Consider the following 72,089-nt stretch of genomic DNA (forward strand, 5'->3'; position numbering starts at 1 on the left):
GGGTTGAATTACTGGGTTCATGCAGTTGTGTGAAAAAAAATCCAAATAATTAGTATCAACAACATAATATGACATGACATCCAAGCAACTAATCAAAATGGAGATATTGACATGAACAACACACAACATTCAAGCTAGAATTGAAACTACAAATTCACAAGTATAAATGCTTGAAATTTGCCTCCTTGGTTACTGGAAACATTGTGGGACAAATTTTACCCCCAAAAAAGTTCCAAATGATAGTTTTTAAAAACAGTTTACACTTTGGAGCCTTGGCAAGCGCTAACAAATTGAAACCTCTTGTGCTTCCCATTACTTTTTGAACTTTTTAATTAAACCATTTGTAATGATTGGAAAGGCTACCCAATTCATAATCGGCTGGCTACAGTAAGGCTGGTTCTGCTTACTTTCATACAAACACCAATTTAAATGAATCTCTAGACCCTGAAAATCACATGAGACCAGCCACAAGGGGGTTGAATCTATACACTTCACGACTACACTTGTAAAGTTTTCGCAAAGAGATATGCACAGATGTTATGGTAACATGAAGAGTCTGCACAGAAGGGTAGTATTGTAATTAGTGGCTTAATCTAGATTAATGTGCACTATACAGAAGATGGCATAATGTGGAGAGAGTGAGAGTATACAATTAAGTAGATAAACTCAAACGTGGAAAGATACTATCCTAATCAGTCGCCTAATCTAGAGTATTGTGCACTAAACGCATGATAATTGACAGAGATCATGTGAAAAGAGTGAGAGACGACAATCAAATTGAATAAACTCAATTCTTATCCCCACAAATCTACAAAGAGAGAGAGAGAGAGAGAGAGAGAGAGAGAGAGGATGGAGAGGTGGGTTTGAGGGGGGGGGGGGGGGGGGGTAGAATTACTGGGTTCATACTGTTGTGCGAAAAATTATCCAAATAATTAGAATCAACAACATTGTACGAAATGACATCCAAACAACTAATCAAAATGGAGCTATTAACATGAATAAGGCACATCCGAATGTAAAGTAACAGAAAAGCCCATAATTCAAGCAATCACTTGAAGTGGAACTCGTCTACACATAAATGTAAAAATACACTTGAGTCTAACCCTCTCAAGTCTAACTTGGGATGTCAACTAGATTCTTCTGTGTTGGGCAAGCGAGATCTGGCAGGCAAACAATTATATCAAACATTATGGCACTTAAAACATAATTGTCCTATTTATTTCAGCATCAACCGAGACAAAATGAAGAGGCCTCTCAAGTAAGTGAACAAGGTAGTGAGTTGAATCATCAAGTACACCACAATCAATCTGTGCTTGAACTCCTTTTCGGGTAAGGTAAATATTGGCGCGTGATGGGGGTTCGAGTTGTTTCCCCGCTTACATCCACAATTGCTGCTACAGCTGCACAGCCCCACTTGCAGGGAGCCCCACTCGAAGGTTTCCAGCTAGGATGCAAGGGACCAAAACATCATTTTATTTGGAAATCAAATGAAAAACTGTGGCAAAGTGGCACAATGCAAATTTCAAGCCCCAAAAAAAAAAAAACTCTTCAATCATCCTATCTTGCTTAATATTTTTAAATTGAAAAAAGACTTTTAGACTAGAATTGAAACTACAAGTTTAATTGTTTGAAATTTGCCTCCTTGGTTACTGAAAACTTTGCATGACAAATTTTACCCCCCAAAAAAATGATAGTTTTTTAAAACACTTTACAGATTGGAGCCTTGCCAAGTGCTAACAAACTAAAACCTCTCCTGCTTCCCATTACTTTTTGAACTTTTCAATTAAACCATTTGTAATGATTGAAAGGGCTCCCCATTGATGATCGTCTGGCTACCGTAAGAGTGATTCTGCTTACTTTCATACAGACACCAAATTAAATGAAACTCTAGACCTTGAGAATCACATGAGACAAGCCACAAGGGGGTTGACTCTATACACTTCACGACTACACTTCCAATGTTAAGGCAAAGAGATATGCACAAATGCTATGGTAAAATGAAGAGTCTGTATAGAAGGGTAGTATTGTAATTAGTGGCTTAATCTAGATTAATGTGCACTAAACGAAAGATAGGCATCATGTGGAGAGTGAGTGTAGACAATTAAACTAGACAAACTCGAACATGGAAGGATAGTATTCTAATCAATCGCCTAATCTAGAGTATTGTGCACTAAATGCAAGATAATTGAAAAATATAATGTAAAGAGAGTGAGAGACGACAATCAAACTGAATAAACTCAATTCTTATCCCCACAAATCTTCAGAGAGAGAGAGGGAGGCGCTGGGGGGGGGGAGGGGGGGTAAAATTATTGTTTTCATACCGTTGTGTGAAAAAAAAATCCAAATAATTAGTGTCAACAACATAGTACCACATGACATCCAAGCAACTAATCAAAATGGAGCTATTGACATCAACATCAAAATCATCAAAATGGAGCTATTAAACTAGATAAACTCGAACGTGGAAGGATAGTATCCTAATCAGTGGCCTCATCTACAGTATTGTGCACTAAAAGAAAAATAATTGACAAACAAAATGTAAAGAGGGAGAGACGATAATCAAACTGAATAAACTCAACTCTTATCCCCACAAATCTAGAGAGAGAGCGAGAGAGGGCCGGCGGGTGGGCGGGGGAGGGTAGAATTATTGGGTTCATACCGTTTTGCGAAAAATGATCCAAATAATTAGTATCAACAACATTGTACGTCATGACATCCAAACAACTAATCAAAATGGAGCTATTGATATGAACAAGGCACAACCGAATGTAAAGTAACAGAAAGCCCATAATTCAAGCAATCACTTGAAGTGGAATTTGTCGACACATAAACGTAAAAATACACTTGAGTCTAACCCTCTCAGGTCTAACTTGGGATGTCAACTAGATCCTCTTGTGTTGGGCAAGCAAGATCTGACAAGCAAAAAATTATATCAAACATTATGGCACTTAGAATGTAAGTGAACAAGGTAGTGAGTTGAATCATCAAGTACACCACAATCAATCTATGCTTGAACTCCTTGTTGGGTAAGGTAAATACTCGCGCCCGATGGGGGTTCGAGTTGTTTGCCCGCTTACATCCACAATTGCTGCTACAGCTACACAAGCCCCGCTTGCGGCAAGCCCCACTCAAAGGTTTCGAGCTAGGATGTAAGGCACCAAAACATCATTTTAGTTGGAAATAAGTCCAAATGAAAAACTTTGCCGCAAATTATTACAATGCAAATTTCAAGCCCAAAATTTAAAAAAAACTTCAATCATCCTTTCGTGCTTCATATTTCTAAATTGAAAAAACCGGTTGGCTACCGTAAGACCGGTTGGCTACCGTAAGATCGTTTGGCTACCGTAAGACCGGTTCTGCTTACTTTCATACAAACACCAAATTACATGAATCTCTAGACCTTGAAAATCACATGAGACCAGCCACAAGGGGGTTGAGTCTATACACTTCACGACTACACTTGTAAAGTTGAGGCAAAGAGATGCACAGATGTTATGCTAAAATGAAGTGTCTGTATAGAAGGGTAGTATTGTAATTAGTGGCTTAATCTAGATTAATGTGTACTAAACAAAAGATGGGCATAATGTGGAGAGAATGAGAGTAGACAATTAAACTAGATAAACTCAAACATGGAAGGATAGTATCCTAATCCGTCGCCTAATCTAGAATATTGTGCACTAAATGCAAGATAATTGACAAACATAATATGAAGAGAGTGAGAAACGACAATCAAACTAAATAAACTCAATTCTTATCCCCACAAATCTTCGAAGGGGGGGGGGGGGATTATTGGGTTCATACCGTTGTGTGAAAAAAAATCCAAATAATTAGTATCAACAACATTGTATGACATGACATCCAAGCAGCTAATCAAAATGGAGCTATTGACATGAACAAGGCACAACCAAACGTAAAGTAACAGAAACCCATATTTCAAGCAATCACTTGAAGTGGAACTCGTCTAGACATAGACGTAAAAATACACTTGAGTCTAACCCTCTCAGCTCTAAAAAAATATATCAAACATTGTGACATAACTGTCCTATTTATTTCAGCATCAACCGAGACAAAATGGAGAGGCCTCTCAAGTAAGTGAACAAGGTAGTGAGTTGAATCATCAAGTACACCACAATCAATCTGTGCTTGAACTCCTTGTCGGGTACGGTAAATATTCGCGCCCGATGGGGGTTCGAGTTGTTTGCCCGCTTACATCCACAATTGCTGCTACAGCTGCACAAGCCCCGCTTGCGGCGAGCCCCACTCGAAGGTTTCGAGCTACAAAAACATCATTTTAGTTGGAATTAAGTCCCAATGAAAAACTTTGCCGCAAAGTAGCACAATGCAAATTTCCAGGCCCAAAAAGAAGAAAAGAGAGAAAACTCTTCAATCATCCTATCCTGCTTAATATTTTTAAATTGAAAGAAGAAACTTTCAGGCTAGAATTGAAACAGGTATAAATGTTTGAAATTGGCCTCCTTGGTTACTAGAAACTTTGTAGGACAAATTTTACCCCCAAAAAAGTTACAAACGATAGTTTTTAAAAACACATTACTTTGGAGCCTTGGCGAGCGCTAACAAACTAAAACCTCTTGTGCTTCCCATTACTTTTTGCGCTTTTTAAATAAACCATTTGTAAGGATTGGAAAGGCTACCCCATTGAGTATCGTCTGGCTACAGTAAGGCTGGTTCTGCTTAGTAAGGCTGGTTCTGCTTATTTTCATACAAACACCAAATTAAATGAACCTCTAGACCTTAAATCAAATGAGACCAGCCACAAGGGGATTGAGTCTACAGTTGTAAAGTTGAGGTAAAGAGATAGGCGGAACCTTCTTGGCACCCTGGACAATTGGTAATGGTGGCTTCCCCATCGAAGTGTGAATAGTGTTGTTGTAAGCAAACTCCACCAATGGGAAATACTTCTCCCAATGAGGACTTATTTTCAAAGATACAACTAAGTTGGTAATCTCTGACTGCCCATCCGTCTAGGGATGTAAAAACAAAGAGAATTTAATCAAAGGGTCTTGATACGATGGTAAAGCACTGGAAGGCAAACAATCCACAACACTTTGCAAGGACGACTCAAGAAAGATTGGTTGCAACGGAACGAGAAAGGCAAAAGCCCCGACTCAACATGCGGTCAGACAGATTTATGGGGAGACAATCTCTTTTCCTTGAAGCAGTTGATGATTTGTGTTCGTCTTAAGAAAGACACGGTTTCTATGATGCTCATTATGGAAATCCTATAGACGAAGCACGTGATCACTTTCCTAGACACACAAGAGAAAAGCGACTTCGATTTGTAGATGCTTACAGACACACATAATAATCTCCGTCGTATAATTCCTTTTGATGGATCGAGTGCAACACCTGACGAAAGTGGTTGTTACCCCATTGATAGGCAAGCTTCAATTGCACATCCAAGGGTATGTTGGGTATGTTGGACAAGAGGACTTTTTCATTATGTCCCTTGTGATGTCCTATTGGGAATGCTATGGCACTACAAGAGTAGTGCAATGATTGATACCAAGGCAAAGAAGATATTCCTTCAGTACAAAGAAAAGGATCTCACTCTAGATGTAAAACTCAAAGGCGAGTCTATCCTAGTTAAGTTTGATACGACAATTTCTAAGTTAATGAAATCTCATATTTTTTTTTACTTGATTTTTGTTCGAGACAGGTCCCAAGATGAAGGTAATTCAGATTTACTTTCTTCGGAGATAGAGGGACTTGATTTGTTGAAACAATATCACGATTGTTTCTCAAAGAGCCTACCGAGGGAATTGCCCCCTGAGCCTACCAAGGATCATACCATTGATTTGATTCCAAGGAGCTCAGCTCTTATCTGGCCCTCTCACAACGTAAGCTCAGCACGGCAAAAGGAAATCATGAATCAGGTTAATGATGTTCTCGAGAAAGGATTGATTCAACCCAGTTCTTCACCCTTTTGTTCACCAATTTTACTATCTAACCGTATTTTGCAAATTTGCGTTTATAACCGGCCAGTACACAATAGAGGGCGGTATTAATTCAATTACATGTTAACTTTACAGATAGCACTAAGAAGAAAAGATAACACAGATGCGTCCCAACGACTAGAATGTCATTGCGCACAAGAAGACTGGCACCCTATAGGCCCCAAAGACTGGAGCCCCTTTCAGTATTTTTTTTATTCAATTAAGAACAGACGATCCAAACACATCCGAACACTTTCAACTAACTCTCACCAAGCTGCCCAAACCTGTCCATGGCTGTAATTGCAGATTTTCGACCCAATTTCACCAACATAACGACGTGAAACCCCTGTAGGTCAAAAGAATACGTCAAGGACACTTTCCCTTGCGGTTTGGAAGCTTTCCAGTGAGGTGCAGGACAATTTCACAATGCTGTAATTCCCTGTTTTGTTATTGTCAAGTGCCCAAAGCCTTGTTTGCGCATCCCAAGGCTCCCCTGGCATTGCCCTGCAGTTTAGGTGCGAAACCCTAAACCTGCAAAAAAACACAGCAGGCTGTAATTCTCTGTTTCGGATCGTTTTGGGCGGAGCAAGCACGTCCACGCGTGTCTCAGGTGCTCCTGCACGCAATGGGACATTTCCCCTCTGAAACGGATGAGTTTTCACGCGAGAAAACTCTCCGTTTTTTTCGATCCTTCGCGATGGCAGTGTGCGTACCAGTGGGGGATTAGCAATTAGCTAATCCGGTTCATGTTCAGAAGGCTCCTGCCTTGGCAAACGCGCATAAAACCCCCAGAACTGTACATGGTCATCTGAGGAGCCCAACTAGTGGGGCATTACCATATGTGCAAAGGGGAGAGAGAGATGCACGACAGCAAATCATCGCGCTACATAGAGCAAGGGAGAAGGCAAGCTTTCCATTAAAGCTTCATCACTTGCACCAAATACTCAGACACATTGTGTAGCACAATGAAGTGCAAAATCAGCCCCCTTCTCAAAAATGGGCGCCCCCAGCTGGGATGGGCTTGGCAAGTGTACCCGGAGCCGCCATGTGTCCAGTTTGCCTCTTTAGAGTTAATTCCTAGCACCCACCGACTTATAAGCATAGCGAGGGGGCCTAAATGACTTTGAGCTGAGCCTAGACACCCTTTTACTGCTCAAATTTCAGTGCCAATTGGCCCAACCCTCTCGTGGCGACCTGCCCTTCCCAACTACGGGTGAAACTCTCGGCCGTCGACCGTTTCACACTGGCCACGCAATGTCCGGCCATTTGTGACTTCAAAAAGAGGGTCCCAAAAATTAAATAAAAATCATCGAAAAGAAACCAACAACTAAGGTTAGCAGTTGCCACGTCCTCGTGACAGTAATTAGCAATTGCCACGTCCTCGTGACATACCCCCCTCTTGAAATCGCAAAAGTCTTCGATTGCATGCCATATATACATGCCATTGATGATCTTGTGTTGTTAGCACGCTTTTATCATCACATGTACCCGCAAGAAAAGTCATAACACATAGATACAAATGACTTAATGAGACCTTCATACTTTTGTCGTTTCCATCTATGATAGAAATGAGCATAATACCTGTAACACTTGAAGAGCGATGCACACTTCTACTGCACTGAATCCGTATATATATTTGATGTGCTAGCTCCATCATTAGCCCTCCTTTCAACACGTTTGGTTGGGGCATACGTGGGTTGTAACCCAAAGGCCTCATGGTAAAGCTGCAATACATTTGGTGACTCTGACAATCCATGCTCTTCCATCCACTTTGCATCCAAAACATGAGTTTTGCCCCTATGTTGAGGATGACGGTTTTGTCACAGACATCCAGTACACCATATGTACGGAACATCCACGGAATTTCCAACAGTGCATCACACCCTTCCAATGGCATGATATAGAACTCTCATGTATCCATATACACTAAATATGCAGACACAGCTTTCCAATAATGGGAGTACCACACTCTAAGTGGCCAGAACATGCCAACCCTACCTCTGCCGTGTACCCCATCTCTTCAGCTCTGATACCCAGCCTCATAGCTAACTCTGGTGAGATAAAGTTCGCTTTGGCACCAAAAGGCTTCCTTTTTTGTTTCTTTGCCTACGCTCCAGAAGTCTCGACTGAGTCATTGTCCTTGTTGACCTTTTCTAACCCCTATGACGCTTTAGGAACTGTTTTCACAAAGGGCTTCTTTTCTGAATTTTTCTTTTACTGCCCCCCTTTCACGTTGCCCCGAAACCCACTGTCCTCTCTCTTCAACAAGGCAAGACCAGTGTTGGCAACTTCCATAAGCTGAGTGAGGGTAGCCACTCTATTCTTTATACAGTAATCTCGAAGCCCTTAAAGCAACCCACAACAATACTTCTATCTGCTCTGTCTCAGTGGCACAAACCTGTAGGAGGTTTAATGAGAGCAACTGCAACAGACTTGGACACTCCAAGTCAAGAATCAATCGCGACAGCACCAAATAACCACTTCAAAACAGTTCACAGTTCACAATAGAATTTGCACTGGCCCGGTGGAGTTCCGTGCCTAAAGATATTGGCCCCAAAGACCGGCGCCCCTTTCGGTATTTCTTTTTGTATTAATCAGTGTTCAAAATACAAGAGTAATTGGGTCTCACTCTCAAACTCTGCGTCCAGATGCTCTGCAGAGTGGGAGCCCAAATCACTTAGTTATTTACAAGGGTTGCCAAAAAGCAGAGCCCCAAAAGCTTAAAGTCAAAATCTCTCTCTCTCTCTCTCTCTCTCTCTCTCTCTCTCTCTCTCTCTCTCTCTTTCTTGGGCTGTTTTTCATAATCAAGCAATCTCTCACTTTTAATAAACTAAAAGCAAGCCCAGCGTAGCCAAAAAAAACTGCCGCAAGGAGATCTCCACGCAAAAAAAAAACAAAAGCTACTGCCGTAGAACAGCCTCCGCTATTTCCGGCGCAATTTCCGAGATCTGCCCCTGCTGCCTTTAGGGTTAGGATTAGGGTTAGGTTAGGGCAGAATTAGGGTTTGGCAAAAATTAGGGTTAGGGTTTCTTGCAGCATTTAGGGTTTTTGCATATTAGAGTTTCTGGCCATTAGGGTTAGGGTTTCAACAGTACAGCCATGTCATCCGAGCCCTAATAATCGGGCAGCCACATCATCACTTTGTGACAGCAACACTTTACAAAACCTTCGATTGTACTCTTGTAGGCTCTTGCAAGTAGCCGTAGTGAGTTGGTGCCAATCCGTCATGACATCGGCTTCAAATTCACTTGACGGCCGTGCAGATGCAAACATTTGCTTGAAGTATACCCATGTGGCGGGTGCCTGTCCTTGCATCAACACTGCCGGTCACCATGTAAGCGCATTGTCTTTCAAGAAAGTGGCAGCTTTCCTGACCTTAGAGGCCTCTGTAAAACTCCCCCTTGCATAAGTTGTATCAAACTACTGGAGGAAAGTAAGAGCCTTTGCCTTATCCTCAAAGCCGTTGAGAGTGCTAAACTTTACAGCTACACCTTCTTTGTAAGCTTTTGGCTTTTCCAGTGCCCCTAAATTGTCGGAAGGAATTGTCTGCAACATGGGCACTGTAGTGGGGATCATCGGCATTCCTTGACCATTGACATTTTGCGTCATAAGTGCCATATCTGGCTGCTGTCCAGAAAAACCAGCCATGCCAAAATTTCCATGTGGCACCCCAAATTGGCCTTGATTGCTTTGAAAGCCTTGTTGCATGCTGATATTACCATACAGGGGGTTTGGCATCGTGCCTTGTATACCCCCAAACATTGTTCCTGGCTATACTGTTGGTTTCCAGACGCATAACCAACAATATTTTGGAACAAAGATCCACCCCCGAAATACCCAGGATGTACCATGGTGGTGGAAAAACTTGATGCATTGCCTGGAAACTGGTTCCCTGTCCATTTAATGCAACATGTCGACTCTGAAAGGTGGCGGGCTGAACTGGCAAAACTTGTGGAATCGGCGTGCTAACCACCTGTTCATGGACGGAAGGAACCTGTCTTGGAGCCCCCGACTCCGCAACGTGCGAGTGCTCCCTATCCTGCCGGGACACATGAAGTACCTGGGCTTGAGCCTCATCGAGCTCTACTGGTTGCCTGAGTTGCCTTGTCTGTTGTGGCACTGGTGGCACTTGCAAAAACTCCATTAACCTTCGGTTCTGCACCGGTCGAGAAAACACATTCACAGCGGCAACCAATTGAGTCATGAACGCATCATTTTCAAGTTGCCCAGTCCTAAAGCCCTGCACTGGTGGAGCATTCACATCAACAAGAGGTACACACAGGCGTGGCCATGAACTCTCACCAACCTTAAAACACTATAGAAATTCCTTGCCTGTCTTGCGAAGAGGAACCCTCTTCCATAATGCCTTTCCTTTGTCGGCCATAGTGTAATCCCGTGTTCCAGTACTCTGTGTCTTTACCAAAAACCCAACCGAGGCTCACTTCTTGAGCAAAAAATGATTCGGTCCCGGCAACGGAACCATGAAACCGGCCCGTAGGACAGTAGACTTTTGGCTTTCACCCGAAACTTTACTTTAGACTTTAGGACACAGAACTACTTTGCAAATAAAACCTATGATTGGAATTAGCACTTCAAACACACACGGCTTGGAAGCTAGAGCGTTACCAAGCAGACGCCGACAACCTGTTGGCCCCAAAAACTGGCGCCCCTTTCAGTATTTCTTTATTCTAATTGCAGAAACCGATCTGGACACTTTCACCTAACTCTCACCAAGCTGCCCAAACCTGTCCATGGCTGTAATTGCAGGTTTTCGACCCAATTTTGACAACATAACGACGCAAAACCCCTACAAGTCAAAAGTACACGTCAGGGACACTTTCCCTTGCGGTTTGGAAGCTTTCCAGTGAGCTGCAGGTCAATTTCAGCGTGCTGTAATTCCCTGTTTTATCATTGTCAGGTGCCCAAAACCTTGGTTGCACATCCCGAGGCTTTCCCGAAGCTCCCCTAGCATTCCCGTGCATTTTAGGTGCAAAACCCTAAACCTGCAGAAAAACACAGTAGGCTGTAATTCTCTGTTTTGGATCGTTTTGGGCGGAGCAAGCACGCCTACGCGTGTCTCAGGTGCTCCCGCACGCAATGGGACAGTTCCCCTTTGAAATGGACAAGTTTTCAAGTGAGAAAAGTCTCCGTTTTTTTCAATCCTTCACAATGGAACTATGCATACCTATGGAGGATTAGCAATTAGCTAATCCGGTTCCTGTTCAAAAGGCTCTTGCCTTGGCAAATGAGCATAAAAACCTGAGAAATGTACATGGTCATATGAGGAGCCCAACTAGTGTGCAAAGGGGGGGGGAGAGATGCACGAAAGCAAATCATCGCGCTACGTAGAGCAAGGGAGAAGGCAAGCTTTCCATTAAAGCTTCATCACCTGCACCAACTACTCACACACACACTATAGCACAATGAAGTGCAAAATCAGGCCCCCTCTCAAAAATGGGCGCCCCTAGTTGGGATGGGCTTGGCAAGTGCATCCGGAGCCGCCATGTGTCCAGTTTGCCTCTTTAGAGTTAATTCCTAGTATCCACCGACTTGTAAGTGTAGCGAGGGGGCCTAAATGACTTTGAACTCAGCCAAGACACCCTTTTATTGCTCGGATTCCAGTGCCAGCTGGCCCGACCCTCTTGTGGCGACTTGCCCTTCCCAACTACGGGTGAAACTCTCAGCCGTCGACCTTTTCACACTGGCCATGCAATGTCCGACCATTTGTGACTTCAAAAAGAGGGTCCCAAAAATTAATTAAATCATCGGAAAGAAACCAACAACTAAGGTTAGCAATTGCCACGTCCTCCTGATGTCACAAACTGATAATGTAGCATGTCCACGGGGATGATGACGTGGTAGAACGCAGGATGATGACGTGGAAGAACAGTACGGACAGTGACGTGGCTGACTGTATGGATTTCCGAGGTTTGCGTTGACAGTGCTGACATGACAGTCTTTACGGATTTCCGAGATTTGCACTGACAATGCTAATGTGGTAGCCTAAACGGATTTTCGCAAATTGTGATGGTGCTTTTTGCTGGCAGATTTTGGGAATCAGTTCTTTTTACTACTCATTGCTTTTGGGGCTCTACTTTTAGCAACCCTTGTAATCTTTGTAAGTAACCCAAGGGGGCTCACTTCTCAGAGCATTTGGATGTAGAGTCTGAGAGCAAGAACCCACGGGAGTTGTACTTTGCTCAAAGATTAATATAAAAAGAAATACCAAAAGGGACGCCAGTCTTTGGGGCCAATACCTCTAAGCACAAAACTCCATCGGGCCATGTAGACTCTCTCTGTCTCCATTAAAGTTCAATGATTATGAAGTTTCTGTTCATGTGTTGCTATTGATTTCTAGCTTATAGTGTCCAAGCCGGTTACAATAATTGTAAGGATTCTAGGTACTAATTCTTAATTAAGTACTTAAAACTCATGATTAAGACTTAAGAAACTTGAATTGTACTCAAAAGCAAGACTTGGAAGACTCTGTGTTGATTGATTGAATGTGTGATACAAGGACTCCTTATATAGGAGACGAAGAGACATAAATGAAAAGACCCATCTTATGGTGAAGAGACGCGACTTTAGACGTAAAGACACATCCTTTCGGCGAAGAGCTGCAACCATTGGGCGAAGAGTTGCACCCATAGAGCGAAGGGGTATGACCAGTCGTCAAAGGAGTGTGGCTTTTGGCGAAGAGGCACGTCTCTTGGGAGAAGGGATGTGACTATCCATGGGTCCTCCTTGGCATGGCAGTTCACGTATCTGCAACTAGGAGTAGATGTAATGTTGTTAACATAGTCACAATCATGGCATTCCCTCCCATTTAAAATGAGAGCCCGTGTCAAATAAATGACTTCTGATGTTGATAGAATTCTAGAAAAGCATTGAATCTTCGAAAATCTTCAGTCTTTGAGTTATCGAAAACCTTTGTCTTGAACCTTTGCTTCTTGCGAAACCTTTTTGCTTTGATTGCTAAATCCCATGTCATTGCATTATTCAAAGACTTTTTAGAGGAATTTGGCATAATCAAGTTAATTGCAAAAAGAGATTGATCTTCAAAATTCTTCATGCGATGTAAGATTTCTGGTTCAAAATCTTCCAGTAACTGCGAAATATTTGGGGAACAGGAAATTTTCTCAAGGTACTCTTCAGATCGGGTAACTTCAACTCTATGAATCACTGGAGAGGATTTTGGCTTGACACTATAATCATCTTCTAATAATGAATCCCAAAATTCTTCACAATCATCTTCAGGACCTGTCACTTCATGACTTGCAATTGGCATATCATCATCCAGCAAAGAATCAAAGAAAGCATACTCATCTTCAGATTCGAAATCTGCAACTATGTCCTTATCTTTGTCTGGTAACGAAGTATCACTTGGAAAAACTTCTTGCTTGATATCATCTTTGTCTTCAGCAATTGATTCACGAGAAGTTAATGAATTCAAAAATTCATCAATTATAATATTTGAATCTACATCGGAGATCATATTTGCTTCATAATCTTTTGTATCATATCGTTTGAATAGTACACGTGAGGCTTGAATCACTCTTTCCGCATGAGAAAGCCCGTGTAACGTCAATTCACATCCATCTTTAAACAAATGATAGTATGTCCTCGAAAGCTAATTGCTGGATCATATTGGAATAACCAATGCTGACCAAGAATCATGTCGTAATAAGATAAAAATGACTTCGAAATCTAATTGATCTGCATAAGTTTGAATCTCAAACTGCAACTGGCGAACTGTCTGATCACAAGTCAAAATTGATCCATCTGCTAATTCCACATCATATAAGTGAAATGTTGAAACCGGCCTGGTTAATCCAAAAAGGGCGGTAGACCTTAGACCTAAACCTTATTTGCTTTCACCCATTTAATTTGTCGCCCACTTTACCTGTACTTTCAAGACACAACAAAGGGGAAAGGGATACAGGCTGCTAGATTGCACCTGTATGAGAAGACCGACACCAGACTGGCCCCTAATTTAGGCGCCCCTTTCGGTATTTCTTTATTCTTTAACAGAGGGAATAAAAGCTGTGGTTCCCTACAAGCTGCCTCGCACAGTCTTGGCTGAATTTCAACTGTTTTGGCCCGATTTCGGCAACATAACTGTACTAGGACCCTTCACAGTCAGTATCCCCACGCATTGGATGACTTTCCCGACGCATACGGACACTTTGCAAAACCTGGCGAGAATCTGCAGCACGCTGAATTCTCTGTTTTCTGCCCCGAAAATGCGCCAAATCACCTATACAGAGGTCCCCTTGCGTCCCCAAACCTCCTGGGGGTATTAGGGTCCGTTTAGGGCCAAAACCCTAAACCCGCAAAAATACACAGCAGGCTGTAATTCACTGTTTCAGGCTCCGTTTTGCGTGACGTTCGCATCGGTAGCAAGTCCTCGAGCTCCCGCACCTGTAGGGCTACTTGCCCTTTGAATCGGACGAGATTTCGTACGTGAAACCTCTCCAAATCACCTATACCTGCGGGGGATTAGCCGCTAGCTGATCCAATACCTGTGCAAGAGGCTCTTGCCTCGGCAATCGCGCATGAACCCAAACAACTGTACATTGGTCAATTGAAAAGCCCACTAGAGGGGCATAACATACTGCCATAGGGGAGAGAGAGAGCAGTGCGTAGCGTGCAGGGCATCACTCCTGGCACCGCACTGTACATAAAAGGTAAGCAAGCACTCCATTGAAGCTCTCAACCTGTGATGACAGAGAGAAAATGAGCCTCCCTTCTCCTAAAATCAGTGCCACTTCTTCCTACATGAGGGAAGTGCACAAAAATGTGCCACTTGGCACATTTACAAGCTATTTCCCGTTTCGGGGTTGCCACCTAAAAATCTCCCGACCGGTTGCCCATTTGACTTCACGGCAGAGTAATAATATGTTCCCCTTGTCATTCCGGAGGTAATGACGCGAACACATTTTCAGGTCCCAAAATAACAGTTCCCTAAATTTTAGGAGATGCTGCCATTGTATCTTTCTAGGTCATCTGACCCTCTTTGTACACTGCAACCACACCAAGAACTGAAATGTAGCCTCTGTAGCAAAGGATTCCACTTTGGCTAGTCAATGACCCCACTTTGGCTAACCATAGTCCTTGTCCAACCTTACTGCTCTCTTGCCCTCGGGCCTGGACTCCCTCTGACCAGTTCCACACTAGCTATGCAATGCAGGGCAGTTAGATTTCCGGAGGGGTGTTTCCAAAAAGTGAAAATGAATAAATATTAAGAAAGAAATCAACAAAAAGGATAGATAGTAGTCACACGCTGGTGACATACCCCCCTCTTGAAATCTCAAACGTCCTCGTTTGCATCTATGTCGTACATGCTCACAGTCAACACTGGTGTATTCAACACCAGTCAACACATACATACGACACATACATGCTCATTGTCAACCCTGGTGTATTCAACACCTCGTCGACACATGTATTGCCTGCGTGTGAACCGTGTCCCAATGACATAGTGGTAGCTTTGCACTCTACCATTGCTTTGAGTCATTAACTTTCCAATGACAAAATGGTAGCTACGCATTTTACCACTGTCTGTTAGTACCCGTTGGATCCGTAACACTTTCGAGCATACCAAAACCGATAGTTTAAGAATGCAGTTACACATGTGCCCTTTAATAGAAGCAATTACTATATCCTTGACAAACTGACAAGAAATACTCACTTCTATAGCACTAACCACACTTTTGGACATTCCGTAAGAGCAATTGCCAAACTGACAATCTGTACAGCTCTAACATTCATGTAACATGTACTTCATTTGAGCTCACTTTAAATAACATGACATCATTTCTTTCAAAATCCATTGTCACACTGACAATCCATGTAGCTTTGAAACTCAAGGGGTCAAGGTAGGTTGCAAATCAAAGCCTTGAAGGTAAAGTGATAACACAGTTGGTGACTCTGCAAGTTCACCTTCTTCCATCCACTTAGCATCCATTGGTGGATAGTTTCTGAACTTCACCAAGTAACGCCTAGCAACCTTGCCTTTCACTTTTCTTTCTTTATGTGCCAAAATCTGTTCCGGGACCAAGATCTCGTCAAGTTCCTCGACTTCCGGCTGATCTTCAGCTGGCATATCTTCTAGCACATCACCCACATAGGGTCTGAGAAGACTCACATGAAACGCATTGTGAATCTTCCAACTCTCAGGCAATTTCAGCCTATATGCAACATCACTGATTATGTCGCATACTTGAAAAGGCCCATAGTAACGCATGTTGAGCTTTGGAAACAGTCTTTCCTTGCCCTTCATCTTCTTTAACCTTGCCTTTTCAAAGCGTAGAAGCACCCAATCACCAAGTGAAAATACCACTTCACGACGGTGATGATCAACTGCTTTCTTTTGCTTTGCCTGAGTCTTTTCTAAGGCCACTTTGACCTTCTTGTACATTTCATCCATGTTCTGCACATACTTATCTGCTTCAAATATCTTGTCCTTTGTATGCAGTATGGGAGGAACTTTCTTGCCACCTTCAACTATCTCAAAGGTGCCTTGCCAGTTGCTGAATGCACTGTATTATTGTATGCATACTCCACCAATGGCAAATATTGTTCCCACTTTCCTTTATGCTCTGACACGTAGCACTTCAGCAGATCTAGGACAGTAGAATTTGCCTCTTCTAACTGCCCATCTGTTTGAGGATGAAATGACGAAGAGAATTTGAGCGTGGTGCCCATATTCTCAAACAAGCCTCTCCAGAACAAACTTGTCATGCGTGGATCACGGTCGCTAACAATCGACTGTGACATGCCATGATACTTGAAAATATTGCTCATAAACAAGCGTGCCATCTGATCTGGCTTTATCTTCTTCCTGACAGGAATAAAATGAGCCTGCTTGCTGAATCTGCAAATGATGGTCCAAATACCATCGTTTCCTGTCTGCGTTCTCGGAAGATCAAAGATAAAATCCATAGCAATACTTTCCCGTGGTTTATCTGGAATAGGTAGTGGTTGCAATAACCCTGGTGCCTTTCGCCTGTCAAACTTGACCTTCTGGCATATTAGCCATTTTCGCACAAAGGCATCCACATCTCTTCTCAATGTAGGCCAGTAGAAGAATGTCTCAACCGCTTTAATTGTAGCATCGATACCACGATGCCCTGCATACAGTGGGACATGACTCTCTTCCATAACTTTGCGTCACAATGGCTTTGGGACACACAATCTGCCATGCATCATCATGAACCCATCTTTGAGAAGATAGTGTTCATGACGTTGTCCATCCATTAGCTGCTCGAAGACCCTTGCAAAATCTTCATCATTTGCATACTGTTCCCTCATATCATCAAGTTCATGATGATAAGGAATTGACACAACTGAAATTTGTGGCTTCCTTGACAAGGCATCAGCCACAACGTTCTTCTTGCCTTCCACATGCACAATCTGAAAATGGAACACGGACAAGATATTTGCCCATCGCATATGCTTCTCAGATAACTTTGTCTGTGTTAAGAAGTATCGCAAGGTCTGGTGATCCGTTTGGACAACGAAATCTACACCTAGCAGGTAGTGTTTCCAACTTAAGAGCGCATGAATGACGGCCTGCAGTTCGTTTTCATAGACTTGCATAGTCTTTTATGGCCCTTGCAAGATTCTACTCTCATAGGCTACTACCCTGCCATCTTGCATTAGCACTGCACCAATGCTACTACCGCAGGCGTCGCACTGGACCACAAAGGACTTCCTAAGATCTGGCAACACAATGACTGGATCTGAAGTCATCTTTTCCTTTAAGAGATTAAAAGCTGAAATCTCTTTTTGTGTCCATCTAAAGGTGACTACCTTCTTTTGAAGAGCATGTAAAGGTGAAGCAATCTCAACGAAATTTCGGATAAACCTTCTGTAATAGGAGCATAGTCCCAAGAAGCTTCAGACATCGTGCACCGTCTTCAAATCTAGCCATGACTTGATCGCTTCAACTTTTGCAAGATGCATTCTGACACCATCCTTTGAGACAATGTGTCCCAGAAAGTGAAGCTCTTCCAAGAAAATTTCACTTTTCTTTGCATTGATGAGCAACCTATGGCTGCGTAGCTCTTTGAACACAATGGCCAAGTGATGCCTATGCTCCTCTTCATTCTTTGAGTAGACTATCATGTCATCAAAGAATGTACCAACAAACTGCTGGTGTGGACGGAAAATTCTGTCCATCATCCTATTGAACGTAGCAGGAGCATTTGTGAGACCAAAGGGCATCACTAAAAATTTGTGAAGGCCAAACGTTGTTCTAAAAGCAGTCTTGTGCACATCCTCTGATCTAATGCGGATCTGATGGTACCCACTCTTTAGATCTATCCTGCTAAACATAGTTGCTCCTTGTAATTTGTCCAGAATATCATCAATTCTACGTATAGGGAACCTATTCTTGATGGTATTCTTGTTCAGTGCACGATAGTCGATGCACATACGCCATGAGCCATCCTTTTTCTGCACCAACAACACTGGAGAACAGAATGGAGATGAAGTGGGTTGAATCAGCCCCTTTTCTAAAAGCTCCTGTACAGTGTACTTGGCTCATTATCTCTTTCTGCTGAGCCACACTAACCATGTACGGAGGCTTATTTGGTGGGCTACTGCCTAGCACCAAATCTATCGCATGGTCCTCGGGTCTCTCTGGCAATAATTGAGACGGTAATGAATCGGAAAAACAGTCACTATACTGTTGTAAAAACATTGACCTTTCTTTATCTAACACAGATAAATTTGATTCATCACAATCTAACACTTCACGTGCAAAAACCAAGTACGCAGAACATTGCTTTTTCATTACAGAAGTAATAGCAGAAGCTGATACAATGGGAATAGACTCCACTTTAAGCTTTACATCCAGAAGGTGAGTCTTTCCCTGCTCTGTACAGTGATCTTTTTGTTGTAGGCATCCATGATTCCCTGTACACGAAACAACCAAGGAATACCTAGCAACACATCACATCCGTCCAGTGGCATGATGTAAAATTCTTCAGCATCTACATAGGACTCGATATGTAGGCGCAACTTTCCGATGATGGGTGTCACAACCTCTGTATGGCTAGGACATGCCAAACCTGCCTCTGCTCTATACCCCATCTCTTCAGGTCTGATTCCCAACTTTGAAGCCCATTCTGGGGAAATGAAGTTGGCTTTGGCACCTGGATCAAAGAAGATAAGCATTGTTTGATCCCTGACCTTTCCCCATGCTCTGCAAAGCTCACTTGCATCTGAATTTGGCTTGTCGCCCACCATATCTGGCACTAGACCAACCATGGGCCTCTTTCCTTTCCTGTCCTCCTTGTCTTCAGAATCAGCTGGCCTTTTCTTTTGAGGACAATTGTAAGCAATGTGGCCAGGCTGCTCACAGATAAAGCATTTGTTCTCTGACCTCAGGACCTTCTTTTGCTCTTCCGACTTGCGAGGAAAACGTATTTTCCATTTCTTTGTTGGTCCCTTTTCTGATTCAGCCGTAGCTTTGCCTTTCCCTGCATTGGCTGGCTCCTGAGTCCCTTTAGGAACCTCATTGGGAACGTACTTCTTCGCTGAATTTTTCTTGGCTGATCCTTCCTTGACGCCAGTATTAAATTCACAATCTTCTCCCTTGAGCAAACCATTGCCAGTGTTTGCTACCTCGATGAGATGCGTCAAAGTAGTGACTTTGGTCTTTGTGCAGTACTTTCTCAATCCTTTGGGTAGGCCACAACAGTATTTTTCAATATGTTCTATCAATGGCACAAACCTATAGGAAGTTACTGGAAGTAGAGCTTTCCAAAACTTCCGATTGTAGTCATCCAGATTCTTGCAAGTAGCAACATTAAGCTGGTGCCATTCTGTCATGACATCTGCTTCAAAGTCATCAAATAACCATGCTGCTGCAAAAATCTGCTTGAAGTAAATCCATGTGGATGGAGCTTGCCCTTGAAGCAATAAAGTTGTCCACCATTGTCCCGCATTCCCTGTCAAGAAAGTGGCTGCCTTGCAGACCTTTGAAGCCTCTGTAAAGTTTCCCCCTGCATAGGCCTTGTCAAACTGCTAGAGGAATGAGAGAGCCTTCTTCCTGTCATCAAACCCTGTAAAGGTCGTGAATGTCACACCTTCGCCACCTTCTTTGTACGGAGTTGGCCTCTCCAGCGGTGTTAAGTTGTCATATGGAAGTGACTGAAACATGGGAACACTGTTAGGGTTCATCTGTGTTCCTTGATCGCTATTAAGTTGACCTGGAAATGCCATATTTGGCTGTTGATTTGTAATTCCAACCATACCAAAATTTGCCTGTGGTATCCCAAATTGGCCCTGAATGCTTTGAAACCCTGGCAGCATGCCCGTGACACCATACATGGGGTTACGCATCATTGTTTGAGCACCCCCGAACACTGTTCCTAGCGTGTAAAACTGATTTCCAAGTGCATGACCAGCCATGCTCTGGAATACCGATCCACCTCCAAAATAGCGAGGGTGTACTGAAGGTGGTGGGAAGACTTGTTGCATAGCCTATAGGTTGCTTCCCTACCCATTAGAACCAGCTATAGGCTGCTGAAATGTGGCTGGCTGAACTGGTACAGCTTGAAAGACTCGGATCTCAGCCACCTGTTCTTGCACCTTAGGCAAAGGTTGTGGAGACTGCATGTTCTCCGTCAAGTGTACAGGTGTTTCCATTGATTCTGCAGTATGAATCACCTGTGCTTGAGCCTTAACATGCTTTTGAATATGATCCAGTGACCCAACTTGCCGAGACAGAATAGGAGGTTGCAGAAAGGCTAAAAACCTCGAGTTCTGCATTACTTGTGTGAACATAGCCACAGCAGTAGCCAACTGGGTCCTGAATATATCATCATCCGTTTGTGGTGGTCTTGAAGACTCGCCCACTTCATGTGTCTATTAACCCTGCGAAGAGGAAACCTCTTCAGTCACATCATCTCGTATGTCAGCCATAATTGCAATTCCCTGTGTCTGGTCTATGATCCCCTGTGTCTTCAAGCCCACTCTGACCAAGGCTCACTTCTATGGGAAAAAGTGATTTAGTCCCGACGACGGAACCATGAAACCGGCCTGTTTAATCCAAAAAGGGCGGTAGACCTTAGACCTAAACCTTATTTGCTTTCACCCATTTAATTTGTCGCCCACTTTACCTATACTTTCAAGACACAACAAAGGGGAAAGGGATACAGGCTGCTAGATTGCACCTGTATGAGAAGACCGACACCAGACTGGCCCCTAATTTAGGCGCCCCTTTCGGTATTTCTTTATTCTTTAACAGAGGGAATAAAAGCTGTGGTTCCCTACAAGCTGCCTCGCACAATCTTGGCTGAATTTCAATTGTTCTGGCCCGGTTTCGGCAACATAACTGTACTAGGACCCTTCACAGTCAGTATCCCCATGCATTGGATGACTTTCCCGACGCATACGGACACTTTGCAAAACCTGGCGAGAATCTGCAGCACGCTGAATTCTCTGTTTTCTGCCCCGAAAATGCGCCAGATCACCTATACAGAGGTCCCCTTGCGTCCCCGAACCTCCTGGGGGTATTAGGGTCCGTTTAGGGCCAAAACCCTAAACCCGCAAAAATACACAGCAGGCTGTAATTCACTGTTTCAGGCTCCGTTTTGCGTGCCGTTCGCATCGGTAGCAAGTCCTCGAGCTCCCGCACCTGTAGGGCTACTTGCCCTTTGAATCAGACGAGATTTCGCACGTGAAACCTCTCCGAATCACCTGTACTTGCGGGGGATTAGCCGCTAGCTAATCCAGTACCTGTGCAAGAGGCTCTTGCCTCGGCAATCACGCATGAACCCACACAATTGTACATTGGTCAATGGAAAAGCCCACTAGAGGGTCATAACATACTGCCATAGGGGAGAGAGAGGGCAGTGCGTAGCGTGTAGGGCATCACTCCTGGCACCGCACTGTACATAAGAGGTAAACAAGCACTCCATTGAAGCTCTCAACCTGTGATGACAGAGAGAAAATGAGCCTCCCTTCTCCTAAAATCAGCGCCACTTCTTCCTACATGAGGGAAGTGCACAAAAATGTGCCAAGTAAAAATGTGCCACTTGGCACATTTACAGGCTATTTCCCGTTTCGGGGTTGCCACCTAAAAATCTCCCGACCGGTTGCCCATTTGACTTCACGGCAGAGTAATAATATGTTCCCCTTGTCATTCCGGAGGTAATGACGCGAACACATTTTCAGGTCCCAAAATAACAGTTCCCTAAATTTTAGAAGATGTTGCCATTGTATCTTTCTAGGTCATCTGACCCTCTTTGTACACCGTAGCCACACCAAGAACTGAAATGTAGTCTCTGTAGCAAAGGATTCCACTTTGGCTAGTCAATGACCCCACTTTGGCTAACCATAGTCCTTGTCCAACCTTAGTGCTCTCTTGTCCTCAGGCCTGGACTCCCTCTGAACAATTCCACACTAGCTATGCAATGCAGGGCGATTAGATTTCCCGAGGGGTGTTTCCAAAAAGTGAAAATGAATATATAATAAGAAAGAAATCAACAAAAAGGATAGATAGTAGTCACACGTTGGTGACAAATGTCTTTTGAGTTGTTACGCCAAGCTGAACTATCTGAGTGTTGACGAAATTATTAGAACATCCGCTGTCCACCAAAACATTGATGGAACGACCATTGATAGTTCCAAGAAGGCTCAAAACTTGCTTTGAGAGAGGCTCCAAAACTGAAGAATTGCATTGAGCATGCTTCATAAGAATAGTCATATCCTCTAAGACACGAATCGTATTGACTATAGATTTTCCTTTATCCTTAGCAGAATCTGGTTGTTCAGAATTCGATGATGTTTCCGCATCGGAATTTCTTTTCGAATTAGACGGATGACGTTTCTTTGGACATTGATACCATCTATGGTCACCATCGCAAATTGTACATAATCCTTCCTTCTTTGAAGTCGAAGATCCATTTGACGAAGAGTCTTGCTGAGTATTGGAATGCCGATCTTGAGAAAAATCACATCCTTTACCACGATCAAGTGGAGGAACATGTGAAGAAGATCTGCTTTGAGATTGTCGATCTTGAGAATAGAACCTTGAAGCTGAATAAGGTTGTGTTGCTTGTTGTCTGAATTGAGACTTATGTTGCTAACTTTAGCTATAGCTGTCTCTACGATCGCGCTGTGAAAAGCGAGCGTTGTTTGAAGATCTGTCACCAAGGAGAAAATTTCGTGTACGACGCCGATTATCGCCAAGACGCTCGACATAGGCAATTGCAGCATCCAACGTGGTAGGTTTGTATTTATGCACATCGTCTTTCAGGTTGAATTCGAGTCCGTCGATAAAGCTGTGAAGTTTATCAGAGGGACTAAGGGTCTCTATCTCTAGAGTTAGCCTTTGGAACTCTGTGATGTACGCGGCCAAGGAACCTGTCTGGCTCAGGCAGCCAAGAGAGGACCGGGCATGAAAATCCGCATTGGCAAGTTCGAACGCCTTGCGAATAGCACGCCGGAATTTATCCCAAGAAGGTGTGTGTTTACCATCAGCAACCCGTCGTTGCCCGTGTGAACAAGTAGACCTCCATTTTGAATAGCCATTGGTCCAGCACGCACTTGTCGTGGCAACCAATGTATGGTTCTGGCAATTTAACATCAAGCTTCTTCTTCTGTGCATTAGAAATTTTGTAAAGTAATTGAAGTTCGTGATTGTCTACCTCTTCAGTTGGATCTGGTTTGTTTAGTTCGTCCACGGAAGCTTCGGAAGAAGGTGTTGAAGATGCTGCATTAGTAGTCCGAGAAGCAGCAAGACGACTTCGAGAAGTGTTTTGCGCATAGAAACAGGGGACCCGGAGACGTGGCCCTTTTTGGTAGGGACGCAACCGGGGACCCGGGACGGGACGGGGGGGCGCGACGGGGACGGGTCCCTCACATGGACGCAGAGGGGACGCGTCTCAGGACGCGGGTCCCCGGTGACACTTGCAAGCGGGACGCGGACAGGGGACCCCACACCCTTTTTTTAGGCTTTTCAAAGTCTTGAGCCATATGCCATGTCTTCCACCAGACTCTTCTAACCCACTCTTCACTTGTACATCATTACTTTTTTCCCTTTTAGTATGATGATTGATCATCACGTCAACATGTACGACGCATGCTCGCCGCGATCTTACCGCATGTTATATTTTGGTATTTAAGAGTGCAAACCCCACTTTTTCTTTGCAATCTTGTGCTCCTAGTGTTGTCTAATATAGAACAAGTGTTTTTTAACATGCGTCCCCGAACCTGTCCCCCGTCCCTTGTTTTGCCACGTCCCCGTCCTCGGGACCCGTCACGTCCCCGAGACCCGTCCCCGTCCCCATGTGACTATGGTTTTGCGTCTACATCTCATCCACGCGAGTGTGAAGTGATGCGAGGCTTATGGAAAGTGTGGCCATCTGCTCCTTGATAAGAGTAACGGCATCTTCAGATTGACCACCTCCATCCTAAGAATTCGGCATGGTTACGTCTCAAAGGGAACTTTCGAACAGGTGCAAGTTCTGGGGCAGGTACTCCAGGAGCGGAAATTATGTTTAGAATGGCTTCCGGTGCTGAAAAAGGCTTCAGAAAAAAACACAAACACTTTGTGTGCAGAGGGGTACACTCGTAATTCTTCTTTGGTATCTCGTCTATGTACGAGAAGTAGAGGGTAGGCGTAGGAAGTCCGTCTTCATCCATTGTGCGCACACAATGAGGCTGCCAGAAGCTTTGGCGCTGGAGAAATGCAAGACATTCGAATTGGCTGGCGGAGAGCACCCACGCTGCAAATAGGCCATCGTTGAAGTGTTTGGAGTAATTTTTTAATGGTTTTGGGATTTTAAAGATGTTCACACTACAGCAAGTTGGCTGGCCACTCAATGAGTAAAATTGAGGTCTTGGGCGGCCACTTAATTCAAGTGCATGGCCAGGGAATGTTCTGATAAAAAAAAAAAGCTCAATTTGATTGCCAACGCAAACAGCCCAACGTAAAAATAAAGGCCAGTCAGCGCGTAGAAAGAAAACCCACACAGCGTATGGAAATTGCTGCCACTTGGGTCGCTTGGGAAATTCTTGCCGCTTGGGTGGATTTGGTGCCCCTTGGTGAAGCGTTGCTTGGAGCATGTGGCACTTGACAGCGGATGCGACGCAAGGAGTCACCAGCGAAAGGGTGCAATTCAGCCAGCTTTCGGAATTTCCGCCAAAGGGTACTCAGATGAACAGGTACACCTTGGAGCTTGAAAAGGCACGGTCTTTCGCATTGACCCATGCAACATCACGAGCATCACGCTTGCACACAGCCATGACGTTGTCTCTAGTCTTGTATAATACTAGAACATAAGTAACTTTGGGTTACCTCATGCCGAGATGTGCGTGTACCACCACCTTTCTTCTATTTCCATGCAACTCCGGGAAGGGCGGGAGAGGGTAGCGGCGAGGGTGAGAGGCTCACAACCTTCGGGTCCCGGGAAAAAAATTGCTCTGATACCACTGTAGGGATTCTAGGTACTAATCCTTAATTAAGTACTTAAACTCATGATTAAGAGTTAAGAAACTTGAATTGTACTCAGAAGCAAGACTTGGAAGACTCTGTGTTCATTGATTGAATGTGTGATACAAAGGGCTCCTTATATAGAAGACGAAGAGACATAAATGAAAAGACACGTCTTACGGTGACGAGACGCGACTTTAGACATCCTTTCGGCGAAGAGCTACAACCATTGGGCGAAGAGTCGCACCCGTAGAGCGAAGGGGTGTGACCAATCGTCAAAGGAGTGTGGCTTTTGGCGAAGAGGCATGTCTCTTGGGCGAAGGGGTGTGACCATCCAAGCGCAGGGATCCTCCTTGGCATGGCACTTCGCATATCTGCAACTAGGAGTAGATGTAATGCTGTTAACACAGTCACAATCGTGACAATAGTATCAAAGCACAGAAAGATTCTTCTTCTACGGAGGATCCGATCCCTTTTGCAGCACACGTAGACTTTTGTGAAAGAATCTTCGTGGGCCGACCCAAGACTTATTAGCCACTCCCACCCTTCATACATCACGCATCGGGCGCGCTCCCGTCTTCATTGGGCTATCTTACAAAGCATAAAGCCATAAAGAATCCCACATTACACATGGGTTCTCTTGGAGAATCTAACAAAGATAACACCTCTCAGTGGGCAGGCAAAAGAAAAGTTGAAATCCGGTGTGGGAATTGAAGAAAAGAATGAAGATTATGACAAATTCTTGGTGGAAAATTTTGCCAGAACGGAGTACAAAGGTCAATTGCAAGTTGACACATCTGTGAAAAGATTGATCAAGTACTCCATAGACCCGAGACTTGTGAAACACCTGAAGAATTACCTGATTGATAAGATTTACTCAAGATGACGCGTGGCCATTGCTTCTCCTCTCAGGTCGGAAGAAAATCCCAAAGGACAAACAAGTGCAAGAAAGCGGAACATGTACTCGCAGAAAGAGATGGACAAGAACTCTTGAAAAGAAGATGAACCAAAGGACCACCAGAAGATAAACTTGAGAGTTACAGAGCAGCAACGGAGTGCGGAAGAAAAGGAAAGATAATAGCAAAACTGGTACCACATTGTGTGGGGCCCAACCCAAATCAGATGAACGAAAGTACAAAACTTTGCCGCACATGGGGAAAAGTGAAAGATCAGGAAGCCCTCATTTTCTTTGATGGAGGAGCCAAGGCCGCCCGACAGGCTGAGGCCACACGCAAAGGCAGTTCTAGTGGCACCCGGATGGGATGTTGCCATTACACCGATCAATGGCAAACTTCGTTTGCAATGTCGGGGGTATTTAGGGCACGAGGACTTTTATATCATGCCTTTGGAAGGGTGTGATGTCCTTCCAAGAATCCATTAGTACCACAAGAACGCCATGGTTGACTATCGGGCTAAGAAAGCGACTTTGATAAATGAAGGGCAAAGAGATTGTACTTGATGAAATTCAGTTTCTTTACTCGATTTCTTGAGAGAACTAAATGATAATTGAAGGTCGAATATGTTTGACCTCGAAGAAGAACGACAAGACTTTCTGCAATAGGGGCTAACTGTTTCTCTGAAGACGTACAAAGCGAGTTGCCTCCTTTGCGTCGTGAAGATCACATGATTGATTCTTGGTAGTACATGTCACAAAGTGATGACGTGGCTACCGACAGCAGAAACCCTAAATCCTGCAAACCCTAATTTCTGCCAGAAACCCTAATTTCTGCCAGAAACCCTAATTTGCAGAAACCCTAATTTCCCTAACCCTAACTGCTGGCTGAAACCCTAAAGTGGTTGGAGACCCTAAAACAGGCGCCAAATGCCACGCGGCAGCAGTGTACGGATTTCCGGATTCTACGGAGGTGAAAAAAGTAACCTAGTGACGCAAATTTTGCATGCTTTTGGCTACGCAAGAGGAAATTGGGGAGAGAGAGAATTTGCTTTATTTTGCTCTCTTGAGAGAGAGAGAGAGAGAGAGAGAGAGAGAGAAATTGCTTTTGAACCGGAAGCTTTTGGGGCTCTGCTTTTGGGCATCCCTTGTAATCTTTAAATACGCGGTGAGGGGCTCACTCTACAGAGCATCTGGAAGCAGAGTCTGAGAGTGAAACCCTAACCGCTCTTTGTACTTTGACATTGATTTAATACATAAAGAAATACCGAAAGGGGCGCCAGTCTTTGGGGCCAATATCTCTAGGCACGGAACTCCGCCGGGCCAGTGCAAATCTATTATGATCTGTGAATTGTTTTGAAGTGGTTATTTGGTGCTGTGGTGATTGATTCTTGACTTGGAGTGTCCAAGTTAGTTACAGTGGTATCACAGCACGGCCGATTTCTCTTTTACGGGAAATCCGATCCCCAATTTTTTTTCCGCGGCACCTATGGCTTCACGCAAGGATCAGTCAACTCCCTCTGCATCTAAAGATGCGGGCAGGGATCACAACGAAGATTGCGGCAGAGAGTATGGCCCACCTCGGCCTACTCAGGCGGAGCGACGAGAGATGGAGCGTCGTCAGTTGATCGGCGATGCAACGAAGATGATGCTCAATTTTGCGAAGGACCCAAAATTTGCAAAATATATGAGCGAGACTTCTTTTCAGGAAGTGCATGAGCAGTGGCAGAAAACCACTACACCGCCCCCGAAACCCGCCCTCAAGAAACCTTCTGCTCACAAGAAATATTCAGAGAAGGAATTAGAAGAGGTGGTTGATGCACGGATTGCTCAGCTTTTTGACGCGCAAAGGAAAGCCAAAAAGCACGGCAAAAAGCAGAAGAAAGGCACTGACTTCCCGGGTTATTTGGGTCGTCAGTCGACATTTGACAAAGCAAAGAAACAGAAGAAGCGTGTTCACTTTGAAGGAGCACCCAGTTCTTCTTCTTCTTCTTCTTCTGACAGTTCTTCTACCTCTTCAGATTCGAGCGAAGAAGACAGAAAAGGCAAAAAGCGAAGCAAGAAACAACGCTTCGGAAAGGGCAAGAAAAAGGCAAAGAAGTCTAAATCTTGCCCAGTGACTGACAGTTCTACTAAGGACTCGTCTACAAAAAGTTCAGACTCCGATGACGGAAACTTATATGCGAACAAGAAGAATTTTTATAAAGCCAACCAGTATGACTTTCTGGAAGATAAAAGCAAGAAACTCCGAGAGTTTAAGGAAGGTGGCCACTCGATCAAATTTGATACTTTTTCAGGATACTCAGATGCTTCGAATGACAGCACAGATTTATGAGAAAGAGCTTTTGGCGGTTATCCATGCTCTTACTCAGTCGCGGCATTACCTACTCAGAGCGGATTTTACTGTCTTTACAAACATCAAAGTTTTTGCTACTTCTTGTCACAGAAGCAGCTTTTGGAAAAGCAGATGCGGTGGGCGAACATCTTGTCACAGTTTCACTTCCAGATTGTCCATGTGCAGGGACAGAAGAATGTGGTGGCATATGCCTTGTCTCGGAAACCGTTGGTTCTGGCTATTTCCGCGATACATCATAGGAGCTTCGAGGATATGATCGACCAGTATGCCACAGATACAGATTTTGCAGATATTTTCACACGGATACAGGATGGGGAGACAGTAGCAGGATACTCCATTCGGGAAGGCTACTTGATGAGAAAAACCATGTTGTGCGTTACACAGTCGTTGAGGGAAAAGGTTATGACTGAATGCCATTGTCCACCTTTTACGGGTCACCGCGGCATTGCTACCACCATGAAAGGGGTAGAGAGATACTTCTTTTGGCCGAGACTCAAAAAGGATGTGGAAGAGTTTGTGCGCAGTTGCTTAGTATGCCAGAAGGTCAAGTTTGACAGGCATAAGGCACAGGGATTGTTACAGCCCTTACCCATACCCACCCGCCCCTAGGATAGTATCGCAATGGATTTCATTTTTTATCTCCTGAGAACACAGAGTGGTCATGATGGTATCTGGACTGTTACTGACAGATTTAGCAAACAGGCTCATTTCATTCCAGTGAAGTAACAGTCAAGCCGGATAACTTAGCGAGACTGTTTGTGGCCCAGATCTTCAGAATACATGGCATGCTTGAGACGATTGTCTCCGATAGAGACCCCAGATTTACGAGTTTGTTTTGGAAGGCAATTTGGGAGAACATTGGCACGCGGTTGCAATTCTCGTCATCGTTCCACCCACAAACTGATGGGCAATCTGAGATTGCAAATTCAGTGGTTCTAGATTTATTGAAGTCTTATATCTCTGATCAAAAGACTCAATGGGAAAAGTACCTACCTTTAGTGGAATTTGCCTACAATAACATGATACACTCTTCGATGGGGAAGGCGCTATTTGAGATTGTTGAAGGTGCTGCGAAGGTTCTACCCTTCCTAAGCACGAAAGATAAGATCTTTGAAGCGGATGAATATACGCGAGATTTGGATACGGCTTTTGCCAAGGTTCGCGAGACTTTGCAGAAGTCTCAAGAACGACTGAAAAAGGCAACGGATCGCCATCGGCGTGACTTGAAATTGAAGGAGGATGATTGGGTGCTCTTACGTTTAGAGAAGGCACGCCTAAGAAAGAAAAAGGGAAACGAGAGGCTTTTTCCAAAGCTTAGTATGCGATACTACGGACCTTTCCACATCACTGAAAAGATAAATGATGTCTCCTTCCGATTGAAACTGCCAGATAATTGGAGGATTCACAATGCATTCCATGTGAATCGCTTGAAACCTTTTAAGGGTGATGTGCCTGATGATGGGGAGCCTGATGAGCAACCCAAAATGGAAGAAAACGAGGAGATCCTTGTTCTTGAACACATTTTGGCACATAAGGATACGAAGAATAAAGGTAAAGTCCGAAGGCAGTTTTTGGTTAAGTTCAAGAACTATCCTGCATTGGATGCGAAGTGGATGGAGGAGGAGGACCTAGCAGATACTCCTCAGATTGTGAAACTTTACCTCGATGCTTTTCGTTTAGCATAGTCTACTCCAAATGGAACCCAGAATTCAACTTGGCCGGAAATCTAGTGCAGTGGGATGCACAAGAGGGGAGTCACTCCGCTCCTTTGTCAACAAATGCCTTGATTTAGATACTAGAGTCACTGATGTCTCTTTGAGCTTCAGGGATATTGAAAGCTGACAGTACTCTGATGTATGACTTTAATGAAATGGAATTCCTGATTATGATATTGATTTGTTCTTGACTTCTTTAAGTGCAAGAACTGATAGACGAAATGACTGCAGCATTTTGGTCTGATTAATCTCGAATAGACATGGTTGCAATACGGGTTAGTCAATTGGACATCGATGAGGTCCCGATTGGACCTAGATGCGATTGCTAGCTACAATGTCGATAAATCATGGTCTAAGATCCGAATGAATGTTGAATGTCATGTGATGTCCTGCAATGTCTAGTGATGTCCCGTGATGTCGTGTGATGTGACTGTCGATTTGGTACATGTGCTAGATGTGTGTTCCTAGTACGTAGGTACTAACAGTCAGTGTCTGCTCAGACGGTTTATGGCTTCTATCGGTTTTGTAGGCGTAATCGCGGTCACAAAGTGATGGCGTGGCTACCGACAATGCTTTCAAGAGGGGGGTATGTCACAAAGTGATGACGTGGCTACCAACAGCAAAAACCCTAATTCCTGCAAACCCTAATTTCTGCCAGACCCTAATTTGCAAAAACCCTAATTTCTGGAAACCCTAACCCTAACTGCTGGCTGGAACCCTAAAGTGGCTGGAAACCCTAAAATAGGCACCAAATGCCACGTGGCAGCAGTGTACGGATTTCCGGATTTTACGGAGGTGGAAAAAGTAACCTAGCGACGCAAATTTTGCATGTTTTTGGCTACGCAAGAGGAAATTGGGGAGAGAGAGAATTTGCTTTATTTTGCTCTCTTGAGAGAGAGAGAGAGAAATTGCTTTTGAACTGGAAGCTTTTGGGGCTCTGCTTTTGGGCATCCCTTGTAATCTTTAAATACGCGGTGAGGGGCTCACTCTGCAGAGCATCTGGACACAGAGTCTGAGAGTGAAACCCTAACCGCTCTTTGTACTTTGACATTGATTTAATACATAAAGAAATACCGAAAGGGGTGCCAGTCTTTGGGGCCAATATCTCTACGCACGGAACTCCGCCGGGCCAGTGCAAATCTATTGTGATCTGTGAATTGTTTTGAAGTGGTTATTTGGTGCTGTGGTGATTGTTTCTTGACTTGGAGTGTCCAAGTTAGTTACACTACACCACCGAACCGGCCACCTTACACAGTTAGCCGAGGCCAAAATAAAGAAACAATGGACCAGAACAGATTTCCACATTACGAGGATCGATGTTATCCTCGACAGACTTCAGAATTCTACTTACCGAATTGATCTGAAGAGTAATTATCATTAGATCTGTATTGCTCCTGGAGACATCTACAAGACAAGCTTTCAGGATGACTTTTTGGATTTTCAGAGAGTATCGATCATTTGTGGGTTTTCCGGACACTGAGGAAGCATAAATTGCTTATAAACGTGAAAAAGAGCGAGTTTTTCTTGCCTGAGATACATTTCTTGGGACATCGTCTCAACAGAAAGAATCCGGATGGATCCGACCAAAAGTGACACTACTGCCAACCTAAGAAGAGGGGGAGGGGGTGCTCTTATAAAGCCAGCAAGAAGAGGGGGCTGTAGAGGATGAAATAGGGTGAGAGAGAGTGAGAGAGCCACTTTGCATTGGTAAGTGCACACTTACTTAATAAGTTTAAAACCATTCAACTTTCACATTTAAAAGTTCATAGGCTATTAATGAAATGTGCAAATTAACTCACAACTACACACATGGATGCTACTAATGAAAGCGTTAGCTGCTTCCCAGCCACAATGCCATACTGGCACTGCTCTGACATTACCTGCTCACACTTGTTTGGCCATTGGGTCTGGCACAAATTAGTTTAACTAACTTATCCTAAGGCCTTAAAAATAATCCAGGCCTTAGGATTACTGTTCTACGAACCCCATCTCATTCATGTGCTCGCACTGATGCACGTAATTTTCTGAGCCTAAAATCTGAGGCTACTGTCTACCCCTTATTGAAGACCCGATTTCCCAATCACCAAGGCTTCAGGGTATTTTCTGCTAGGGTCTCCCTGAGGTGCTCTAGCCCAAGTTTGGGCACACCCAAGGCCCTAGAACTGCTAGTTCTATTCTAATGTGCATACAACTAGTTACTAATTAGATAACTATTTTCTCATAAATAAATTAATTATTTACAAAGTCAAACATTGTTACAACACCACCGATCCGGATTTTTCCAATGTCTTTACTCGTATACAGAACGGGGAGATAGCACCAGATATTCCATTCGAGATGGCTACTTGATGAAGAAAACAATGTTGTGTGTTACACAATCATTCAGGGAAAAGGTTTTGACTGAGTGCCATTGTCCACCTTTTACGGGTCACTGTGGCATTGATACCACCTTGAAAAGTCTGGAGCGTTATTTTCTTTAGATCGAGACTCAAGAAGGGTGTGGACTACTTTGTTCGCAGTTGTTTCGTATGCCAGAAGGTCAAGTTTGACAAGCATAAGGCACAAGGATTACTACAACCTTGGCTGTTGCTAAATTGGCTTTATCTGACAGAAAATAAATTCTAAATGAATTATTGGATTTATAAGTGAGAGGGTTTTCTCGCTTGGAGCATCAAGGAACAATAATTCTAAATGAATTATTGGAATTTTAAGTGAGGGTTTTTTCTCACTGGAGACATCCGAGTACGGAGTATTCCTAGTGGGTCATTCAAAGTAATGACAGGAGCACTACGAAAGGGAATATCTGTAAGGCCACCAGGATCGGGTGCTTCTGATGCGTCACATCGGATGGGTGACAGGGAGCATCGGAAAGAAGTATCCGACCATCCGGGAACGAACATCTCTGATGCGTCATAGGCTTGGTGACATAGAGCATCGCGAAGGAGATTGTACCGTAAGTTCAGTAGGAAAGGACTAGGTGATGGGTATTCCTAATGCGTCACAAGGTGGGTGACGGGTGCATCGGAAAGGGGATATCCATAGTTGAGAGGAAATTCCGAACTGTGTTAGAATTGTGCACAAGGAAAAGCAAGCACTTGAATGAAGATGAGTTCAGAGGAAACTTTGAGGAAAAACGGATGCTTTCTGAGAAAGCGGGATTGCTTTTCGGGAAAGCAAATGCTTTCTCGTGAGGAAGTCGATGTCTGCATTGCAACTGTGCGTGTGATTGCATCCGAGGACGCCTCGGAAGTGTTGTGAAAGCATTGTTTTTAACTTATAAGGTTTTATTGAGTTTTTGGACAGATTCAGACTATTTTTAAAATATGCCGGCCGCCCTTTTAATAAGTGGGCAGCCATCTGATAAATAAGGCCACAGATCAGCCAGCGTTTTCTCTCTCTTTTTCTGGCAGAACATCGGAAAAAAAAATGAAAAAAAAAATTGAAAAAAAAAAAAAAAAAAAAAAAAACGACCGCGATCTCTACGCGAGCAGCTATTCGTGCCCGTGGCCGGGAGCTATAAAAGCATCTCATGCCCTCACTCAAAGGGAAGGATCAGTTTTTACAAGAAGGAGATGCTGCTGCAAAGTTCACCCACAAAAAAGACGTTTGCCGGTGATGCCCATGGCTGTTCCAAGTGTACCCGATGTCGCTAAGACCCAATGCGCGAGTTCCCTCGCAAAGAAGTGCCTACGGAGCGTGTTTCCATCGCGACAAGCTGCTGTTTTTCTCTGTTTTCAGCCCATAAACGTCATAGACGGGGCTGATTTATGAGAAGGAACTCGAGAACACACCTCTTTTGTGTGTAGGATTGGAAGAGAGGAATTTTCTATGTAGAGATCTCTTCCGGGGAATTGCTTTTCGAGAATCGAGTTGCGTTTCGAGCGTCGAGACTTTGAAGGTAACGATTTTCATGTTATGATCTTTGAGTATTTGATTGCAGGTGTATTTCCTCTTCGTGAGGGAGTAGGAGCAGAGGAAGGCATGAGCCTCTGCAAGAGAAAAGCGCTCTGAGGAACTAGAGCCAGATCAGCCCAAGGGTTTCGTACCCGAGTTTGGGAAGTAGATCCACGGATCGGAGAGAGGTCGGATCGGAGAGAGGTAGTCTCTCAAGTTGTGATCCGGAAGTTGGGATTCCCAAGTAAGGACTTCGTGTCCGGGAAAGCAGAGTTGTTCTGCGGGAAGAGGACTCTGGAAAGAGAGTTGGAAAAGAGTTGCAGGGATGCCATGCCCTGAGTCTGGAAGGTGAGATCCAGAGGCGAGAACCTTGATTCTTGAGGAATTGGAATAAGGAACGGAAGTTCCTTGGAATAGGGTTTTGCCCTAGGAATCGGAAGCTGAGGCTTCCGGGAACCATCAAGTCTTATTCTAGAACGAACGTGGTAATACATTCGGTTCAAGTGCTTGTATAGACTTCTCCTCGATAATAAAGATACTATTACGGGGGGGGACCAGCCCATCTTCTGGTCCCTAGTACTGTGTCAATCTTCTCACTCTCTATCTCTCTCTCTCTATATCCTCTGGCTTCAGTAATAAGTGATAAATCCTATTTATCCGAATGTATTTTATATTGTTATGCGCTCCCGTTTGTGACATTGGCCCTTTACCCATTTCACCCGCCCCTGGGAGAGTATTGCAATCAATTTCATCTTTGATCTCCCGAAGACACAGAATGGGCATGATAGCCTTTGGACGGTCATCAACAGATTCAGTAAGAAGGCTCACCGCTCTGCAGTAAAGAAGACGGTTAAGCCTAATCTTTTGGCAAAACTGTTCAAATATATAGCATGTCTGAGTCCATTGTTTTGGACAACGATCCCCGGTCTACTAGTTTTGGACGACAATCTGGGAGAACACTGGCACCTGGTTGCAATTCTAGTCCTCGTTCCACCCGCAGACAGATGGGCAATTTAAATAGCCAATCCAATGGTTTTAAATTTGTTGATCGAATCAAAAGACTAAATGGGAAAAGTATTTGCCCTTGGTGGAGTTTGCCTACAACGACACACGAGGAAGGCACCATTTGAAGTGTTTGAGGGTGCTAAGAAGCTTCTTCAATTTCTAAGCATCTAAGACAAGATTCTTTTGAAGAAGATTTTTGAAACAAAGTCTAGAAGGCATGGAAGGCCATCTAGCCATTTAAAGGAGGAGAGCTCGCCCTCTTTTGACAATGACCAGATCAACAAGAAAACCAAGGAGTTCAAGGAAGGGAGTCAGGCCACGACACCCATCGAGCCCTTAAGTTTGTACAACAGTTTCACGTCGCCTTCTCTTGAGAGCGGTTCTCAAAACATTCCAAGAAGCAAAAAGCAGCATCTTACTCTGTTGTTACGCAGAGAAACACATGCGACGTGGTTAAAATTCTTTTTTTTTTTTCACGTCAACTTCGATATTAGATGAATATGCAAGAGATCTCATCACGCCTCGACATCACTTGCAAAATGACTGAGAAAGATACATTGGATGACTACTGCCAGAGGTATTAGGATACTTGTGGAAAATTCTTTTGAGAGACCAAGTTAAGCAGTTTTGCTATGATTTGCTAAAGAGATTCAAGACTATGCTTTAAACCAGAAGTCTGACTCCATTTAGAGACTTATGGGACATGACTAAGCAACGATTTGGAATGCATGCCGACTCATTGACTTATGCCACGGGCAAGATAGTATCCACCTCAAAAAGGCAAGAGTCTACCAGTGGGAACCATATGACCGCTCATCACAAGATTCTGGAGAATCAGAGGGTTTCGACAAACTAAGGGAACCAAATGCAAGTTCATCAAAGGATTCCAGAGAAAGAGGAATCAGATCATAGTGCGTCTTAGGGTTCCAATGATTGACTTTGACGTGGCAATGGACAGGGAAAGCAAAAGATGCTACCCGCAGGTCCCAGGGCACAAGGAAAGAAAGGAAAAAGGGAATCAATTGGTAGATCACAACATTCCTGAGACCCGGGATAAGATTTTTAAAGCCGACCAATACACGAGGAACTTGGACACTGCTTTTGCCAAGGTCCGCGAGGCTTTAGAGAAGTCTAAAGAACGACATGAGAAGGCAACAGATCGACATCGTCGAGACTTGAAATTAAAGGAAGACAATTGGGTGCTCTTACGTTTTGAGAAGACACGCCTAGGAAAACGAAAGAGAAAGGAGCGGCTTTTTCCAAAGCTTGGCAAGAGGTATTATGGCCCTTTTCCAGATTAAAAAAAAGATAAATAATGTCTCCTTTCGATTCAAGCTGCCCGATACTTGGAAGATTCACGATGCATTCCATGTGAGTCTCGCCAAAGCCCTCGGAGCATCTCGAAATCCAAAAAAGGATTCAAATTTATCCACTGTCCACCTTCTTTGAATTCTTTTGCTTTCTTGCTTTTGTCTTTGAGGAAGTCATATTGGTTGGCTCTATAAAAGTGCTTCTTCTTTGCATAAAACATATGGTCGTCGGAGTTCGAACTGTCAGAGAATGACTCCTCTGTAGAACTATCAGAAACTAAGCGAAATCTGGGTTTCTTTGCCTTTTTCTTGCCCTTTCCAAAGCTTTGTTTTTTGCTTCGCTTTTTGCCTTTTCTGTCCTCCTCGCTCGAGTCAGAAGAGCTAGAAGAACTGTGAGAAGAAGAGGAAGAAGAAGAATTGGGTAGTCCTTCAAAGCGTACACGCTTCTTCTGCTTTCTTGCAAATGCAAAAGAAGATTGACGGCCCAAATAACCAGGCTAGTCAGTCCCCTTCTTGAGCTTTTTCACTTGCTTTTTGGATTGATTGTTCGCATCCAAAAACTGACTGATTTGAGTCTAAGCCACCTCTTGTAATTCTTGTTCTATAAACATCCTCGGAGAAAGAGGTTTCTTGATTGCAGATTTGATTGGTGGTTCTGTGACTTTCTGCCACTGAGTGTGCACTTCTGCGATGCATAGTTACCAAGAACGGGAAAACGGAACGGGAACGCGGAACAGGAACGCGGAACAAAATGCCATTCCCTGTTACGGGTACTCACGTTTGAAACACGGAACGGGGATTCGGAACGGGAACTTGGAATGGGAACGGGGAACTGAGACCTGAAAACGGCCATTCCCTGTTACTATGCTGCGATGGCTTGCTGAGACAAAACTTTTGCAAACTGAGGGTCCTTCGCAAATTTAATCATCTGCTTTGTGCACTCGTCAATCTACTGTCGACATTTCATCTCTTGAAGTTCGCACTGAGTAGGCCGAGAGGTGGCCCGTACTCTTCCTCTGCTAATTCGGTTGAATCTTCTTCGGGAACTCCTCCCACATCAGCAGATGCAGAAGAAGTCGACTGATTCTTGTTGGAATCCATAAGTGTCGCGAAAAAAGGATCGAATTTCCCGATAGAAGAGAAATCGGCCGCGCTTTGATACCACTGTAACAAACTTGGACACCCCAAGTCAAGATTCTACCACGACACAATAGAGATTCACTTCAAAACAGTTCACAAAAGACGACACGGCCCAGCGTAGTTCCATGCCAAGAGGTATTGGCCCCAAAGACCGGCGCCCCTTTCGGTATTTGTTTTTATATTAATCTATGCACAAAGTACAAGAGAGTCCGCGGGTACTCACTCGCAAATTTTGCGTCTAGATGCTCTGAGGAGTGAGTCCCAAAGGACTTATTTATTCTTACAAGGGATACCCAAAAGCAAAGCCCCAAAAGTTAAACTCAAAAGCAATTGTAACCAAAAGCTACCAAATTCAGCCGATGCAATTTTCGTACGGCCTGTCAACGGAAATCACGGAATTCCGTACGGTGCCACGTCAGCCTGTCGACGCGTTTTTTGGGGCCTGTACTGCTGCCACGTGTGCCGCAGGGTGTGTGTGAGTGTTTATGTCCGGGGGCCTGCCACGTTACCAGTTTGTGACACAAGATCTGATACAACGACATCAAGACCAAAACCATTATATACCTAGATGAATCCAAGATAAGCCCAGATTCATTATGCTCCCTAACACAACACACGGCCACACACATGAGTATACATCAACACAAAGTTCAACATATTGAGTTTCTGTCATGACTCCAAAGATCAAGGGCAGACTCGATCATAAAGAAGCCTAGCACTAAAAGAAGCATTAAATCGGAAAAATTACCACAAAAATGAGATAGTTGATAGGGCATACGCACCATAAAAGATAGAAAGAATTAGCACCAATATCAACTAGTCGTAACCGAGACAAAAACTTCACAATGTGAAGTCTACATGTCCGCTATACGACTAAAAAATATACCTAGATGAATCTAGGATAAGCCCAGCTTCACCATTGAAGGAAAGTGCAAGGTATAGACCCATGGTAGTCATCCACAAGACAATATAACCATCAACTCCATCATGCATCAGCTCCCTCATAACCAAAACCATTGTTGATCACTGACGAAGGCCATGCATCACTGCTCCAAAAAGGCCAAAAATGATAAGAGGCCAAATAAGGCATCCAACTTGGCTAGAGCTAAGATGATCGATCCTTGAGCAAGTCCGCATGATACGAAACAAGTCTACAGGGGCAACCCACTAGTTACAATGGAAGCATCTTGAGAGTGAGCCTATATCACGAAGTACCATAAGACGCCTAATTTTAGCTAACACGTTCTCCTGTTTGAGGCTAGAGATATGACACACAAACAACACTTCACTTTTTCATGTATGTCTACACTAACAATGCCAACAACATTTACCCACTACATACTTCAATGGATTCATGTCACGATTGTGACGTAAACTTCATCCATATGTTACCTTCTTGCACTTAATCCTCATGTACGTACAAAGATGGACCAGAATGTAGACCCTTGTGTGAGGCTCTAACTAAGGTGGATAATAATTAGTCGCATTCATAATTAGGGCATTAAGTAAAGGTGCTGATCTAATAACAACACAAGTACAAAATAAGTAGATTGATAAGATGCAATTTGTACAATGAGTTGTGTGCTTGTATAGCACTATGTGTGCTCTGATACCATGTGAGTGCACGTGTGCGGAAGCGTGTGAGAGAGAGAGAGAGAGAGAGAGGAACACAAACGCAAGGTATGGTGGAAGAGGGGGCGATCGGATCGCCCCCCATGACTACCATGAGCCAAAGACCCTGTCAATACATCAGATGATCTCTGTGTGATGAGATATGGAAGTGGGTACCCCCCTGGCCCCATAAATAGGTGACCAAGGGGAGGTAGGGCAAGGCCTGATAAAAATCCCCACAACCCAACAGAAAGATGATATATGGAAATATATGAGCGCACGCGGACAAAAGTGGGCGGCCGGCCCGGAGTGGGCGGCCGGACAATGATGCAGTCTAAATCCATATACAAAGGGTAGCCAACCCGGAGGCACACTCGCCGTACATGCATGCCCTAGACCTGTGAAGCAGCATAGTGGTGTAAATCCAGCACTATGACAGTGTAGTCTCAAGCCACATGTTGAGCCACGTCCTAATACATGGCATAGGAGGAGACACTCTTAGGTGAAAGAGAGCGGCATGTAGGTGGCACATAGGTAGTCATGCAAAGTGCACGGTTGCTTCCCACTAGTGTGTGTAAGTAGCATCATTAGGGGTAGTTCACATAGACATAGGATGAGAGTAGATTTAACCCTAACAATCGCCCCCTTAAACCTAATTTTATCCTAGGATCACCTAGGATACATCATGCCTAGTTCTCAATGGATTCAATAGGTCATAGTTCATACAAGGGTTCCTTAGGTAGACGCATGGGCTCACATTTGGATGGCATCATAACATGGTTCAAGTGGATGCATCATGCTATGGCTCACACTTCGATCCATCATGCAATGGCATGGAGGGGAGTGTAGTAGGTAGGGATTCCATTGCATAGTTACAGGGAATGGCCATTTTCAGGTCTCCGTTCTCCGTTCCCATTCCAACTTCCTGTTCCAAATCCTCGTTCCGTGTTTCAAACGTGAGTATCCGTAACACGGAAAAGCGTTTCATGTCCGTTGCCGTCTCGTTCCCCATTCCAAAATCCCTTTCCGAGTAACTAATTGTTCATCCTTAGCGTACTATGATCCCCGTTCCTCGCGTCGTAGTCCTCGTGTTGCTGATGTCCTTCTTTGATGAAGATGGTTATTGATTCACTGCATTGTTGTCACAAACTGCTGACGTGTCAAAGCCTAAAGAATGGAGCCAACTTACAGATGCCGGCCGAGGGGCCTAAACCCTAAGAAGAGCAAGTAACAGAAGAAGTCCTACCAACTTATGGGGACCCCATCCGATGGGGCCCCAAGTGACATAAAGATTAAAATAAAGCAGGACCTGCAAAAACTAATGACGTGGCAGATTTTCGAAAATTGCGTTGGCATGATGACGTGGCAAGTTGTACGGATTTCCGCGCTTTGCATTGGCTGATGATGTGGTAGGCTGTACGGATTTTCGTAAATTGAGCTAGCAGCTTTTCGGCATTTCTTTTAGACCAAAAGCTTTTGAGTTTTAAAAGCTTTTTACTATAACTGCTTTTCAGGCCAAGGGCCTTTAAATATGAGGTTAGGGCTCATTTTCTGGCATGCTGTGCAGAGTCTGGAGTACTGGCTTGTATTGTGTTGATGCAATATAAAGAAATACCGAAAGGGGCGCCAAGGTTTGGAGCCAATACTCTCTAGGGTGGAATTCTGCCACTCCGTGTCGCGTGTCGTCTCTCTTTCACGCAATATAAAGAAATACCGAAAGGGGCACCAAGGTTTGGGGCCAATACTCTCTGGGGTGGAATTCTGCCACTCCGTGTCGCGTGTCGTCTCTCTCTTTCAGTTCAGTTGTTATTAAAGTCTTAAAAGTCTACTCAGTCTGTTCTTTTCTGACGGCACGTGGTGCCCGTCTTGTGACAGTGGTATCAGAGCATCAGGCGTGTGCTTTTCTGAAAGCATACCGGTCTCACAAAAGAGTAGACAGAGCTTTATTTGAGGTATCTTCGCTCTCCAGCCCGGACTTATTAGGCACTCCACCCTTACTTCATCGCGCATAGGGCGTGCTCCCGTCTTCACCGCTCATGTATTACAGGGCATAAGCCATTAAGATCACTTGCAAGAGAACGATCCAAGATTTGTTTCGAGCTGCTGTTTTTCTCAGAGACAGTACCATGCAGATGTCTATAGTTACCAAGCCGCACACTTCCAAGGACTTGGCAAGCTTTCAAAAAAAAAAATGCATGAAGTTATATGGTTTCTGACATCTTCCTTCAAAGTGCAACTTCTGGCAAAGAGGGGTATCCTGAAATGTTTGCCATGGAAACCCTAGCAAATTATAACTTGAAATTTCTCGACATCTCTCAGTAGATGTCTCTTCATGAGCAGATAACCTCGGAGATCCAGTGCGATTGCTATGTTGGGACTACCATCGCCGCCAACGAAGACACTCTGTCCAAGAGCTGTGGACCATGCTGTGCTCGGCTACGACTTCATGAAAGGAACCTCTGTTACCATATACATGTGGTAGTGATGTGTGTGAACACACTAGGACCGCCGGGGCATTTTTTCCCTCTTTAGGAGGTTTTTTCCCCCGTGCATTGTATATACGCCCATCACTCTAGGGCTATCTATCTTTCCATTGCACACTGAGTAACACACTCTCCATTGTGTGCCTTGAGCTTCCTTCGTCTTCTCCAAGCTGTGTGTGTTTCTCTGCAACCCTAATTCCAACAATTGGTATCAGAGCAGGTCACGTCCTCCCGGGCTTAGTCGCTAGCTACTCCAGCACACGCCTCCTCTCTTTCTCCGATTTCAGTGAGCTTTGGTGAGCGTTCGCAGGTCGACAAAAATAAGCAGAGCTCGGTCTGCTCAGAATTTTGATTTGGGCTCATTTCGGCCTCCGTTTCCATTACAAGCAATACTGCACAGGCTATTTCGTCATTTTGTGCAGAATTTCTGTCAGTGCCGTTTTCTGCATAACAGGTGCCTTATAGTCTTCTACGGTTTGTGCTATATAGCACAGGTTGTTCCCGGTCCGTTTCTCCTTTTTTCGGACAGTTTTCACATCAGGTGCAGCATTTACCATGGCTGACAACAACAACACAGATGTGTTCAAGATGTTTGCTGCTGAGGACAGGTTGGGTGGGGACAACTACCCTATGTGGGCTTATATCATGCAACATGTTCTTGTGTCAAAGGGTGTCTGGAACATTGTGCAGGGCATTGATGTAAGTCCTGGTTCTGAGGATGTAGGCTATGTTGAGGATGTTGCAGGTCTTGCTGCAAGGATTGCAGCTATTAGAGTTGTTTTGCCTACGGCAGAACAAGCTCATTGGGATGTTAAGGATGCGCAGGCTCATGCATTGATTGCGTTGTCTGTGAAGCGCACCATTGTTCCTCACATCCGTTCAGCAAAATCAGCAAAACAAGCTTGGGATATTTTAGCAGGTCTTTATGCAAGCCGCAATGAGGCTAAAATTGCTTTGCTACGTAAAGAGCTGGAGTCGAAGATTATGCATGAGGAAGATGATATGGACACTTTCCTTGCTAGTGTCAAGGATATCAATGAGCAGCTTATTTCTGCAAGTGAAGTCATTTCAGATAGTTCCCTTGTGCAGATTGTTCTTGATGCCTTACCAGATTCCTACCAGACTTTTGCTAGTACTTGGAGACTTATGACCCAAGGAAATCCTGAAGTTGTCAAGTTTGATGCACTATGCACATTGTTGTTGCAAGAGTCACTTTCTAGAAAAAACAGGACTAGGCAGCGTGCAGTTGAACAGGCTTTTATTGCTTCTCAAAGAAAGGGTGGTAATAGTAATGCAGCCACTTCTTATGGTTCTGCTGCGAGTGGCAAAAATTCTGTTCATAATGCTTCTGCTGGCAGCACTTCGTCTGGCAATTCTGGTGATAAGGGCAAAAAGAAGATGCGTTGCCATTATTGTAAAGCCAATGATCACTTGATCAAGTCGTGTCCTAAGTTGAAGGCCAAAGAGGCTAAGAAGAAAGAGGGTGGTTCCACTGCAAATGCTGGTTCCACTACAAATGCAGCCATTGTTGAGTCTTCTGTGAAAGGAGATTGTAATACTGATGTTGATGTAGAATGGGCTTTTAGCGCAGAGTGCACTTACAATCCTGCTGTCCATGATGCATGCTTGTCAATTGCTGCAGATTCACATGTGTGGTATTTCGACAGTGGTGCTACAAAGCACATTACCTCACATCGTGAATTGTTTACCTCTCTTGAGTCTGTCCCTCATGGGAATTCAGTCACTTGTGCCAACAACGCCTCTTATCCAGTTCAAGGAGTTGGAAAGATTGTGTTCACTACTGCTAATGGCAGTTCCTTCACACTTGTTGATGCACTTTATGTACCTGGGATAAAGAAGAATCTCGTCTGTATCCGCACTTGCTAGACTTGGACTTGTAGTCAAATTTGTGGATGACAGATGTACAGTTCATGATCTCAGTTTTGATGATGAAATTGTTGCATCTGGTCTTTTGTGCCGTGGGTTGTATAAGCTCACTTTATATGACAGGTCTGGACAAAATTTTGCAAATGCTGTTACAGATTCAAGGGCTATTTCAGATGCAAAACTTTGGCATGCACGTTTTGGTCATCTGAATTTTGCCAGTTTGCTGCGTTTGCAGAAATCTGATATGGTTGCTTCTTTGCCGCCTCTTGCAGCACCTGTCAAACATATTTGTGAAGGCTGTATTTTGGGTAAGATGCAGCGTTCTAAATTTCCAAAGGATGGTTCAGTTCGGGCCACATGCAGGTTGCAGCTTGTGCATAGTGATGTTTGTGGACCCATGCAAACTCCGTCCTTGGGCAATTACCTATACTTCGTGACTTTCAATGATGATTACTCCAGGCATGCATGGGTATTTCCGCTTAAAGCGAAGTCCGAAGTTTTTATGTGCTTCAAACAATTTCAGGCTATGGCTGAAAATGTCTCGAAATGTACTATGGGCACCCTCCGTTCCGATCGAGGGGGGGAGTATATGTCTCATGAATTTAATGCATTTCTGGCTAGTCGTGGGATAAAACACCAATGTACAGTGCCTTATACACCTCAGCAAAATGGTGTTGCTGAAAGGAAAAACAGGTCACTGACGGAAATGGCACGATGTATGGTCAAAAGTCAAGCTTTACCGCATTCTTTTTGGCTTGAGGCTATCATGTGTGCCACTTATGTACTTAACAGGTGTCCTACGAAAGCTTTGCAGTCTATTACTCCATATGAAGCATGGCATGATAGAAAGCCTTCTATTGAGCACATGCGTGTTTTTGGCTGTTTGGCATATGCTTTGGTGCCACAAGTGTAGCGCAGAAAATTGGATGATAAGGCTGTCAAATGTATTTTTGTTGGTTATAGTGCTCAAAGCAAAGGTTACAGGTTGTATCATCCGCAAACAAAACGTATTTTGGTTTCACGGGATATAGTGTTTGTGGAAGATTCTGTTCAACCCTTGCTGTCATGTACCAGAGACAGTAATGTAAGCTCACAGGACATTTATGACACTTTGTTGCCTCTTTTCAGTGGTGGAAATACGAATGTAAGTTCCAATGAGGCAAATGAACAGCCTATGGGGGTTTCTGAAAATGTTTTAGATCAGCCTATTACTGATGCAGATGTACATGATGAACTTGATGAGGAAAGGGCTGAAAATGAGCAGGCTAGAGGTATGCCAAAATGGCTGGTGCACACTTTGCGTGACAGTAAATTGGATGCACCTTTGTCTAATCGTACTCGTTCAGGCTCTCGCCATGCATCTTATGCATCAGATTGTTATGCTTTGGCTGTGTCTGGCTTACATGATGTTGAGGAGCCTCTGACTTTTGATGAAGCACAAAATTCAGAAAATTGGATGGCTGCCATGCAATCAGAATATGATGCACTTATAGAAAATGACACATGGACTTTATGTGATTTGCCTCCTGGCAAAAAGGCCATAAGTACGAAGTGGGTTTACAAGTCGAAACGCAAGCCGGATGGTGAGATCGATCGCCATAAGGCTCGACTTGTTGCAAAGGGTTATGCACGGCAAAAAGGCATAGATTATGAAGAGACTTTTGCTCCCACTTGTCGTATGACTACTGTGCGTTTTCTATGTGCATTGGCAGCTCATTTTGGTTGGGATATACATCAATCAGACATTGTTACTGCTTTCTTGAATGGTGACATATTTGAGGAAGTTTATGTAACGCAGCCTCGCGGTTTTGTCATAAAAGGACAAGAGGACAAAGTGTGCAAATGTAACAAGGCTTTGTATGGGTTGAAGCAATCTCCTCGTGCTTGGTATGAGAAAGCTGACACTCATTTGGTCAAACGAGGCTTTCGTAACAATCCAACAGAAAGCACATTGTATGTAAAGCGTGAGGGTGATGTACTTCTCATTGTGGTTCTTTATGTTGATGATTTGTTGATCACTGGACCAAATGAGAGACATATTGCTGAATTTAAGGCTGATTTGAATGCTACTTTCAAGATGAAAGATTTGGGTTTGTTGCATCATTACTTGGGTATACAGTTTAAGCAGTGTGATGGTGGTATTGCCTTGTGTCAGAAAATTTACATAGAGACATTGCTATGTAAGTTTGGCCTTGAGGATTGCAAACCTATTGATACTCCCATGGAAACAGGTTTGAAGTTGAGTCTACATGATGCTGGCAATCCTGCTAATGTCACTCTTTATCAAACTGTTGTTGGCTACCTCATTTATGTATGCAACACGAGGGCGGATATTCAGTTTGCAGTCTCACAGGTCAGTAGATTTATGCATAGCCCACGATCTAAGCATTGGCAGGCTGTCAAGAGGATTTTCCGCTACCTTAGTGGCACTTTACATCTTGGCTTGCTTTATCCCAAGGGGGGATCATTGTCGCCAGACTTACATGCTTTTTCGGACTCAGATTGGGCTGGTTGTTTTGACACGAGAGTGTCCACAAGTGGTTTTTGTTTCATGCTTGGCAGTTCATGTATATCATGGTTGAGCAAGACGTAACCTACTGTGGCCACTTCAAGGTGTGAGGCTGAGTACAGGGCAGTATTCATAGCTACGGTTGAGTGTGTATGGCTCAGACGCCTTATGGTTGATTTGGGTGTTGGACAGGACACTGCCAACACTATCTACACTGACAGTCAGAGCACATTGGCAGTTGCGAGGAACCCAGTTTTTCATGCTCGCACAAAGCACATTGAGGTGCATTACCACTATGTCAGGGAGAGGCTCTCAGCAGGAGAGATCAGCTTGGCTTATGTGCCAACACAGGACAACAGAAAGCACATTGTATGTAAAGCGTGAGGGTGATGTACTTCTCATTGTGGTTCTTTATGTTGATGATTTGCTGATCACTGGACCAAATGAGAGACATATTGCTGAATTTAAGGCTGATTTGAATGCTACTTTCAAGATGAAAGATTTGGGGCTCTTGCATCATTATTTGGGTATACAGTTTAAGCAGTGTGATGGTGGTATTGCCTTGTGTCAGAAAAGTTACATAGAGACATTGCTATGTAAGTTCGGACTTGAGGATTGCAAACCTATTGCCACTCCCATGGAAACAGGTTTGAAGTTGAGTCTACATGATGCTGGCGATCCTGCTAATGTCACTCTTTACCAAACTGCTGTTGGTTGCCTCATTTATGTATGCAACACGAGGCCGGATATTTAGTTTGCAGTCTCACAGGTCAACAGATTTATGCATAGCCCAGGGTCTAAGCATTGGCAGGCTGTCAAGAGGATTTTCCGCTACCTTAGTGGCACTTCACATCTTGGCTTGCTTTATCCCAAGGGGGGATCATTGCCGCCAGACTTACATGCTTTTTCGGACTCAGATTGGGCTGGTTGTTTTGACACGAGAGTGTCCACAAGTGGTTTTTGTTTCATGCTTGGCAGTTCATGTATATCACGGTTGAGCAAGACGTAACCTACTGTGGCCACTTCAAGTTGTGAGGCTGAGTACAGGGCAATCTTCACAACTACGGTTGAGTGTGTATGGCTCAGACGCCTTATGGCTGATTTTGGTGTTGGACAGGACACTGCCAACACTATCTACACTGACAGTCAGAGCGCATTGGCAGTTGCGAGGAACCCAGTTTTTCATGCTCGCACAAAGCACATTGAGGTGCATTACCACTATGTCAGGGAGAGGCTCTCAGCAGGAGAGATCAGCTTGGCTTATGTGCCAACACAGGACAACCTTGCAGATCTTTTCACAAAGGCATTGTCTCATGAGAAGCTTGAAGCTTTCCGCAAAGCTTTGGGCTTACTCCCCTTTGTGGACTGATCCTGTCCTCAGGGCATGGCACTTCCCTTTACTCATGTGCCAGCTCTCGTTCACCGCATCACTCCAAGGGGGATTTGTTACCATATACATGTGGTAGTGATGTGTGTGAACACACTAGGACCGCCGGGGCATTTTTTCCCTCTTTAGGAGGTTTTTTCCCCCATCCATTGTATATACGCCCATCACTCTAGGGCTATCTATCTTTCCATTGCACACTAAGTAACACACTCTCCATTGTGTGCCTTGAGCTTCCTTCGTCTTCTCCAAGCTGTGTGTGTTTCTCTGCAACCCTAATTCCAACAACCTCACCCTAAGTTTTGGTGCAGGTTTCAGGATGGAAAGTCAGCCGACTTTTCCAGCTCGGTTGATGTCGATATTGCTTTTTAAATTTGAATTTTGTCTGAGAATCTGTTTGAGAACTTGTTTGGTGATCCTATTTGGAATTTGTTTGAAATGGATGGTATCTGTTTTGAACCTGTCTTGGTGCCGATTTGAATTGTTTGACTTTGGTTTTAATACTGGTTTCAATGATTGGTGATTTTACTCCCGGGTGGAGTAGTGAGAAATTATGTTTGAGAATGCTTGTTCATACTCATGGCCCAGACCCTTGTGGTTATTTGCGGGGGGAGTATTGAATGATTGAAAAGTGCTAATTTTTTTTCACTCAGGGCCTGGACCCTTGTGGTTATTTACGGGGGGAGTATTGTTGTTGTGACTCCCGGCCCAGACCTGGATGGTTATGCGGGAAGAGTATTAAGAAGTCTGAGCAGTGGTTACTCTCAGCACCTCCAACGACGCAGGCTGCGGTCTAGGGGACGTTTGGTTGTAAAAGGCCTCTGTATCTCCCGGCCCGGACCTTTTTAGGTTATGCGGGAGGAGTGATGAGGGAGTCGTTGAATATCTCCCAGCCCATACCTTATTAGGTTATGCGGAAGGAGTGTTCATTGGTAACTTTATGTTTCTATGTCTTGTAACATGCATATGTGAGCATTTGTGTTGCATTGTGATGTGCCAACTACTGAATATTCCTGATTGGATGAGATTGCCTGGGTATGTAATTTTAGTGCATCAAGACACTCGCGGAAGATCAGCACGGTCTGGGTGTGATGGCTAATTTTACTACGCCGGAATATAAACAGTTCCGATCTGGAAGAAAGGAGAAGCTAACTCCTTGATCAAAACAGCCGAAAGGAGAAGCCAACTCCTTGATCAAAAGAGCCGAAGGGAGAAGCTAACTCCTTAACAAAAAGAGCAAACTGATTGTCCCTCGGAATGACCCTCGGAAATTTTTGAGCTAACTTGAGTTGTTTTGCAGATATGCTGTAATCGCGGATGATTACTCTCTTTCAAGAAGGGGAGATGTCACAAACTGCTGACGTGTCAAAGCCTAAAGAATGGAGCCAACTTATAGATGCCGGCCGAGGGGCCTAAACCCTAAAAAGAGCAAGTAACAGAAGAAGTCCTACCAACTTATGAAGACCCCGTCAGATGGGGCCCCAAGTGACATAAAGATTAAAATAAAGTAGGACCCGCAAAAACTGATGATGTGGCAGATTTTCAAAAATTGCGCTGGCATGATGACGTGGCAGGCTGTACGGATTTCCGTAAAATGTGCTAGCAGCTTTTTGGCATTGCTTTTGGGCCAGAAGCTTTTGAGTTTTAAAGGCTTTTTACTATAACTGCTTTTCAGGCCAAGGGCCTTTAAATATGAGGCTAGGGCTCATTCTCTGGCATGCTTCCTGGAGAAGGTGCAGAGTCTGGAGTACCGGCTTGTACTGTGTTGATGCAAATAAAGAAATACCGAAAGGGGCGCCAAGGTTTGGGGCCAATACTCTCTGGGGTGGAATTCTGCCACTCCGTGTCGCCTGTCGTCTCTCTCTTTCAGTTCACTTGTTATTGAAGTGTTAAAAGTCTGTTCAGCCTGTTTTTTTCTATTAGCACGTGGTCTTTGGTAACTCCATCTTTGATTTCCTCTGATGTGGTTGCCGATCTTCTTCACAAAAGGATTTGCCATACAATAGCGTGAAAATAAAAAACCCTTGGAGTCTTAAGAGAAGACTTTGAAGTGTGAAACAAAAGACCAAAGCCTATGTGAAGTTGCACCCAAAAGATTGAAGGCCGCAGCTTGGGAAAGCCTACATAGTCAAGCCTCTTATTGAGGGCCATGGGGACGGGGGCTATGAGTAAGCAAAAAATTATTGTAGAAGCCCACGAACCAATATGTGATGAGGCTTGTTGAACTTGTCGTGTGGAAACATGGCACGAGGCAATGGACGACATCGGACAGGGCCATGTCTGTTGATGGTGACGCGTGCGAGACAGCAACGATAGCTAGGCGATTGGAAGCACATCAAGGGGTTGAGACCCAAGAGCTCGTCTTGGTGGGACAATATAGAGCACTCGAGCGGTAGTTTGGTGCATCACTTGGCAACGCAAATGCAAGCGAGAGCAGAGAATCGGTAGCTCAAATGCTTAGGAGCGGCAAGGAGGCAAGCTGATGGTGATGCCGCCAAGAAAGAGTATGGGCAATGCTTATTGGCAATAGAAAATACGCAAGAATACAAAAGGTTTCGTCGATAAAATGCTTGATGATGGCGAGCTGATGTGGCCGCCAAAGAGAGTATATGTGAGAGTGCGCGTGTGCGGAAGCGTGAGAGAGAGAGAGAGAGAGAGAGAGAGAGAGAGAGAGAGAGTAGACACAACAAACGCTGGTGTAGGAAAGAGGGGGCGATAAGCCCCCCATGACTACCAGAGCATTTGTTGTGTCTACTCTCTCTCTCTCTCTCTCTCTCTCTCTCTCTCTCTCTCTCTCTCTCTCTCTCTCTCTCTCTCTCTCTCTCTCTCTCTCGGGGGTGTGTGTGGGTGTGGGTGTGTGTGCTAATAAAACGAGGAAAATGGTATAACCTTTCTATCACCCAAGTGCGGTAGATTGGTTATGCCATTTCCCTCTTGAATAACAGGTCTTGAGTTCAACTCCTCGTCGGCTAGATTTTTAAGATCGCTTGGGATAGTTTTCTACGACATTAAAACTCTCTTCTTCTTCTTCTTCTTCTTCCGCACACGCGCACACATGGTATCAGAGCTCAACTCTTCATGGTCTGGGTGCATCACCTTCCCGCATGAGGTTCTTCTCCCAACAGCCGAATCAGCCAGCAATTGTGCAATAGCCAAGCAAGCGAAGGAACGTGGAGCTTTTTTGTCACGGAGAAACCCTTCTCAACCTACGTTTTTTGCTCTTCCACAAGGCGATCACTTCCATACAGCCAACGTTGCCTCTACAGGTTTTTTCGTCGCGGATAACCCCCTCCATCCATCTGCGTTTTCAAGAGAGCTGCGTTTTCTGGAAAGCAAGACACCTATGTTTTTTGGCTAGTAGGCTCTTGCGTTTTCAAGAGAAAGGGGGAGCGCTGGGCTTTTCATCGCCATATCTTGCTAGTCATGATTCAGACTACCCGGCTCGGCATCCGCTACCTTGGCCAGCCAATAATCCTCTTCATATCCCTCAACTTTCAGACATATACCACAGCTGTTTTCTCTGTTTCAGCCCACTTGGGGTTGCTACCTTGATTCACCACCCTCCCCAAACCCTTACACCGCTCCGGCCCATGCCGGGAGCATACGAGCACGTTGAAAATAGCTGGACAACAACGTTTTCATCACCACGCAGTTGCGTTTTTGGGTGGATAGCAGCCTCTTGGCTAGTGTTTTTCACAAAGGATGAAGCTACCTCCTACCAGGACACCATCCGGTGGTGGTCCGTGCAGCGTAAAAACAGGGGACGGGGGGACGCGGCCCTTTTGTGCGGGGACGGGACAGGGGACGCCGGGACGCAGACGGGGACCCGTTTTTGGGACGCGGGGACGTCCCTCACAGGGGACGGGGCAAGGGACGGGTCCCGGGACGCGGGTCCCCGATGACCAACTCAGATGGGACGCGGGCAGGGGACGGGGCTGCAGCCATTCAAATTTCAAAAAAGTTTTTTAAGTGCCCACTTTTTGAGGGGGGGGGTTTCAAATTCAAAAGCACCCTTTTGGGGGGAAACTCAAATTTCAAAATCCCACTTTAGGGAGGCCTTTCCAATTTCAAAATCCCACTTTAGGGAGGCCTTTCCAATTTCAAATTCAAACTTCAAACCCCCATTTTGGGGGGAGCTCTTTCTACTTAAGAGCACCCACTTCCAAGCCTCAAGGCTCATAGCCTCATAGTATCTACTATCATACCCAAGCCTCAAGGCTCAAGGCCACTTCCTTGAAGACTTGAAGTTCCCATTGAAGTTCCTCTCTCTCTCTCTCTCTCTCTCTCTCTCTCTCTCTCTCTCTCCCATCAAGCTTTCTCCTACTCCTCTTTCCTTCTCTTCAACCCTTCTCTAATATCTATCATCAATGGCATCTCAAGATGAATCCCAAGCTTCTCTAAGCCCTCCTCTGTATGCTAAACTGTACTTATCCACTCTTCACTTGTATATCATTATGTTTTGCCCCTTGGCGAGGATGATTGATGCTTGATCACCACACCAATGGCGTACTGTGTCGCGCACGCCGCACGCCCTTTGTTATATTTTGGTGTTATGTAATATGAATGCAAAAACCACTTTTTCTTTGCAATCTTGTGCTCTAAGTGTTCACTATTGTCTCAGTATTAAATTTGCAAAGAATTAGTGTTTTTTTAAGTGCGTCCCCTGTCACGTCCCCCGTTCCCTGTTTTGCCATGTCCCCGTCCCCGGGACCCGCCACGTCCCCATGTGACTATGCCGTGCAGTCTCTCGATGTCTGTTGCAGTACACGATATCTTTGACACCGGCTTGATCATCTACACGCGTACAATCCTTGGGAGATCCATTCATTCCAGCCATCATTCGGCGGTTGCACACTGCAGAGGGGTGGTGATCGCCCCCTCTTCCCTACACACCAGCGTTGGTCTCTCTCACGCTTCCACACACGTGCACTCTCACAATATAGGCCTAGGCCGTCCTGATGTGAGTTTTGAAGCTTCGAAGCTTGAAGGCAAGTTAATTGGCGACAGCAAGAGATGCCACGAGTTAATCTGCCGTGAGTAAGTTGATAGCGCTGGTGAGCTTGTGGGTTGCAAGTTCTTTGGAGATGCAAGAACACAAGTAGTTGTGACGAGCTGAAGATTGGATTATGAGCAAATTGGAGCCAAGCAGATACGCATTGGGCAAGAGGGGAGAGAGAGAGAGAGAGAGACGATTTGAAGCTTTGCAAAGATGATAACGAACAAGAAAAACAAAGAAAAAATGCTTATAAGGACAAACGATCTTTAGTCTTATTTAAAAGCTCACGGTTTTGTGTCAAGCATATGAGGCATGGCTTTTACACTTAACATGCATGCAGAAGGACATCTAACTTATTTCTATAATAGACAAGTCAAATGAAAGATATTTACAATGAATGGTAATGCTAATAATAATTATAATGAGCCTCACAATAACGCTCTATACGACTTGTAAGGCTCTAATTAAGGTGGATAATGATTAGTCGCATTCATAATTAGGGCATTAAGTTAAGGTCTAATAACTGACGTGGGCAACACAAGCACAAAATAACACAAATTAAGTAGATTGATAAGATGCAATTTGGACAATGAGTTGTGTGCTTATATAGCACTATGACAGTGTAGTCTCAAGCCACGTGTTGAGCCACATGTCCTAATACATGGCATAGGAGGTGGCACTCTTAGGTGAGAGGTAGAGGCATGTAGGTAGTCATGCAAAGTGTAGGGTTGCTTCCCACTAGAGTGTGTGAGAGTAGCATCATTAGGGGTAGTTCGCATAAGTATAGCATAGAAGTAGGTTTAACCCTAACACCCTGTCCTCGAAAGGGTGCGTCTCTTTGCCCTAACGGCTACAATGCCTCTTCATCGAATGCTTGCACCCTTACATAGAATGGTCACGTTTTTACGACGACTGGTCACAGATATTGGTCAAAAAATGTAGCTCTTAGTCTAAAGTCATGTCTCTTTGTCAACAAGCATGCCCCTTCGTATGTGTCTTTTCATCTCCTATCTAACAGAGGCTATGTATGCAATTCATTCAATCAACCAAACCAATTCAACGAGTGTTCTCGTCTCTTGAGTCTCAATTTAATCTTTAATAGAAAGTTCTAGTCTTAATTCTAGGATTAGCACTACTAATCCTCACACTCCATCTGAAACCCCCTGAACGACTATCATGGTTTTTCTTTCTATTTATTCAGCACCAAGTGTTCAGAGAGGGTGTTACAATCCTCTCTTGCAACTTCATGCTAGGGCACACTACCAAGTTCTATGACCCTTATGCTTATCAGTTCTGAGCAATTTATATTATTTGATTACTCTTTCCCCGCTAGTTTTTACCACATACTTGGCATCTTGCTAGAGTGTCATGGATTCTTGTGTCTAGATAATTGTTCTTTATTTAGTCACCTCTTTGCATGTGGCTACATGTAACGAAAAGGCTTCCTCCATCAATACACATGAAAAGGCATCTTGCTAGAGTGTCATGGATTCTTGTGTCTAGACAATTGTTGTTTATTTAGTCACCTCTTTGCGTGTGGCTACATGTGGCGAAAAGGCTTCCTTAATACACATGAATCACCACCTTCATGCAAAATACAAGGGCCCAATTCCATGTCTTACTAGCAATTGGCAATGGTTGTAGAGGTGGAGCAAGTTTATGCAAATTAATCCATTGACCACACTGGCAATTAACAAATATTCCCTATAAGGAAGAAATCAATGTACTCCCCCTTATACAGCTAAAATAATCCCAAACCTTGACCATAAGAATGCTAGAAAGAAAATCACTTCTCCTGTCAAAATCATTTAAGTTTTTCAAAGCAAAATATGAAGGTCATCGACAAAGTTAGACCCAATAGCATGTCTCAACCACTACTTCGCAAGTCCCAATTGAAATACTCTCAACCCTACGACTATCAAAACAAGAAAAATCAATCTCACCCATGCACGCATAATGTTTAAGGTGAAACTTTTGTAAATGCCGCCTGCTGGAAAATGTGGAAAGAAAGTAACATACCTCGTATACCCATGACAGAGCCAGCAGCAAGACCACCGATGACACTATTCCACATGTCCTTCTTGCCACGGATTTTTTCAGCAGAAGCATCCGTTAAAGCAAACACACCAGCAACAGCAGCATATGTGAGACCATAATCACCCATAACGCGCAGGGTCTTCATTAGGCCAGGAAGGGCAACATTTCTTTCAACTGCAGGAATATCCCGCCAAGCTGCAACCACAGAACCCCACACACTACCTGCAACTAGCCCAGATACAACGGCTGTACCTGTTCTGAAGAAGATGGAGTCATATTCATCCCTTCTGTCTCCTGGATCCATCTATGTCCCCCTCCTGTACAGCCAAGATTTGCTTCCAGCTTGAAAGGACAAATGGGGGCGATGCAGCCTATAACACAAAAAAACACGCGCACATACCCTCGATCAAACATTGCTACTGCATTCAGCGTTTGAAATGGATATGGTGCATTACAAACATGCTATTGCGGAGAAATACCTGGAACGCACCTCTGCTTCGTTCGTCCCTACTGTGAACGAGGAGCAATGTTGTCTATTGGCCCTCGTCACTATATGGGGCTAATCGGGGGTTTTGATCTCCTCTGTCCGATCGCCATGGTAAACTACCCCGTCCGATCGCCATGGTGAACTCGAGTTTAGCCCACCTGAAGTTCACCCTTGGTTCATCGACCTTGGGGATGCAGATCCAACCCGAGGCCTCCTGCTTGCCACATAAAAACCCTATCGCCACGCTAGCGCTCATCGGTGGTCATGTCAGCATGCCAAACGTACAATATCATACTTCACGCTCTTCACTCCAAGTTTAGCCCACCCCTAGTTCACCCTAGTTCACTCCTAATTCATCGTGGCGATTAAATGATGGAGATCAAAGCTACCCCACGTCCCCAAATTTGGACCCTAGATCTCCTTTGGGCCTCGACCCCGTGCCATATAGTGACAAGGGTGGCCCTGAAAAAGAGAGAGTGAGAGAGAGAGAGAGAGATTAAACTATTTGTGGTATAATGTGTGTTACTATTATCAAAGCTTATAAAGTTGAGACAGAACCCCTAAGAAGACCTAAAAAGTAGTGCACTTGCTAAACCCACATTTGATGATTGAAGGAGGTTCCCTTTCCTTCTCCTCAATTTGACACTAAGAGACTTCTTCATGCCATACCCACTTGCCTACTTAAAGAATGAAAATTCAATACGCGTAGCTTAAATTCCTTCATCTTTTGAAATCCACCAATGGATATTAGAAGTCTATTAGAAGTCTCTCTCTCTCTCTATATATATATATATACATATATACACACACACACAGAGAGAGAGAGAGAGACGGGGTGTGTGTGTGTGGGGGGGGGGGGGGGGGGGGGGGGGGGGGGCTCTTATGCTTAAGCAAGCCGCTCAATAGACATCTCATCAAAGGAAGATGGTGCCATAGAAATGCAACTAAATCTTGATACAATAAGCAAACATCAAGCAAGAGAAGATGGTGTTGGGTGTGCGCTTTGCCGCACGTGTCGAAGGCTGGGAACTTGCCAAAACACCATGTGCGAGCCACGAATGGTTGCAAGCACACAACTAGAAGATCCTAGCAAGCTCAAAGGGGCAATGGTGTGTCACTCACCGCTCAATGCTTCCGTTGTGAAAGATCCTGTGCCGCGAAGAAGAAGGAGTCGTCGCCGTGCTCAACCGCCTCACTACCCACCAATGCCGTCGCAATGCTCGATCACTCACTCTCTCTCTCTCTCTCTCTCTCTCTCTCTCTCTCTCTCTCTCTCTCTCTCTCAAGCATACACACACACACACCCGTGAGCACATGAAATAGAAGGAGATAGAGGTAGAGCAAGAGAACTTCTTAGCATGCACCTCCCTAAACGAGGATTTTAGGTCAAAATAGACCCTTTATAAGAGTTTGACCCATTCACGCATGGACGCCCACAATGCAAAAATATTGTAAAATAAAATAAGTGGTGCACCTCTCATCGGCGATCACCTACACACATATTGGACCGACAAGCCCGGTCCATGACTCAATCAAATAAATAATAAGGCGTCCGTCGAAGATGATAGGGTGTCTATGAGGGTTAACATGTCCCCCTTCCTTATGTAGATTCCGTCTTCGGAAGCTATTAAGATGAAGCCCGTTCGTCGAGGTGGAAGAGCATCCGAGATTGAATGTCCTTAGCCTTCTTCAATCACTGCAAAATCAACCAAAATTGGCACAGTAATTGCACTCATATACAATTAAAAAGCATATGCAATTGTAGGCACACAAATTGATTGGTAACAGAATATTAAACAATTTGTTAGCAGTAAACATTTAACTGTAATATAATCAAACACATAAGCAGTTGTAAAGCTCAAAAACTAAACAAGTATGGGATCACTAATTTAACTGTCAAAAGACGCCAGAGGTCAACTATTAATACCATAGGCAAGCTTCTCAATTCTCTCTGGTCAATTAAGCTGTTTAATCGCGAGAGCAAAGTATTCCATGTCCGAGGGATAACTAGAGTCTATACCTAGAAGATCTTGTAGTTAAGCTACGATAAAAGGAATTGCTCATAAAATCATCACCTGAATTATTCCCTTTTCTTTGACCCCCCAAAGTGTTTTCACATTGATTCGATTTTTGAATGTGTGCTTATTTTGTATGCCTTGGGCTTTTTACTTTTCAAGGAAAAGCGTCCACACTAGGAACCTCTAGGGCTCTAGTACCATAGGCAATACATGTGAGTGGAGTACCAAATCAAGCTGGGATTTCTCTTCCAGCTTAAGATTTTACATTTGTGGCACTTTTATTTTTTTGTTTTTCATTGCATTTCAATTTTGAAATTTGGGGGTTCATATGACATTGTTTCCCTTCCCAAGCTCATCACACTAGTAAACTCCCTTTACAATACTTAAGCTAAAGGTCAATAGGGACTAAGCCCACTAGAAAGCCCTAGTACATTGCACACAATGCTGCCTAAATCTGATTAAGAACCTAAAGTAACCATTGATTATTAGGAAGGCATTCCCCATGGTATTAAGAGAAGATCTCTAACTCCTAACTTGGTCAAACTAGCTAAGTCAAACTGCTTGATTCTAAAACCTAGACAAGGGATTATGACAAAAAATTATATAGAATCTAATGTTAATCTAAGCAAACGTGTTGAATATTGTGCTACCAATCACATTTAAAACAGACAAACATTGATGCTAAAAAGAAGACAAGAGGCAATGCTAATGGACAAGAAACACCTGTTCGTGTTGATAATCGCGCTCGATTCGAAAAGTGAATGAGAGAAAGATTCCATGAAATTCAAAATTGCAATTCTGTCAGGCATAACACTAGAAAACACAAGGATACCTCTAGGCGGCACATCAATGGGAAGAGGCACTAACCTTTATTGAACACAATCAAACAACATAAGGCACCTTAACTTCATCATTTACACCCCTCTAGAGAGTCGAGGGAACAGGATATTGAATAGATGGGCGGGTAGCCCTAGGTCTAAATCCATATCCTCGTCATTGTCGAGAAAAACAAAGTCATCATCCGTGAGACCATACATGCCATCCGTGCAATCATGTAACTCTTCCTCATCATTAGCGGCACAAATGTTCACTAAGAATGTCACTAGCATCTATAGTCATCTTGGTCAAGAGGGTAAGCTTGTGCAATCGGAGACACGTCCTATACTAAGTATGGATCAGTTGTGGTCAAGAGACGTATCAGCCATTTTAATTCCTCAAAATTCATCTCACACGCTAGCGTATCTACCAAAATCCATTCACCGACAAGCACCGGGCAGACTATGCGAAACACTTGTGAAAAGTAAAGAGGGTACCTCTCACCCAAGGTAGGACTGGATGACTCTAGCGTACTAGTTGTAACTTTTAATGGCCTAGTAACTTGTGTGTAGCGGAAAATAGCATGAACATAGTGAGCATTTCATTAGAATAGATTCCTAATGAGAATAACAAGAGTGCTTGGGTGGAGAGAGCAACAAAATATACAACACCTAGTTAGATAGCATGAATAATACTTCAAAAGAGAGAGAAATTAAGCTATTGACAATAGTTGAGGACCGGATTTGCATGGACCCAGTCCCCCCTCCAAAAGGCTTTGTATTATGGTTTCTCCCATCAAGAGAGACATTTTACAATACACCTCTCTCTCTCTCTTAGTCGACCCCTCTTGCTATTTGCTCATGCTGACACCCTATTGGCTTAGCCAATGAAATTTAAGCAGCATAAGTGATAGCCTTCTGACATGTGTCCCCCTTTCCCCTTTTGTGAGAGCTTTAGGTAATTAATTAATGCAACTAAACTCTCATTGGATCCCTTTGTCTCCTGGCCAATAGGAATCAGATATCCATTAGGCTGCTGAATGCTCATTGGACCCCTTGGGAGACTGTTCAATAGTCTTCTAGAGAGCTTAATTCTTATTGCTTATTTTATTAAGTGTTTTTAAATTAATTAAACTAGATTTACTCTAGCCTAATTCTCATTGGTCCACCTCCATGGCCATCCAATAGGATTTGAGTACACCTTGTGGGCATATGGGCTAGGGAGCTAACATGTGTCCTTCTTTCCCTTTGTGTAAAGGAGCTTGTGAGTGTGTGTGTGTGTGTGTGTGTGTTTCTCTCTCATCTCCTACTTCTAGGGCTCGCCCCCTCCTATGTAGGGATGCATGAAGACTTTTTGAGCACACACAAAGCATCCAATTTTCCTAGTCTTTTGACCTTTGGACACAACCTTTGAATTTTGGAACCTTAGCATTTTGGAAGTCTTAATGGGCTGAACCTTAGGGTCTTTTTAAGCCCATTGTTGCACCTTGCTCTTTTGCATACGGCCCCCCTTTTGGATCCCTATTTTCCCTCCTTTAGATCCCTACAGTGGCCAGTCTGCCAACTTAACCAACATTCTAGCTTTCTCTCCCCTGGCACTTCCCCATATTAAATGATCAGTTTAACATAAGAAAATCATGTAGGAGAATTAGATATTAGTTATTATGACACTAGCCATATCTGTACACATCGTTAGATGATGGTTAGAGTGAAAATATTATAAGGGTCTGTCCGTGTGCATAATGTGTTATTATGAATTTGTAGGTTTCTAGATTATTGTTTGGTGGCTCTTGCTCTTTTACTTTTTTATTTTTGTTTTCTTTAGTATAGGGTTATATATATATACATTCCCTAAGATTGGGAGATTGATAGGTAAGGGAGGAAGGTTAAGAGGAGAGCAAGTGAATGACGGATATCAGCAAACACTCCCCCCTTCCTTGGGTAGATCATACCTTTTGGAACGATGTCGTCACCTTTTGAAACCAATTGTTCCAAGTTGTTATGGATGAAGACTTTGCCCAATAGTTTTCGACCGCCCTAGGCGTTTCATCTAGTTGCAATCCCATGATTTTATTTGCAACGTTGTTGTGGGTGGTGAACTTACAACGGGAGGTGCAAATTCTTTCTTGTTTGTATGGATATTTACAATGGTAGGTGGATGTTGTGTCAAAGCTTGTATTTCTGTATAAGAACTACATGAAGAGCAAGAAGGTTCATTTGACTTCCATGTATTTGAGCTTGGTGGAATAAATAGTTCTTTCTTTTTGGTACCCAAACTAGGTCCGGATCAAGTGTATAGTGTTCTATGACCTCTCCCTTCCCACGATCTTCAATTGACTTTATTGTTACAGGATATGACTCACATGTGTCTATAGGTGACAGGTAAGAACACAATCTACGTTTAGGCACCCAGATTTGATCATTCCCTTCATATTAGCCTTGGGCTTCCAATAGTCGTTTAGGAATCCAACGCAACGTTTCCTTTATTTCTTGGAGTGAGTGGGGCGTCTTTTACAAGGCTCATATTTTTTAGCATCAGAAATGATCGCTAAAGAAGCTTTAGGGACCCATTTGTATGTTTTCCTTGTTATATTTTGATGAGTCTTGTTAGAAGCTATATGCATTGCTCCCATCATATTTAAAGGTACGAGTTGTGGCATTTCATCCCCCTCAGGTGTTACCCAAGTCGTTCCCCTATCTCCCCAAATTTCTACGGTTGCTGCTAGGTGGACCCAGTCCACATTGTCAGACTCAGTCATCCCAAGTAGAACATTCATATAAGGAGATAGGGTCAGGTAATCCCTATGTAAACATTCTCTACAGAAGGGAGTATGCCCACTTTCCCATGACTTAAAGTCACTTTCTTCTTGAATGACATTTGGTATGGCTAGTGGTCTATGAACTTTGTGAGGTTACTTTTGCGTAGGGAGCACTGTGTCGGTAATCTGGATCTGCCTAGGTGCTGACTCTAGATCCCATTGGGTCTCTTCTACCAAACCCATTTGACTCTCTCGATCTCCTCTGTAGGGTTTGGGTAAGTTCCTATCTTCTTCTTGGGTCTTGGCCATGGTGGCTCATGATGATCTTCCTTGTTTTTTCTTTTCTAATGGTCGTTTTAGTCTCCATGGTTTCACCTGAATCAGAATCCTCTTCAGCGTCGTTCATATATACGGGGTCATCACCAATCCCTATGTTGGTCTTTGAACTGGGGTCTGACTTCGCTGCTTTTGCCATATTTTCCTTCGTGTTTTGTTCTTCTTCTGAGATTGGGCAATTGATGCTCTGTCTCTTTCTTCAAGAATATAATTTTGGTTTTGGAGCATCGATCGTGTGAGTACATTTATTGGTACCACAAGCATACTTTGTGTTGGATCCTCCGTAACCTCAATTAAATTCAATGACATTATCTTTGGTGCATTTGGATTATTAGGACATTGGGCAATCAAATGATCTATGCCACATTGATTACACATGAGTATCAGCATTGTAGATATGCTCGCTTGATTGGTTTGCATCAGTGTGGAATTATTTTGTAATCTAATAGGACATTCGGCTACATGATGTGGACCTCCACACTCATAAGCATTAAAAGAGGTGGTCTCTTGGCAGTGTAATTGATATTTTGGCCTCTTGTCGCAAGAGCGACTACTTGATAGACGGGTTTGACTTGTCCCCAATTGTCGTCCATGTAATATTGTGGACTTTCTTCAAGTGCATCAATCTCATAGGCAATATTAGGGTCTATATCTTCCTCACAGCCTTCCAAACCAACAATAGATGACTCACAACCCACTTGATTCATAGAAGTGATTCTCGGATGTGGGGGGTTGCGGTGCTAGCATGGGAGGTGGTAATGGTGTTTGTGCGCTCCTTGCCGCACTGTTGAAGCAAGGGCCTTGCCTAACACTGTGTGCGAGCCATAGACGGCTCCAAGCACACAACTAGCTTAACTAGTAAGCTCAAAAGAGGGCAATGGTGTGTCACTCACCGTTCTATGCTCCTGCCGTGGAGGATTCCTCGCCGCGAAGAAGAAGGAGACGCCGCTACGTCGCGCTCAACCGCTTCACCGCCGTCGTGCCGCCGCAATGCTCTCTCTCTCTCTCTCTCTCTCTCACACACACACACACACACACACACACACACACACACACACACACACACACACATACACACACACTCAAGGAGGTGAAGAAGAAGAAGATGGAGATGGAGATGGAGCAAGAGCACTCTTCTATTGCACAAATGAGAGAATGAGTGAATTTTAGGTTTAGTTGGCTTTTATATGACCTCACCCCATTCACACTTGGGCGCCCATGCTTAGCCAACTAATCCCTTGAATGTCCCAGTTAGAGTGCGCCTCTCATCGGCGATCACTCTTACCCTTTTCCTATTGGACCGACAAGCCCGGTACCTGACTCTACCAAATAAATAATACAATGTCCACCGTAGGTTACAACGTCCGTCTCGTAGGTGATAGGGTGTCCGTGAGCCGAGAGGGTTAACATGCCCCCCTTCCTAATGTAGATTCCGTCCTCGGAAGCTATTGAGTTGAAGCTCGTTGGTCGAGGTGGAAGAGCATTTGAGATGAATGTCCTTAGCCTTCATTAGTCACTGCAAAATCAAACAACATTGCACAGTAATTGCATTTTCATAAGCGATTAAAAAGCATATGCAATTTTATGCAGACAATTGATTGGTAACAGAATTTTAAACAATTTGTCAGCAATAAGCATTAAATTGCAATGTAATCAAATGCATAAACTTGTTTAAAAAAATTAAACAAGTTTGGGGTCGCTAATTTAACGATCGAAATGCACTAGAGATTGACTATTAATACCATGGGTAAGCTTCTTAATTTTCTCTGGTTAATTAAGTTGTTTAATCGCGAGAGCCAAGTATTTCATGTTCGAGGGCTGACTAGAGGCTATACCTAGAGGACCTTGTAGTTAAGCTACGATAAAAGGAATTTCTCATGAAATCATCGCCTGACTGATTACCTTTTCTTTGACCCCCCAAAGTGTTTTCACAGTGATTCAATTTGATGTGTGTGCTTATTTTGTATGCCTTGGGTTTTTTGCTCTTCAAGGAAAAGCGCCCACACTGGGAACCTCTAGGGCTCTAGTACCATAGGCAATACATGTGAGTGAACTACCAAATCAAGCTGAGATTTCTCTTCCAGCTTAAGATTTTACATTGTGGCACTTTGATTTTTTGTTTGTTCCTTTTCAGAATTTAATTTTGTAACTTTGGGGGGTCATATAACACTGATACACCTCCCCAGGCTCATCACACTAGTAAACTCCCTTTATAATACTTAAGCGAAAGGTCAATAGGGTCAAGCCCACTAGAAATCCCTAGTACATTTCACACAATGCTACCTAAATCGGATTAAGAACCTAAGTAACCATTGATTATTAGGAAGGCATTCCCCATGGTATTAAGAGAAGATCTCTAACACCTAACTTGGTCAAACTAGCTTAGTCGGACTGGTTGATTTTTAAACCTAGACAAGTGATTATGACAAAAAATTACATTGAATTAAATGTTTGTTACTAAGCAAATGTGCTGGATATTATCCTACCAATCACAATCAAAGCAGACAATCATAGATGCAAAAAAGATAAGGGGCAATGCTAATGGACAAGAAACACCTATTTGTGTCGATGGTCGCGCTTGATTTGAAGAGTGAGTCGAGATAAAGATTTCATGAAGGTCCAAATCCTATCAATAGCAACACGCCCCTGTACACACTCGGAAACAAAAGGAATACCTCCAGGAGGCACATTAGTAGGAAAAGGTACCAACATTTATTGAACACAACAAAAAACATAAGGAACCCTAACCTAATTAGTTGCACTTTCCCTAGAGAGTCAAGGGAATAGGATATTGTAGAGGTTGGGGGGAAACCCTAAGGCTAAACCCCTATCCTCGTCATCGAGATAAACAAAGTCATCATCCATGAGACCATATGTGCCATCTGTGTAGTCCTGTAAATTTTCTTCTTCATCATAGGTGCCCATGTTTACTAAGAAGGTCACTAGACGCCTATAGTCATCTTGGTCAAAAGGGTAGGCTTGTGCAATGGGAGAAACGCTCTCTACTAAGTATGGATCAGACGTGGTCAAGAGACGTACCAGCCATTCTAACTCCTCAAAATTCCTCTCACATGCTAGCGTACCTATCAAATCCCATTCACATGCAAGCACTGGAAAGACCATGTGAAATATTTGTGAAAAGTAACGAGGGTACCTCTCACCCAAGGCAGGAGTGGATGACTCTAGCGTACTAGCCATATCTGTACACGCAAATAAATGATGGTTAGAGTGCAAATATTACAAGGGTCGTGTTCTTGTGCATAATTTGTTTTTATGATTTTGTGTTATGGCTCTTGCTCTTTTACTTTTTTATCTTGTTTTTGTGAGTATAAGGCTTTATATATACATTCCCGAAGATTGGAGATTAAGAGGTCAGGGAGAAAGGTTGAGAGGGAAGCAAGTGAATAATGGATATCCACAAACCTCCCCCCTTCCTTGGGTAGATCATACCATTTGAAATGATGTCGTCACCCTTTGAAACAGTTGTTCCAAGTTGTTATAGGTGAAGATTTTTGCCAGTAGTTTTCTATTACCTTAGGTGCCTCGTCGAGTTGCAAGGGTGGTAAGGTACTCTCCCAGGATCGAACTTGAAGTGGTTCATCAGGTGATTCTTGAACACTGGAAGGTGTGGATTCCTTTGTAGCTTCATGGAGGTCCACTATTGTAGGTGGAGGCTGTGTAGAAGCTTTTACCTCTATGGATGTATTACATGAGGAGCTAGAAGCTTCATGGAACTCCCCCCTTCCTGAGCTAGGTGGAATAAATTGGTTTTGCCTTGGAGCCCAAACTAGCTTTGGACTAGGTGTGTAGCATTCTGTGATCTTTTCCTTCACACAGTCTACCATTGGCTTTAGCGTTACATTGTTTGACTCATATGGGTTTGTTGTCGATAGGGAAGGACACATTTTACGTTTAGGTACCCAAATTTGCTCATTTCCATCATAGTAGCCTTGGGCTTCTAATAGTTGTTTTGGAATCCATCTTGATTTGGTCTTGACTCTCCTAGGGCGCGCTCTTGGTTTTTCGGGGAAAATTTTTCTTGGAATGGATGGGAGGGTTGAGGTAGTTGGAAGTAAGGCCTTGGGGACCCATTGATATGTACTCTTAGGTCGTGCAGGTTGAGTACTTGCAATATTACTGCTTGCTGCAACTACAAGTGTGAAGTGCTAGGTTCATGGGTAGCTGGCAAAGACGAGTTAACCACCTTGGCTTGTGAATGTTGGCTATCCTTCAACTTTGCTAGAGTTTGCAACGTAGGTGACTTTGCTTGAATGATAGGGGTAAGAGTCGGTGGTCGCGTCGTGACACTACCAGTATCCCAATCAATAGTGCATTTGGTTGCCAACATCCACGTGCGTCCCAGGTTTACGTTGCCTTCCATAGCTCCCGCGGGCATGACTAGAAACCTCTGCACTATGCTTCCATTGCCATAGACAACAGGGGTCTGAAGGACTCCAAGAATAGCAGTTTTCTTTTTATTAATGCCCTTGACTTGCATCGTACTCGGAGATAGGGTCGGTTTCCCTAATTGACACCAAACTCCATAGGATAACAAATTGTGTTTAGCTCCCGTATCTAATAAGGCATTGTATAGTACTTTCCCATAGGGGCTATTTAGCTCAATTGGGTATCGTAGGGGTGGCTCAGATTCTAATGAGTCGTCATCTGTGTCCTCGAAAAATGCTTGCGTGATTCCCAGATTAGCCTCTCGTTGGCATCTAAGACGTTGTTGTCGTTCTCGAGCCTCAACTCTTGCTTGGATTTTTCTAAGCTCTGCTTGTTCCTTGGCAGCCTTCTTTTGATGGATGGCTTGCAACTCTTCTTGGCTTAGAGGATCATAATATCTTTTGAATTTACTCCCATTAAGGAATCCAATGGTTTCAACACCATCTAGAGTCTCCACATATGGTCCCTTGCGGGGTAATTTCACACACTCGATATGGTCCCTTACCATCTTATTTCAATGTTTCTTTTCATTACGTACCCCGTACATAAGAACTTTATCACCAACCTTGATGTCTTTATCCTTTAAATGGCTATCAAACCACTTCTTTCTCCTATCCTTCTCCACTAGAGCATTTCGCATAGCTAATTGCCTTTCTTCATCTAGCCTTTCCAGGATATATAATCGCTCCACTAAGGGGTTACCATCCCAACCTTCGTGAGAAGCTACTCGAAGACTAGGAATGACAAACTCCCATGGCATAACTGCTTCTTGGCCATACACCATTTTAAACGGTGTGCAATTAATAGCAACTTTATACGCAGTACGATAAGCCCATAAAGCTGATGTAAGCTTTAAGTCCCAATCAGTGCGATGAGCCTCAACTGTCTTTGTCAAAATGGAGATGAGAGTTTTGTTGGTACTCTCAGCTTGGCCTTTTGCTTGGGGTAATAGGGTGTAGACTTGTGGTGAGATATCATGAAGTTTGATGTGAGTTCTTTTATTACTTCATTTATAAAATGAGTTCCATTGTCACTCACAAGTTCAAAGGGGCATCCAAAACGTGTGATAATGTTCTCAAAGAGAAACTTAGCTGTTGTTTTTGCATCCGCCTTTCGTGTTGCTTTTGCTTCAGCCCATTTGGTTACATAGTCGGTAGCCACAATGATATATTGTGATTGTGTGTTACGTGCAGCTGGACTAATCGGTCCTACAAAGTCTAAGCCCCACTTTTCAAATGGTTGGGTTACCTTGATGGGATGTAGAGGCATCCTATCACTTCTTTGTGGCTTCTTGATGCGTTGGCATTCATCACATCCCTTTGCAAAAAGTGATGCATCCTTAAACAGAGTGGGCCACCAATAGCCTGATTGTAAGATCTTTCGGGCAGTCAACTTTCCTGAAAAGTGACCATCAGCTATGCCCATGTGTGCCTCTTGTAGAATATATAAATACTCATCCTCGCGGGCACAGCGTCTAAGAACATCATCTTTTCCTCTCTTATAGAGAGTTCCAACCAGTAAGCAATAGGGTTCGCATTCCTTGATTAATTTTCGAGCTATATCTTTTCGCAGCTCTTTGGGTGGAAAACCATTAACTAAGAAGTTAACAATCTTTTCACTCCATTCAGGCATTGTCTCAACAATGAACAAAGGAGTATCAGGCAATTCATCATCAACCCCCGTAGGAGCTTCGCCATTAGGGATACGAGATAAATGATCCGCCATGACATGTTTTCTCCCAGGCCTCACAACAACGGTGAAGTCAAACTCAAGAAGAATTAACAACCATCGTGTAATTCGACCTGTGGAACACGGCTTGTTTACCAAATATAGCAATGCTTCATGATCCACATAAAACACAAACTTGGTAGCAAGAAGGTAATAGCGAAATTTCTTTACTGCGTAAATCATAACTAGACCTTCGCGCTCTGTAGTAGTGTAGTTCATCTCGGCATCATTTAATTGGCGACTTGCAAAGCTAATAGGGTAGTCCAATTTATGTTCTCCTGGTTGAGTTAGAACACACCCAATAGCAAAATTTGATGCATCAATATGCACATGAAAAGGTACATTCCAATCACGTGTTCGCAAGATTGGAGCACTTGTTAGGGCCTTCTTTAATAACTCATAAGATCGATGACATTCTTCCGTCTAGTGAAACTCGATAAGAAGCTTGTACGATGGACGCGCTATCTCGGCAAAGTTTAAAATAAACCTTCGATAATAACCAACATGGCCCATAAATCTTTGAACTCCTTTATAGTTAGTAGGTGGTGGCAAATCGGCAATGGCTTTAATCTTACTCTCATCTGTGGATATCCCGTTCTTGGACACTATATGTCCTAGAATGACTCCATGCTTAACCCAAAATTGGCATTTGAAAGGGTTCAATGAGATGCGATAAAATCTGCACCTTTCAAATATTTTTCGTAGATATAACAAATGCTTCTCCCAAGAAGAATAAACACAAAGGTCGTTTAGGAAAGCTTCACAAAACTCCCTTAGAAATTCTTTAAACGCAATGTTTATTAATCGTTGGAATGTAGCAGGGGCATTTGTTAAGCCAAAAGCCATAACACGAAATGCAAACACTCCAAACTCTGTGATAAAAGCAGTTTTAGCTTGGTCCTCTAATGCAATTGTGATTTGATTGTAACCAGAGTACCCATCTAAAAAGCTATAAGCTTCCTTGCCCGCAACTCTTTCAAGCACATGTTCTGAATATGGCAAGGGATAATGATCTCTCCTATTAGCTGCATTAACTTTCTTAAGGTCCACGCACACTCTTAGTTTACCATTCTTTTTTGGCACAATGACTATTGGAGAAACCCATTCTGAGTGCTCAATAGGGTATATGAATCCACATTGGATAAGTTTTTCAATCTCCTCTTGTACAATTTTGGCATACTTAGGATTCATTGGATAGGGTCGTTGCTGGACAGGTTTAGCCATGTTGATCATGGGAATTGTATGTTGCACCACAGAAGGTGGAACGCTCTTCATGTCATGATATGTCCAAGCAAAGATATCCTTGTATTCCTTGAGGAGCTCCTTAAGTACAGCCTCTTCAGTTTCGGTAAGGTCTTGAGCAATAAAGATTGGTTTAGACTCCTCACCTGGTTCTGCTAATTCTATCTCTTTAACTACCGCTGGACCATAATAAACTCCACTGCTTCCATTGGTAGGTATTCGTTGGGCTTTGGTATACACAACCTTTCGCTCCCCCGTGGTATAAGATTTAAAATGTTTAGGAGCCGTATGTAAGTCAGCAGGCTCTTGTCCTGACGGAGACCTTTCTTTTAGTTATGCCTCCTTTTGTTGTTGTGCTAACTCTCGGTTTTGACATCTTCTTATAGTTCGACTCAATTTCGGCTCTGTAACCTCCAATTGAGCGAGGTCAATGGGTCGCGGGCTGCACCACATGACACTCTGGAGATGTTCACCCCAATTGTCTACTAGCTTTCGATGAGCATCACATGCCCCTAGATAGCTAAGCCATTCTGCAGTAGATCTTTCCTTGTTTATCCTAGCTCTCACATTTGCTTGATATCGTCGTCTCTTATATGACCTTTGTTTCTTGTTAAGGTTTTGATTTTGGTAAATGTTTGAACTCGACTCGCTTGATAGGTCTTCGCTTGTATCTTCTTCACTCTCATATAAATTACCATAGATGGTCGTACTAGGCCTTGAGTGTTCAGTTTCTATACTTGGTTCACTCGATGTTTCCTCAGGTTCTGAATCCATTTCTCCCTGAGATTCCGTTTCTGATGTGTGTTGGCCTGAAGCCTTTGAGGAATCATCGGTTTCACTCTCAGGTAGGTGTGCCTCTTTCTTATCATCGGATGTTACATGCACTACACCTAACATGTTTACTGGTGCAATGTGTGGTATCTCTTCCCCATCTGGTGTTACCCAAGTTGTTCCTCTAGCTCCCCATGTATCTATAGTTGCCGCTAGGTGCACCCAATCGACATTGTCTGACTCAGCCATTCCGGGTAGGATATCCATATAAGGAGAGTTCTCCCCAATATCCGTGTCTTCGTTACACGTGTAACAATACTGTAATGGAGCTGAGTGAATTGTTGTGTCTGATCGATTATCAATGATGAATTTATTTCCTAGAGGATGCGTTCGACCACTTAAAAGATCAACTCGAATGACAGAGTCTTGGAACTGTAAGTAGACGTGGTTTTTGGACCAGTCATGCACCATTTTTGCTTCCCTCATGAATGGACGCCCTAAGATCATCTCAAATGACATAGGATGCTTGGAAAAATCCATAACAATGAAGGTCTGCCTTACCTTGTGTCCCAAGACCTTGATCCTGAGATCCTTTAGCATTCCAATAGGCGTAACAATAGATCCATTAGCCATTTTTACCACTACGCTTGTGGCTTCAAGGTGAGGTCGCCCCATAGACTCCCAACAACTCTTTGTCACCATGCTGACTCCCGCACCACCGTCAAGGACCCCCTTTACAGTTAATCCTTTAGTAGTGATTGGTAGAGTAGCATTAGATTCATCACCTTCAAAGTATTGCCCCAACTTGTTAACGGGTACTTTAATTACAGATTCATGTCCCGCTAGGTCAAATGGTGGTGCTAAATGTTCCTCATCATTCATTACCGAGTCAGGTTTGTTCATATGTGTAAACTGTGGTAATCCGGCCTGTAATTCTCCATTGAGGAAGGCTCGAAGAGCTGAGACTAGCTTGGGGTCTTTATATAGTTTGGACATGATGGTGGTTCTAACTTCTGAAGACATGAAATCCATCAATTTGGCAACATTTAATGGCATCTTGTGGGACGTAGGACCTTGAAAAGAGAATGGTGAAGATGGAATCTCCACTTCCTCAAGGGGGTCGGGCATTCCCTCACCAAACATTCTCTCTAGTAGGAAAGGTGTGTGTCCACTTTCAGATGTCCTACCCTCACTCTCTTCCCGAATGATACTGGGTATAGCTAACGGCCTGTAGTTCTTGTGAGGTTGAACTTGTGTGGGAAACACTGTGTCCGACATCTGGATATGTTTGGGTTCAGGTTCTAATGTTCGTTGAGTTTCTTCCACCAAACCCCTCAGTTGTTGGACTCGTTCAATTTCCACTGTTGGGTTTGGATAGGTTCCAATCTTTCTCTTGCAATCCTCATTTTTTGTCTCTCGTGGCTTATCTTGGGGGTTCGCAACTGGGTGGTTTAACTTTGAATACTCTTTTGGTGTTCGTCATAATTCCCTCTCGTGATCCTCCTCACTGGCTTTTTCCTTTGTAGTAACAGTTTTGGTCTCCGTGGTCTCTATCGAATCTAAGTCATCCTCAGGGTCATTCATATACACGGGATCCTCTCCTGTCCCTATGTTAGTCTTTGAACTAGGTTTTGAGCTAGAAGCATTAAGGGATTTCTTTCTTCGTGTTTTCTTCTTTCTCGCTCGGCCAATGGATGCAGCATCTCTCTCTTCGAGGATGTAATTTTGCTTTTGGAGCATCGACCGTGTGAGTGCATTCACTGGTGCTATGTTTATAGTTGGTGGTGTCCCCTCAACAATCTCTATTATGTTCAATGGTGTGATTTTTGGTGCGTTTGGATTGTTAGGACACTGTGCGATCAAATGATCTATGCCACAACGATTACAAGTGAGTATTGGCATTGCCAATGCACTCCCTTGACTTGTTTGCATTAGTGCAACATTCTTTTGCATTCTAATGGGGCACTTAGCTACTCGATGTGGTCCACCACATTCGTAGCACTGAAGAGGTGGTCTCCTGGCAAAACTATTAATGTTTTGGCCTCTTGCTGCTAGCGCAGTAGCTTGATATACCGGTTTGATTTGTCCCCAATGGTCTTCCATATAGTACATGGGACACTCCTCAAGCATGTCGACTCCATAGGTGATACTAGAGTCTATGTCCTCTTCGCAATCTACATAAGTACTAGATGACTCGCAACCTATTTGGTTCATAGGTGTAACTCTTGGATGAGGGGGTTGCGGTCCTAGCACTGGAGGTGGCAACGGTGTGGTTTGGACCACATTTTGGGTTCTAGGGACCATGTGCTATAATGGCAACTGTTGCTCCATGGGTGGGGTAGGCATCAATGCAGGAACTCGAGGTGAGTCTGCCCAAGCTATAGGCGGTCTATTTTCCATGATGCGTTTAAGCATCATGCAATCCTTCGCTTGATGGCCATACCTACCACAGGCGTTACAAGTCCCGTTAAACTTTACTCTGAAAGTAGGGCATTCACTCGTAGTATGTGGGCCCAAGCAAATTAAGCACCATTGTTGCTCCCTTCTTGGATACATATGAGTGTTTTGTGGAGCATGATTACCCCTAAGGCTTTCTTGGATGGCCTTGGTGAGATCTGCCAAAGTCATCTCAGATATCGTTTGCTCTTTCACGATTGGCTTTATCTTCATTGGCTCATGCCCTGACGCTTGCAAGCTACTAGACTTCGGCTCGGCAGACACTCTTTCTCTTGCAATCATTAAATTATCCTCCAATTGGATTGCATTCATGGTGACTGCTTCCCAGGTAGTGATACCTCTAATGACTAGGCCATTATAGATACTTTCATGTCGTAGTCCCCTAATGAATCTATCGAGCAATTGGT

At 43.8% G+C, this 72,089-nt stretch overlaps 1 protein-coding gene across 2 annotated transcripts; it reads right to left on the reverse strand.

The window, feature by feature from the left end:
• Positions 1-3,911: 3,911 nt before the first annotated feature.
• Positions 3,912-55,308, reverse strand: LOC147444074 (outer envelope pore protein 16-3, chloroplastic/mitochondrial-like). Of its 2 annotated transcripts, none has more exons than XM_086526813.1 (3): positions 55,114-55,308; positions 54,606-54,994; positions 3,912-4,275 (listed from the first exon to the last, which is right to left on the reverse strand). In XM_086526813.1, the coding sequence occupies exons 2-3, from the start codon at positions 54,925-54,927 to the stop codon at positions 4,133-4,135; spliced, it is 465 nt and encodes a 154-aa protein (XP_086382939.1). In that variant the 5' UTR covers positions 54,928-54,994; positions 55,114-55,308; the 3' UTR covers positions 3,912-4,132. The 2 variants fall into 2 exon arrangements, with proteins under 2 accessions (XP_086382939.1, XP_086382938.1); XM_086526812.1 differs by having other exon boundaries at positions 55,103-55,308.
• Positions 55,309-72,089: the final 16,781 nt, after the last annotated feature.

Source organism: Adiantum capillus-veneris, chromosome 13, assembly GCF_014529385.1.
Source record: "Adiantum capillus-veneris isolate H3 chromosome 13, ASM1452938v2, whole genome shotgun sequence".
NCBI classification, from domain to species: Eukaryota; Viridiplantae; Streptophyta; class Polypodiopsida; order Polypodiales; family Pteridaceae; genus Adiantum; species Adiantum capillus-veneris.

What these genes read in the sequence shown, in the direction of transcription:
- LOC147444074 (XM_086526813.1), bottom strand. Translation starts at nt 54,927, where the DNA reads ATGGATCCAGGAGACAGAAGGGATGAATATGACTCCATCTTCTTCAGA. An exon ending in CTCTGTCATGGGTATACGAG is followed by an intron (nt 4,276 to 54,605) that starts GTATGTTACTTT and finishes ATGTTTTTGTAG; the next exon opens with CTCGAAACCTTCGAGTGGGG.